At 35.8% G+C, this 72089-nt stretch overlaps 4 protein-coding genes across 4 annotated transcripts in view; 2 read left to right on the forward strand and 2 right to left on the reverse strand.

Moving 5' to 3' along the window:
• Positions 1-913: 913 nt before the first annotated feature.
• Positions 914-19539, reverse strand: dars2 (aspartyl-tRNA synthetase 2, mitochondrial). Its single transcript, XM_059564260.1, has 20 exons — positions 19535-19539; positions 19468-19493; positions 19279-19378; positions 19131-19197; positions 18888-18989; positions 18695-18790; positions 17815-17938; positions 17676-17722; positions 16051-16157; positions 13967-14036; positions 13350-13529; positions 12073-12180; positions 11575-11578; positions 11441-11493; positions 8822-8974; positions 4973-5191; positions 3938-4062; positions 3689-3740; positions 3529-3556; positions 914-2149 (listed from the first exon to the last, which is right to left on the reverse strand). Exons 1-20 carry the CDS (start codon positions 19537-19539, stop codon positions 1971-1973), a joined length of 1845 nt encoding a protein of 614 aa, XP_059420243.1. The 3' UTR covers positions 914-1970.
• A 115-nt stretch (positions 19540-19654) lies between these two features.
• On the forward strand, positions 19655-22776 carry cenpl (centromere protein L). Its single transcript, XM_059562781.1, has 5 exons — positions 19655-19746; positions 20081-20238; positions 20339-20592; positions 21956-22507; positions 22592-22776. The coding sequence occupies exons 1-5, from the start codon at positions 19664-19666 to the stop codon at positions 22664-22666; spliced, it is 1122 nt and encodes a 373-aa protein (XP_059418764.1). The 5' UTR covers positions 19655-19663; the 3' UTR covers positions 22667-22776.
• A 1066-nt stretch (positions 22777-23842) lies between these two features.
• klhl20 (kelch-like family member 20) lies at positions 23843-31920 on the reverse strand. Its single transcript, XM_059563472.1, has 12 exons — positions 31762-31920; positions 30200-30566; positions 29845-30051; positions 28595-28753; positions 28015-28109; positions 27519-27634; positions 27238-27421; positions 26954-27097; positions 26711-26844; positions 25632-25840; positions 25453-25559; positions 23843-24993 (listed from the first exon to the last, which is right to left on the reverse strand). The coding sequence occupies exons 2-12, from the start codon at positions 30533-30535 to the stop codon at positions 24909-24911; spliced, it is 1776 nt and encodes a 591-aa protein (XP_059419455.1). The 5' UTR covers positions 30536-30566; positions 31762-31920; the 3' UTR covers positions 23843-24908.
• Positions 31921-50012: 18092 nt separating this feature from the next.
• LOC132154804 (translation initiation factor eIF-2B subunit gamma-like) overlaps positions 50013-72089 on the forward strand; it is a 37362-nt gene continuing 15285 nt past the window's right edge. The window contains exons 1-5 of the mRNA XM_059563473.1: positions 50013-50323; positions 50597-50753; positions 54288-54445; positions 65050-65209; positions 65459-65570. Of these exons, the coding sequence (XP_059419456.1) occupies positions 50606-50753; positions 54288-54445; positions 65050-65209; positions 65459-65570 (578 nt within the window). The 5' untranslated portion in view covers positions 50013-50323; positions 50597-50605. The remainder of the gene's footprint in view (positions 50324-50596; positions 50754-54287; positions 54446-65049; positions 65210-65458; positions 65571-72089) is intronic.

The following is a 72089-nucleotide window of genomic DNA, read 5'->3' on the forward strand; positions in this document are numbered from 1 at the left end:
ACCGGAGATACCCAGTGAATTCTCTTGATAGTGATCGGGCAGCTTTCTTAGACATTAAATTCCCTACAGCATTGCTCAGGCCGCCCACCAAAACAGTAGGGCAGAAGTAACGGTCTGCTTGAACCCAAGAGGATGCTGATGGGAACACTGGACAACAACAGAAGCAGTGCTGTCTTCTTAGATCAGAGGTCTTAAACTCAAAATACCTGATGGCCAATAATCAGGTGGTGGACAGTAGAATACTTACAAAAATGGGCTTTTATGACTATGGATTTTAACTATATACTTAATGATGCACGATTAGACCTTTTTTCGGAGGTTAGCAGCTCATCTCAACCTCATATCTAACATACTCCGCTGCATGCTGAGTGGAGTAATGACACATAAGATTTTATTCCTTGAGAACTACCGTTTTCTTCTTGCCAATCATGCAGGTAGCATCTCCATTAAGAGATCAGAAATAACACGCTTGCTTTGATGGAGCTGCAGTGTGTTGAAAATAGAAATATGCTGTCAGTCAACTGAACCCCCCAAAAATGCTACAGTTGTATTAGTATTTTTATAATATAATAATTTTTGTTGAATGTACTAACTTCAACATTAATACAAATTGCATGATTCAAATGGTTTACACAACTCTCAAATGTAACTTTCCCATAATATTTGCAAAATTTTATTTAAGCCGAACAAATTTTTGTCCCTAGCATCGTCGTATTTAGGCACAGTGAGTTCACACTGTTGTATTTAAGTATTTAACTGTTGTAGCTAATGCACAGTTTGCATGAAATAGACGCTGACACAGTCGGAGAAGCGCAAATTTAACTGCCAATGATTGCAGCCCTGTGAAACTGAGAAAATATTTTTTTTGTGCTTCTCCAGGTGAGTATTTTTGGTGCATCACTGACTGTATAAATTTCTTTTTTTTTCTGGAGAACACAAAAGAAGATTATTTTGAAGAGTGAAAAATACTATATGGACAAAAAAAGGCATGGAGATGTTTTTGAAAATATCTTCTTTTGTGTTCCACATAAGAAAGAAAATCAAGCTGGTCTGGAACAGAATTTTTATGTTTGGGTGAACCATCCCTTTTTAAGAAGACTTCATGATAGAAGCCCAGACTTTTAAAATGGATTTGTGGATTGCATGTATATACTATTAATGAAGAGCTCTATATCACAGCCGAGGTTCGGTACCGCAATTGTCTCTAGTGCACAAATGGAAATATCTACCGAATGCAGGCAGGTACTTCCAAGTAAACATAGTCATGTAAATAGGCAATAAGTGGATACTTAAGGAAAAGTCATTGGAAGAACAGCAAAAACAGCATGTCTTACACAAAACTATGTTCCCAGCTTGGCGACCAACTCACAGGTCTGCTTTAAAACAACACTGGCTGTAATGAGAAGCTGTACCTGCGGATGAAAAAAGAGCATCTGCTTTTGCAGATAAGGCATCGCTGAGAAAAACTGAAATGTAGCTTTATTTGGTATGTCTGGTGGTGGAGGAAAATGTAGGATATGGTGCATGCTGATTTCACAGCAGGGCATGGGGGTGGGGGGGGGGGGGGGGCAATGTAAACAGTTGCTATGGAACAACTCTGCCCCCTGTTGGAATATTCAATTATGCTCACAATCCAGTTTTTCACTGAAACTAATTTCATTAAAAATGTACAGTTGAAAACACTAATTACAGATCATGCATATGTTGAGAAAGTACATGACTGATCTGTTGAAGCAGCAGAAGAAAGTGTTTTGTGATGAGGGGGACACACGTGTCACCAAGATAGTGCTCAATTCTCCCAGGACAGGAAGTGATCCTGCTGCTTCTCCTCTGAAGTCCATCACAAGGCATGGACACAGATGGCGACCGCATGGTGCCAATGGAAATTTCGAATCATCTTGCATCCTCGGGCAAACGTAACATCATACGCATATTAACAAACATTTTAGAGTTTACACTGAGTTTTGCTGCTAACCCTCTATATCTGTGCTAGGCCAGACTACAGAAATATGGTACGGCTTCAGGTCTTCTTCAGAGACGAAGTCTGGAGCACGACTCATGAGGTCGTAACCTCTGAAGGATTTTGGAAAGGCTATGACGTCTCTGATACTGGGAGCTCCTACAATGATGGACACCAGTCGATCCAGCCCTGTTAAAAGAAAAACAGCAATTTTATATTTATTAGGAATGCACAATACATCGTTTTCATTATGTGTAATGATTTATTACCGTAACTGTAATTTATTAATGTAATGTTATTACAGTTTATTACAAATACAAGTATGAGATCCTTCAGAAATCTTTATATGATGTTGATTTGTTGCTCATTTCTTATTATTGTCAATGCTGAAAACACTATGCTGCAAAATATTTTTGTGCAAACTGTGATAATTTTCATAATTCTTTTATGAATAGAAAGTTCATCTTTTTAAATCAGAAGTCTTTTGTTACATTATCAATGTCTTTGTCACTTTAGATCAATTTAATGCAAACTTGCTGTATTAACGTATTAACTGCATTAGATTCATTCATTTAAAACTGTAGTGAAAGTGAAAGTGACGTGACATTCAGCCAAGTATGGTGACCCATACTCAGAATTTGTGCTCTGCATTTAACCCATCCGAAATGCACACACACAGAGCAGTGAACACACACACACACACACACACACACACACACACACTGTGAGCACACACCCGGAGCAGTGGGCAGCCATTTATGCTGCGGCGCCCGGGGAGCAGTTGGGGGTTTGATGCCTTGCTCAAGGGCACCTAAGTCGTGGTATTGAAGGTGGAGAGAGAACTGTACATGCACTCCCCCCACCCACAATTCCTGCCAGCCTGGGACTCGAACTCACAACCTTTCGATTGGGAGTCCGACTCTCTAACCATTAGGCCACGACTTCCCCAAAGTCTATGTGTATTTATATTAAAATATTTGTTATAAATATTCATTCAACACATTTAATCATGCATGCTCATTTCCAGTATTTTTTTTAGATATGAATGACCCTATTAATCATCAAATGCTATTAATCTTAATCTTTAAAAACAATAATTTAATATCACTGTAAATGTCATCTTTAGAAAATCTCAAGTTTTTCATACTATATGCTGTGATGCCTAAATTTACTTATAGCATTTAAAGCACCTGGCTTTAGTTTTTAGTTATTGCATTTTAAATTACTTCTTTAAATTATCTCTGATAATTACACACATTCAGTTGACTTCTTTTTTTTTTTTTTTTACTCATATAAACAAGAACATGGCAAATTTGTGTATCACAGTTTATGCAAATAGTGCTGCCATACACACCAATAAACTCAAAGACACTTCATGTTTCAGTTTACAGTCTTAAACTGAAACAAAGCTGCCACAAAATTCTTGGCTGGGAAAGCAATTTGAGTTTTTGAGCATGACCGTTCCACTTTAACCAACAGGAGAATGTAATCAACAAGGCCATTCGTCACAGCGGTACCCCAACAACCTTGCGAAAGTCCAAGGTAGCATGTGTTGAATGCTCACTCACCTAATGCGATTCCACCATGCGGAGGGGCCTTTTCAGCTTGAAAGGGAATTGTTCATAGTCTCGGCATGTCTAAATCATACAGATCCATACAACTGCTTCAGTGTCAACAGTAAAATAGACCTTCAAAAATAATTCTTAAGTTCGACTTGATCAAAAACACCCTAATGTGGTGTTTCTTCTCCCTGGCTCTTAAGATCCAAAGCATTTGTTCTCTTTAAAGGCAGTTAAGTATAGCTTAATGGGTTACCACAGCGATCGAATGGGTAGTCAGTGGTGCGGGGGTGTTAAGTAAGAGTTACAAATAAGAAAATGGTGCAGTCAGGTATCCGGACACGTCCATTACAAGTGCTTTAACTTGCTGTCAGAGTGGCATAAAATCATGCTCTTTGCTCGCTGTGTAATTTTTCACTCTCGTTCCATTACCTTGAGAATTGTGTCCAGGACGTACAGCTGCTGAGAGGCATTGTGGATGCGAATTGAACCTCCTCCGACCTCGCAGCCATTCAGAACCAAGTCGTAATGCTGGCCACGCACCTGAGACAGCAGATAAACAGGTGGGGGATACGCGTGGAATTCAGAGCGCGATCATACATTTCCTCTATGAAATACTCGGCTCATGACTGTAGTGATAAAACTATACAACAGACTATTTCTGGATATCACCAACTATCTCAGTATTTCCCAACCACTGTGCCGCGTGACAGGTTGTCAGTTGTGACGTGGAAAAATTGTCTGGATACAGACAGTTTCACATTAAATGTTTTAATATGCCATTTGGAGCAATGCATGTTTGTGAAATTTTGGTATATTTGAGTGCTTCTTATGGTACAAGCACATTTAAATACTTACTCAAAATGCAACAAATTACAAATAATTGTATTAAAAATTATATTATTTATTATGCTATCTAGTACTACTTTTTTCAGGTATAACACCCCCCTGTGATGACTGGATAGGGATTTTATTTTAATGGTTTTGATTTAGACCAACTTGCTTATTAATCATTCAAACCGATTTGACAACCAATTTGACTCTTATAATAAAATGACTCCAAAGAATGATTTTCTCATAAATCAATTATGAGCAACTATGTAGAAAACATACTTCTCTAAATCATTAGTATAATTCATAAAGGATCATGTGACAATGAAGTCTGAAGTAATCGCTGCTGAAAATTCAGCTTTGCCACCACAATAATACGTTACTATATTTTAAAATATATTATTATAGAAAACAGTTATTTTAAATTGGAATAATAATTCAAAACATAACAGTTTTACCTTTTTATCAAATAAATGCATACTTGGTGAATGTAAGAGTCCGCCTTCTTAGATTTTTTTGATTTCCTATCCTCTTAAGTGTTTCCATCAAAATGCAAAGCTATGATCCTGTAAGGTTAAAAAACACAGTCTGTGATGTGCTGCCTGAGATGTGTGGTACACACCTTGCGGGGTTGGGTGTACAGCAGATGGGCATCCTCTGGGACTGGAGCAGTGAAGGGATGGTGAGCAGCCTCAAGCATCTCTGGATTATCCTCTTTGGGTAAGAAGAGGGGAAAGTCCACCACCCACAAGAAGTGAAAGACAGATGGGTCACGAACAGGCACATCGTAGCTCTCAAGCAGCTCCGCGCACTGCAGTCTCAGCTTCCCCAACAGAGGGCGCTAAAACATGATGCATTTTATTATATAGCTAAATAGTGAAGCATTGCAAGAAATTATTATTACAGAAAAAGGTAATGGGTTCGGACTCAAACCTGCAAAACCACAATGGCTTTAACTTAACCTCTATCTTTTGAAAATGTGATTTTGTAATTTTTAAAATATATTTTTATCAGTAATGTATAGTAACAATGTACAAATTCTTCGTTAAAGTACTTAAGCAGAGATTTTAGGTATCTGTACTTTACTAGAGTATAAATATTTTTGCTGACGTTTGCTTTACTATATATCAAAGGGAAAAATGATACTTTTACTCCCGATACATTTCTCCTGACTTTTTCATTACATTTGCGACTGCAAAGTGCAAAAAAAACTAAGTAATATTTGCTGATCCGTCACAGCGATATCTAGTTTGTGAATGAATCTTTTGATTCAATGCATATTGTAATTCTTTCTTAGTTCTCTTGCTTAAAACAAAATAAATATTTGTAAAAATTGGCAATCGTATCAGAATTGGCTGATTCGCTTAAAAAAGAAACGGCAATCAGAAACGGCCATGAAAAAATCAACATCAGTGCATATCTACTGGTCATCTTTGACCATAATGCCTCAATTTTTTCTACTGTCCTGTCATTTTTGTAAACAATCCCTTTAACTTATAAAATCTTATACATATATCTATATACTCCAAGTTAGGCTGCCATTGATCCAATCAGCTGTGACATTATGTATAAAATTGACTTGTACTTTTTATACTTAAGTTTATTTAATATCAGTTACTTTAAACTTTTACTTAAGTGTTTTTCTTATGAGCAACTTTATCTTTTACTTGAGTCAATTTCCATAAAGGTATCTGTACTTTTACTGAAGTACGACGATTGGTCAGAACACTGATTTATATACAGTCGTGGCCAAAAGTTTTGAGAATTACATAAATATTGGAAATTGGAAAAGTTGCTGCTTCAGTTTTTATAATAGCAATTTGCATATACTCCAGAATGTTATGAAGAGTGATCAGATGAATTGCATAGTCCTTCTTTGCCATGAAAATTAACTTAATCCCAAAAAAAACTTTCCACTGCATTTCATTGCTGTCATTAAAGGACCTGCTGAGATCATTTCAGTAATCGTCTTGTTAACTCAGGTGAGAATGTTGACGAGCACAAGGCTGGAGATCATTATGTCAGGCTGATTGGGTTAGAATGGCAGACTTGACATGTTAAAAGGAGGGTGATGCTTGAAATCATTGTTCTTCCATTGTTAACCATGGTGACCTGCAAAGAAACGCGTGCAGCCATCACTGAGTTGCATAAAAATGGCTTCACAGGCAAGGATATTGTGGCTACTAAGATTGCACCTAAATCAACAATTTATAGGATCATCAAGAACTTCAAAGAAAGAGGTTCAATTCTTGCAAAGAAGGCTTCAGGGCATCCAAGAAAGTCCGGCAAGCGCCAGGATCGTCTCCTAAAGAGGATTCAGCTGCGGGATCGGAGTGCCACCAGTGCAGAGCTTGCTCAGGAATGGCAGCAGGCAGGTGTGAGCGCATCTGCACGCAGAGTGAGGCGAAGACTTTTGGAAGATGGCCTGGTGTCAAGAAGGGCAGCAAAGAAGCCACTTCTCTCCAAAAAAACATCAGGGACAGATTGATCTTCTGCAGAAAGTATAGTGAATGGACTGCTGAGGACTGGGGCAAAGTCATATTCTCCAATGAAGCCCCTTTCCGATTGTTTGGGGCATCTGGAAAAAGGCTTGTCCAGAGAAGAAAAGGTGAGCGCTACCATCAGTCCTGTGTCATGCCAACAGTAAAGCATCCTGACACCATTCATGTGTGGGGTTGCTTCTCATCCAAGGTAGTGGGCTCACTCACAATTCTGCCCAAAAACACAGCCATGCATAAAGAATGGTACCAAAACACCCTCCAACAGCAACTTCTTACAACAATCCAACAACAGTTTGGTGTAGAACAATGCATTTTCCAGCACGATGGAGCACCGTGCCATAAGGCAAAAGTGATAACTAAGTGGCTCTGGGACCACAATGTTGAAATTTTGGGTCCATGGCCTTGAAACTCCCCAGATCTTAATCCCATTGAGAACTTGTGGTCAATCCTCAAGAGGCGGGTGGATAAACAAAAACCCACTAATTCTGACAAACTCCAAGAAGTGATTTTGAAAGAATGGGTTGCTATCAGTCAGGATTTGGCCCAGAAGTTGATTGAGAGTATGCCCAGTCGAATTGCAGAGGTCCTGAAAAAGAAGGGCCAACACTGCAAATACTGACTCTTTGCATAAATGTCATGTAATTGTCGATAAAAGCCTTTGAAACGTATGAAGTGCTTGTAATTATATGTCAGTACATCACAGAAACAACTGAAACAAAGATCTAAAAGCAGTTTAGCAGCAAACTTTTTGAAAACTAATATTTATGTAATTCTCAAAACTTTTGGCCACGACTGTACAGCATAAACTTATTTTTTTATTTCAGTTTATTTTAGTGCTTCAAATTATACTTATTTCATTTAGTTGCCAGAGCAACATTTTTTTTTTTTATTTAAGTATTTAATGTATCATTTATATTTATATTACAGTTTTATTTCAATTACTGAAAATAATTATTAACAGTTTTAGTTAATGACAAAGGTTTTTTGGATAACACTTAAGTTTAAGGACCAGTTCTCACTATTAACTACTTGCTAGCTATTTTAGACCCTGCTGACTTTCACTGTAAGTACAAAAACTGTTCACACATTCTTCTAAATATCTTCTATTTTGTTCCACGTAAGAAAAAAGGACATACATGTTTGGAACAGCATGAGGAAATGATGAAAGTTTGAATTTTTTTGTTTGAACTATCCCTTTAACATACATAAAAGGTTACAAATTTTTCAGAATAATATAAATGTTTTCAGAATAAAGCAGGACATTCAGGATTGCCTTAGAAAGGACATGTTCTGAGGAGCTACAGATCATTTGGGAATAACTTGTAACCTTGGATTAGTCGTTTTACATTTTTGATAACAATCAAACAGCCAAAAATGACCCCACATGAAGCTTTTACAATGCACATATTTGAGAGCAAGAACATGCAAATGAAATCCCAAATCTCTAAAACTATATTTCTGGAGAAAGAACTCCCCCAGTTCTCATTTCTCCCACTTTCTGCACTAGCAACATCACCATTCGTCCCACAACCTCAGCTCACAAAGCTCGCCAGTTATCCCTAGCAATCTCCCACATCTCTGCTTTGTGACTAAACAGCCATCTCACTTTGTGCCAAGCTCACCATCTGCCCCAGCCCCGAGCGAGAGCGGAGGCACGGAAAAGATTAATATTCTTTTAAAAGAGATTAAATCATGTCAGCATTCTTCTGAAGCCATATTTTCCAAAAAACCCTTAGTTATCAATCTCTGTAGGGCATAAAACTGATGGGAAGGTACTTGAGGACATTAAACGGGGATGCTGAGCATTGAATTATTTACTCTAACTCAAATTATCTTCATCTACTTGTGGTCCACCTGTAGTTTTATGTAGATATTTGCTCTCTGAGCTCTCATGATGTGTTTATGAGTTTAAATCAGCATGGTTATATGAGTCTGTGAAGGTGCGGAACAAAATGGAGACAGATACGCACCACGTTCTCTCGGGGTCCGGCTGTGATGAAGATCAGATCTCCAGCATTGGCCTGGGCCATCTGGAGCAGCTGTTGTTTGGCCGTGTCCAAAAGCAGCCGGCTGAGAAGAGATTTCAGTGAACCATCTGCCCTTACTGGAGCCACACTCACCTCCTGCACGACACACAGCGCAAACACAGCAATGATCATCCATTTCCTTCACTGGCCTATATTCAATTTCCATTGACAGCATAGGGCACAAACTCTTGAGAAATCATCAGTCTCGAGAACGCTGCGGGCTGGATTCCCAGACACAAACGAAGCCAAGACCTGGACTAAAACAGATAGCAATGGAGAATCACCTTTGACGGTGCCATTTAGTTCAAGCCAAAAACACTAGCTCAAAGTTCACTTTCCATTTATAAATACAGACAGAAGACAATATGTGACCCTGGACCACAAAACCAGTAATAAAGGTCAATTTTTAGAAACTGAGATTTACACATACACAATAAATAAGCTTTCCATTGATGTTTTTTTTTTTATTATGATAGGACAGTATTTGGCCGAGATATAACTTTTTGAAATTCTGGAATCTGAGGGTGCAAAAAAATCGAAACATTGAGAAAATCACCTTTAAAGTTGTCCAAATGATGTTCTTAATGATGCATATTACTAAACAAAAATGAAGTTTTGATATATTTACAGTAGTACAATATCTTCATGGAACATGATCTTTACTTAATGTCCTAATGATTTTCGGCATAAAATTAAAATCTATAATTTTGACCCAAACAATGTATTTTTGGCTATTGCTACAAATATACCCCAGCGACTTAAGACTGGTTTTGTGGTCCAGGGTCACATATAGACTAAAGTGTTTGGAGTGGGAAAACTAAGCAGAACAGTCGGCTATCAGCCGTTTTAGATTTTTTTATTATTATTATTATTATTATTTATTTTATTAGATAGTAGAGATTTGACAATGAAATATGAGAGGTGGACGACATTGGAAAGTAAAATGAGCCAGAACTTAAATTTGGGTCACACAAAGCGCAACCACAAGGCTATTGGCACCACCAGAAGTGTCCCTCAACATTACTCTTGAGATTTAGAACCATTTAAGCATTTAGAACCATTATTAACACAACATTTCCCTTTTAACTTTTTGGACTACACTGTTTGTGCTGTATGTTCTTATTCATGACAAAGCAATGACTCGCACAAATTATTGGTTTGGGAATCGTTTGGCCTACTCTGCTTGTGCTGTATAGTTCCCCAAAAATAAATGACTAAAAAATAATTTGTTTGGGAATTGCTGATTTACAAAAAAACAAATAACTTAAAAGGTACATTCATTTTGGGAACTGAACTACACTGGTCACACTATGCGTTTCATATGTATCATTTTATCACCTTCATGTTGTTACAGACCTATATGACAATATTTAAAGGGATAGTTCACCCAATAATCAAAATTATGTAATTAATAACTCACCCTCATGTCGTTCCAAACCCGTAAGACCTCCGTTTATCTTTGGAACACAGTTTAAGATATTTTAGATTTAGTCCGAGAGCTCTCAGTCCCTCCATTGAAGCTGTGTGTACGGTATACTGTCCATGTCCAGAAAGGTAAGAAAAACATCATCAAAATAGTCCATGTGACATCAGAGGGTCAGTTAGAATTTGTTGAAGCATAGAAAATAAATTTTGGTCCAAAAATAGCAAAAACTACGACTTTATTCAGCATTGTATTCTCTTCCGTGTCTGTTGTGAGAAAGTTCAAAACAAAGCAGTTTGTGATATCTGGTTCGCGAACGAATCACTCAATGTAACCGGATCTTTTTGAACCAGTTCACCAAATCGAACTGAATCATTTTAAACGGTTTGCCTCCCCAATACGCATTAATCCACAAATGACTTGTAAGCTGTTAACTTGTTTGTGGCTGACACTCCCTCTGAGTTCAAACAAACCAATATCCCGGAGTAATTCATGTACTCAAAAAGTACACTGACTGAACTGCTGTGAAGAGAGAACTGAAGATGAACACAGAGCCGAGCCAGATAATGAATGAAAAAATGAATTACTCCGGGATATTGGTTTGTTTGAACTCAGAGGGAGTGTCGGCCACATTAAAAAAGTTAACAGCTTAAGTCATTTGTGGATTAATGCAAACTTTTTGCCTTTGCAGCACCACTAACAAAAGCAGACTGAGACAAGAGGCAAATTAGTATTAGTTTTGTTTTGTTTTTTTTTACTCTAAAGCATCTAACATGAATTAACATGAAAAATGTATCAGACTATTTCACATGATATGAATCATTACAAGCTATAAATTAGATATGTAGTAGTACATATGGTGTGGAGACCACCACACCATATGTACACATATAACATTCCCTTTGTAAGACTCCATGGACGACCTATAACACAAATAGGGAGCTGTGTCCCTCTAGTGTGGATGATCTTGCCTCAGGGTAAGTATGCTGTGTGTTACACTTGACTGATTTACCACCAAATCATCCTGACTTATTGATTACTTTTCAGATAAATATGTCAGGAGACTTCCAGTGATGTGCGCATACTGAATGCTGGTGGCGTTTCATCAGCAAACATGGTAAGAAAGACTCACAACTCACCTGACCATACTGTGTCTTGGCTGCTTGTTTGAGGAACTCTAAGTCTTTGCCCCCTTAGGTGTTTCTGTGGAAGAAATGCCACACACAGTTACCTTCAACTGCTTCAAAGATGGTATAAGGGGGAGAAGACGCACCACTCTTAGAAATACAGTACGAATGGGAGAAACTGTAATGTTAAACACATGCAGTTACCTTTCAATAAAAGTGACTAAATATAATAAAGACCATGTGAATTACATCGATTATGCTGCTCATGGATTTCCAATGTAATGCAAGTTAAAAGGAGCACTTTTCTGGTTTGGTGACTCCTTGAAGGGCAAGAATATGAATTCTAAGGAATATAAAAATAATTTTAAATCTCATCAATACTAATTTATTAGTGATTAATTACGTTCTTTTGAACTGCAAATGAAATTCATTTAATACTGAGTTTACGAATGTGGTGAATTATCTCATTGATTGATGCATTCATTCAGCCCATAATAATTATTAGACTGAAAACCGGGCAACACTGAACGTGACAGCTGCTTGAAAAGATTTAATTTGTTTGGAAATCAGACTACAGTGACTACGATGTAGATTCAGTTGCGGTGTTGGTCTTAAGAATCAGAATCTCCAGATTCTTTCCTTACCGTTCCTTCTGGGACGCAGATGGCCTGAATGCAGTCACTTGGTTTAAGAAGTGTATCTTTGATGAACTGGATTTGCGTTCCCTGGAATGCTGTGGTGACATCCACAAGCTGAATAAAAGAAAATACTTCAGAATTAACTTGTGGAGTTTTGCCACTCAGTCAACAACTATCACATCAGGACACAAAGGGAATATACATTTAGTATTAAGACAATTTGTATAAATGTAGTTGTGTCTTGTGGCATGTATGTTAATATTAGTACTGTCGAATGATTAATCATGATTGGTCGCATCCAAAATAAAAGTTTTTGTTTCCATAGTATATGTGTCTGTACTGTGCATATTTATGATGTAAATATAAATACACGCATGTATATATTTAAGAAAAATATGTTTTGTTTATAAAATAATAATATATTAATATATGTAAATATAAAAAAAATATATAACTATGTTTGTGTATTTGTATGTACATAATAAATATATACAGTACATACACATATACTATGGAAACAAAAACTTTTATTGACGTGATTAATCGCGATTAATCGTTAGCACTACTAAATATATATATATAAAAAAAATAAAAATAACAAAAATTAAACAATTTAAAAAAAAAAAACGTAATTAAAACAAATTCATTCAATGCCATTCAAAGGTTTTTGAGTAGAAAATGACTTATGCTCACCAAGCATGCATTTATTAAACAGTAAAAACATCAATATTGCGAAATATCATTACAATTTTCAACTTTCCAACTCTCATATATTTTAAAAAGTAATTTATTCTTGTGCTGTCAAAGCTGAATTTTCACCTGTAATACTTTTTTCAGGATTATTTGATTAATAGAAATTTCAAAAGAACAGCAGCTATTTAATATATAATTTTTTGCAACATTATAAATGCTTTTACTTTCACTTCTGATCAATTTAATTTATAAATATAATTATATGAATTATTTATTTATTTTTAAATGTGCTGACCCCAAACTTTATTAACATGTATCTCTTATTTATCGAAATGCTAAAACAACACAGATTCAGCAAAAGGCTCTGTAAATATATGAGCTGAACACATTCAGGACACACAAAAGTGCAAAGAAACCATATCCCAAGAGATTCAGTTTTAATTGTTGAGCACCGCATGAAAATCTGTGATGTGTGGGGAAACAGGATGCCAGCACAGCGTGATGCCAAGGACGGCCAGCATGTAAACAACCTCATTGATGTCTTATGTCCAATCTAGGATGATGTGTACAAAGAAAGAGCGTGCAGTCACCTTCATCCCAAACCTAGTGTCTGGTTTGTCAACTCCGTAGTCTCTCATGGCTTCCTCATAAATCATGGAAGGAAAAGGAACAATAATCTGTCCTTTGTCCTCTGGCCAGGAGTAATGCACCAAGCCTTCAATCAAACTCATGACTCCTGCTTGGTCTACAAAGGATATTTCAATATCCACCTTAGAGATGTGCCAACAATAAAGAGAGAAATAACAATGCACAAGAATATGATTTGTTTCATAAAATGTGATTTTAATTGGATTTCAAATTAATTTTGAATGCAGTTTGGATCAGTTTGGATAAAAAAGAACACAAATGTCAGTTTTTTTTGCAATTCAAAACATTGACAACTAATTGGATTTGACACAAATGCACCAAAAAAAAAAAAAAAACAGAAAGAAAATATTTTTTGTTGCCTGTCTGAACAGAATCGAAATGGTCTTTTGGGGTTCATGATTTGTAGTCTAAGAGAGAATCCTGCAAAGCTTGTTAGCAGCTCTCACTCTCACAAGTGGAAGTTAGAGCGAGCCACATCATTAAAACCATCAATATTCATCTGCATAAAAATCGAGCCCCAGTTTCACAGATATTCTCAGACATTCTGAGGCATCATTACCTGTGTGAATTCAGGCTGTCTGTCAGGCTTGGAGACCTTGTCTCTGTAGCAGCAAGCGAGCTGAAAGTACCTGAGATTGCAGGAGATAACCAGCACGTGAGTGACCGTGGACTAATACTGACTGACATTTTTAAATCATGCATAGCATATCATTTTCCTTTGACAGAGTTTTCATAAAAAATAGCCTGCAGTCCTAGCTTAGCGTACAACTACTAATTCAAAGAAATGTGCTGCCAACATTGAAATTGAAATGAGACTATTGTGGCCATTATAATTTTTCAAACCCTAATAGAAACTAGACTTTAGCATTGTCAACACAATACTAGAGTGTTCTAGGTGGTTGCCCATCCTCTCTCACACATTTGTTTACCCGGTATTGTTTCAACTTACACAAGTATTTAAAGATGCATTCAGAATAATACTACAATATTTATAATAAATAAATAATATACTACCATTATCATGATCATTTTTTTATATCAGTCGATATCGATAATTATCGCAATGAATGTCAAATTTGTATTTCTTTCCATTTTAAAGGCAGATTTTTGATCCAAAGTTAAATTTAATTTTGGTTATACTCTTTCTGGTCAGAACATGACAAACACTTTTCCAGTCGTTTCCACTTTTCCATTCATCCTTAACAAAATAGAAATCTTAATAGAAAAATGTATTTCTTAGTTTCTGCATGTTCTAATGAGTAAAAACATCAGATTAAACATAATTAAGAAACAGGTTTGTGTTGCCAGATAATATTAATACCAATACCAATATAGAAATACACATTTGATTGTACAGATGTAAATTTATGTTTATTATCAAAATAAGTAGGCTAACATCTGTAAAAATTGTCGCAACCTAATTTTTATTATGGTGAAATTGAATTATTTGAGTTTTTTATTTTACATTTTTTATTAATCATAGTAGCATACATTTAGATCATGATAACCACAGTTAAAACCACATATTAAACACCTCAATACCATGGTAAAATAAAATATAAGTCTTATCAGTCTTATCAGTGCATAAACGCACCTGCTCTGGTAAACTGGAACTGCGCAGCCATTTTGAACTTTCAGCTGAGAGGATAAACGGGTCCATGTTTCACGGTTCAAATGAGTAGAGCTCTTTCATTCCGCTTTTAGTGCATAAACATTATAGCAAACATTTATTGAACTCTTAATATCGTTTTATCGAGAAAAATTATATTGCGATAATTATCATTATCGATTTATTGCCCATCCCTAACTACCATTCAAACATTTTGGAGCAGTAAGATTCTTCAATGATTCTGAGAAAAAAGTTTATGCTCAGGAAGGTTTTAAAAAACAGTAAAAAATAAAAAAAAAAATAATAAAAAAAAAAAATAATAATAATAAAAAACAGTAATACTGTGAAATATTATATTAATGGTAAAGTCTGAATTTTCAGAAGCAATTACTCCAGTCTTCAATGTCAAATAAGAAAAAAAAAATTCTTACAGCCCCAAACCAGTATATTTCTATTTCTATTTATAGAGTATTTGTATCATTATATATAAAAAAAACAATTGCTGCACTACAAAAAAAATTAGAAATCATAACAGGGCAACCCATATTTACATTATTGGTTGATTTTAAATTACCTTGGATAATTTATAGCATGTTCATTTATATTATATCTGCCATCATCTCACACTAGATCTTTAATGTTAATTATTATTACTATATTAACTCTAGAACCCTTTAATACACAAAAACTGGAAACAAAGCTAAACATGTCAGCAGCAACCCACACAGTGTGTGATGTGCTAATACCACCTCACAATTTTTTGCTTTGAATTCCAAAAATCTTCAAGAAGTGTCTAGAATTCAAAGCAGCATTCCAATCCGTATCAGGCAGCAAACTTGGAATAAATGCAGCTCTGCACAATTCATAGCGGCTTACATCTAAGAATAATACTGATTCCGAGAGTGTGTTGGCCAACAGGGTGTAGCTTTGTTTTCAAGGTACTGTCAGTCAGTGAAGGCACAGTTTAGTGAACGTGCCAAGCATCTGACAACAATCTGTGAATATGAAGAAAAAAATAATAAAAGGATTTTTACCGGTCTATGCCAGCCACCATAAGAAGCTGTTTGAACTGCTGTGGGCTCTGTGGAAGAGAGTAGAACTTCACAGGGTCTCCAGATGGCACCACAAACTCTTTGGCACCCTGGGAAACACAGTTACACTTGAATAAACTCTGTGCATTCCTGCCTCTCACAGAGAACTGAATCAGCCAGCATATCTCGAGCCAATCTGATAAATAAAAGTCACATTATGAAATACAAAAGAGAGAAGCAAAAATAAAACATAAAAATGTAAAAAATAAAACATGCAAAACAGAAAATGTAAAACATCTTACTTCCAATGATTTGTCTATATATCAGTACAACTTCATACCTATCTATCCATCCATCCATTAAAAAAGATGGGTTTTGTATACAGATAAGTCCTCCTACATAAGATAGATGGTTATTCAACGCCTAAAATTGTAAAAATCCTTTTTTCATATTGAAGTCATTTAGCAGACATTGCAACATATCAGATGATCATCTGCCCCCTACTGACTACATTGTTGTGCCATAGACTTTTCCTCAGCTGTACTTGTACTATTTGGAAGGCAGTTTTTAATGATGCACCAAAATGAATTTATTAAGCCTGAAGTACTCCATTTTTTTGAAATAACTAACAAGTCTAATTATAGTATAATTCTGAAGTGATTTCACTAACTTCCAATTAAAATATTGTTTAAATTAAGCGACAACAGTACAGAAAAATGTCAATGGTGGAAAATGCAACTGTTTTAAGTGCGTAAATCACACATTGTGCATGTATGTATAAAAAAAAAAAAAAAAAAAAAAAAAAGGCTTTCAATTAACAATACCATTGTATAAATTCACTATTCTCACTCAGCCTTGATTAAATTATTCTGCAAACTGAAGTGTCCAGAAACAGCGGCATTATCAAGATAAAGTGAGTAGCATTCAGATGCTCATACATATGTATCAAAGCTTTAAAAGTTTGTGAGTTTTAAAAGTCCATTCGCTGAAAGCAGATGTAAAAGTTCTTAGAACAACAAAGCCAGAGGGAGGAAACCAGAGTTATGTGAATGCTCAGAAATTTTCGGGTAATGATCTGGCAATATTTTGCACCATCTGTATTGTGTTGATGTTTGGGCAAGCCTTACAGGGGTGTCTTGCAGGAAACAAGAGACAGAAGCATTAGTCACCATAGAAGCATTGTGTAGCATAAAATAAGCTCTCATAAATTCAACCTTTCTACAATTACAAAATGTTTTTATGCTTAGTGTGCCAAGCTACATTCTGCACTCTCTACATTCTTTGGATTTGGCTCAGTAAGTATTATATTTTTGTTTGTTGTTGTTCTTGTTTTTTTATGAGTGCAATTGAGCAAAGTACAATGATTGGAAGTTTAATAAAGTTAACAAACAAATAAACACTCATGGCCACGTTTCTGAATTCCTGAAGATTTGAAGTACATATGAATCGCAGGCACATTTTATATATGAATATATTTTTCTTAACAATTACATATTGATTAAATGTGCAGAGCAACATGGGATAGATTCCTATGAAACAAAACATAGTATGTATCTGAATTAGCATCCTATTTGCATTATATTTCGATTGTAAGAATGACACTCGATTTATACAGAAGAAATATTTACCCCTGGTGTTCTCTTAAACAGTGTTGGTGTTTCCACATCCACGAATCCTTGGGAAAAGACAGGTAATGTTCTGTGAGTATTGTTGTAGTACATGAAGAGATGTATGTACAAGCATGAATATACCACTGTAAATCCTCACCATGCAAATTGCAAAGATACTCCCTCATTTTCATCACCATTTGTGATCTCAGTCTTAAATTGTACTGCATCCTGGGTGACCGAAGATCAAGATACCGATACTGCATCCGGAGGGCTTCGGATTTCTTCAAGGTGAACATAAGAATTAAAATTAAACATATCAGGATTTTTTCTGAATCCTACTTGGACAACAAGTGTTACTCTGTGAACCTCATAACCTCATATAAATAATGAAAAGAACATCCATCTGCAATGAAATTCATTGTCTATTGCACAACAAATGACATATCACAAACACCGTCAAGAAACACTCCAAGGTCAAAATTCATGTTTTTAAACCATTTAAGATTTTTTTTTTCATTGTGACATAATTTCCACTGAATCAAAGGTCCTGTTCTTGTCCCTTCAAGATAATTGATAAAAAGTAACAACAAATAGTTTCATATTTTTACAATAAATAAATAAAAGAATACTGTCATTGTGAACCTTCTATTCATCTAAGAATCCTGAAAAAAAAAATTATTGAGCACCAAATTAGCATATTAGAATAATTTCTGAAGGATCTTGTGTGATACTGAAGAGTAACAGCTTTCATCAAAAGAACAAATTACATTTTAAAATATATTAAAACAGAAGACAAGTTATTTTAATTTATTTTATAATATTTCACAATATTATTGTTTTTTTTGATTAAAAAAAGTTTTTAAAAAATTTAAAAGAAACTTTTGAATGGTATAATTTTTTTTTTTCTTTTGATTTTGTAGAGAAATATGACCTTGTTATGTTCTTTGTGAGATTCACTCTAGAACTATTGTAGGCAAAACTAGAACTATGTCATAATGCATGCAGCAATTTTTTTTAGTCTAATTATTTTTACTTACTTTGACAAATTCTTTCATTTCAAACGGCAGCTTTCGGGAGGTATTCAACACTTCCAAGCTCTCAGCACAGACTTCGATTTCTCCAGTTGGCATTTTCTAATATTGAATAAAAATGACAAATAAACATATTTTACACTGAACTATACAGTGTCAAACGTTTCTCTTTATTGTGCATATGACCAGAGATAGCAACCTTATTCTCCTGTCCCTCTGGTCTACGCCTGACCCTTCCTTTAACCACGATGACCGACTCCACAGTGAGACCAAGAAAAGCATTCTTCAGTTCTGATTTGGACTATAGAAATAAAGTGTCAACGAAAAATAAACAGTAATGGTGAAAACATGTTACTGCAACAAATGAACCAACATAAGTGGGTCGGCACCAGAATGAAAGAATCAGACACAGAATAGGTAAGCAATAAAAGCATGTTGCTACCTCATCCTGTGGGATAAGAATTTGCACCAATCCACTGAAGTCTCTCAAGATCACAAAAAGATCTTGCCTAAACAGCCAAGTACAGATTAACTGATATAGTGATGAGGCTCAAGTATATTTCTGAAAGAATAAGCATTGTGTCTCAAACCTCAAGTACTGAATCCATCCACATAAAGTAACTTCTTCATCTATATGACTTGAGCACAACTCTCCACACGTGTGACTCCTCAATGAAAAACTGCTTTGACCTACAAGACACAAAAAGATATCACACTGAAACTACCTAAAAAAAGGCTATTGCAAATAAACTGTCAAGTTTAATTGAAGGTCACATTACCTGATGAGTAAGTAGAGCATAAATTACTTTAATTATATTTAAGTACCGTCATTTTAAATCTGTCAACACCATTTATTTATACTGGTAAATATATGATTGAGTCGACCAATTGTAGAAATATATGATGCATATTTCTCTTGTTAACAGCAATCGATTAGTATTCCTGCACCGCCCCGTTGCACGATGGGAAAGCGGGATGTTCAAATCCTCTTCCTGCTTTTTTTTTTTTTTTTTTTTTTGGCTCGGTGTGTTTATGTTCATCATGGAGGGGGGAGACAGGTACGACAGATTTAAAACTTGTTTTAAAACGTTTGGTCGCGCAGAATTCTTATTTGGAACACAACACGTTTGCGCGTCTCACATAATACAACGAGAGTGGAACATGCTGTGGTTTAGCAAACTAATAGTAGCGGTTGTCTAAACTGTTGTCTTTTGTTTTCTGATCAAGTGGTTTGATTAAATGCTTTAAAATGTCCATATTTAGTGTATTTTATGCATATAACAAAAGTTTATTCATTAACACAGAAGTTATTGAGTCTTGTTGGTTCCATTAGTAGTAGTAGAGTCGTTAATTATAACCATATTTGTTGCTTGTATTACGTTCCCCATGCAGTGCCGTCAACACTCCCGCCAGCAGACCTGCTACTCGTAGAAGCAAAAGTTATGGTCGGAGTTGTGTCGAAGCTCCCTCATATTTCTGGCATACACCGGGACATTTAGCAGTCTTGAAGATCCCAACCAGCAGAGGGACTGCCAAATCACAAACAATCACTGTAAGGGATCATGGAAATGACTCGTTCAGTATATCTTAGTATGTTGGTACTGACATTTATAGACTGGCTTGAGTGTCAAATGTATTTATTCTTTCTACAGAATAAGGTTGACCCTGAGCATATTGCTCTTTTGGTAAAAAATGAGTGGAAGCTGTCCTATGTCACCCCTTTGCATCACTTCAGACATACACAGCTGAAATCATATTCCAAACATCTCTCAGCCTTCATTGTAGCAGAGAAACAGCAAGGAGTTGCAGTTGAAGTCGGGCTAGAAGCGGGATTAAAGATAACGTTTACTGCAGTTCTTGGATTGGCTGAGACAGATGAGGATGCTGAGACTGTTTTCATTCAGGTAAGCCTGAATAGATTAAGTATTTATTATTATAGATTTTTTTAGGAAATATACTTTTATTCAGTAAGATCTTCAAGTAAATATATATATATATATATATATATATATATATATATATATATATACAGTAAGAAAGAAAGAAGTTTCTTCTGCTCATCAAGCCTGCATTTATTTGATCAAAAATACAGAAAAAAATGTAATATTGTGATATATTATTACAATTTAAAATAATTGTTTTTAAATTTATTATACTTAAAATTATCATTTATTTCTGTGATGCAAAGCTGAATTTTTAGGATCATTATCACATGATCCTTTAGAAATCATTCTAATATGATGATTCATTATCAAAGTTGGAAACAGTTCTGCTGCTTAATATTTTTTTAGAACATGTGATACTTTTTTAGGATACTTTGATGAATAAAAAGAAGAAAAAAAAAAGAAGCAGCAGCTATGTTTTTAAAATATAAATATTTTGTAATAACAATATACACTACTGGTCAGTGATTTGGGGTCAGTTATATATATATTTTTTTAAATAAAATCAATACTTTTATTCAGCAAGGATGTGTTAAATTGATAAAAAGTGATAGTAAAGAAAATATATTATTAGAATATATATTATTAGAATTTTTGTCTTATTTAGAATAAATGCAGTTCTTTTTAACCTTTTATTCATCAAATATATTAGACAGCAGAACTGTTTCCAACACTCATAATAAATCAGAATATTAGAATGATTTCTAAATGATCATGTGATAGACTGGATGTTACATGTGACACTGAAGTCTGGAGTAATGATGCTGAAAATTCAGCTTTGCATCACAGGAATAAATTGTTTTTTTTAAGTATATTCAAATAGAAAACTATTATTTTAAGTTGTAATAATATTTCACAATATTACTGTTTTTTCTGTATTTTTGATCAAATAAATGCAGGCTTAATGAGCAGAAGAAACTTCTTTCAAAAACATTAAAAATAGTAATCTTTCCAAACTTTTGGTCTGTACTGTATATATATATATTTCTCATTCAAATTTTAGAAAATATTTCTGTTTCAAATAAATGCTTTTTTTTTTACTCTGTAATCAATGAATCCTGAAAAACCACATGCATAGTTTTCACAAAAATACAAATATTGAGCACCAAGGATCACATGAAAAGTTGGGGATCAAAAGGTTTTTTCTTTTTTTTCTTTTTATTCATTATATTCATTACATTTGGTGTGACAGTAGATATATTGACATTGCTCCAAGAGGTACTTTGAACTCTCGATTCATCATAGAATCCTGGAAAAAATATATATTTCTACAGTAATATATAAATATACCACATTTATGTTCATTTTTGTCTTATTTCCTCAGATTCAGTCCAAACCAGTATTTGCTGCAGTGGCAGATGCACCAAAAGTTGTCTGGCGCGGTTGGCTCACGTGTGTCAGGGGTGATCCGGAGTACCTAAGGTCACTGCCTCCAGATTTTGTCAGCTTACCTCTGTTTTGCACGAGTGGACCCGAGTCTCTTACAACCCTGGTTAAATCTTGGTTCGAGAGGGCTTTTGATTGCAACTTTGGTTGTTTGGCTTTAAACTCGACCACTCTGAATTGGCTGACTGCTCTGTGGACTGGTTGCCATCCCACCTGCAATATCAGGCATCTGAAACTGGCCTGGAGCCTTCCGACACAGCCATCCCTGGATGTCACATATACAGTTAACCCACAGGATGCGTGGGAACTCTGGAACAGCATTCACCCAGAAGAGAGTACAGATGACCGGATCGACATTAAGGAGGTCCAGTCTTTCCTCAGCGGGTTGGAGAATCATTTTTTCAGACACTTTAAGATCTACCTGTCTGCTGGCACACTCGTAAAAGTATCTACCGCTCTGGGATCAGCACATCTTGATGGGAAAATCAAGGTTATTGTTATGTGTAATATCTAGTCATTGTTTATACAGCGTGTGTTGCTTTGGATGTTACAACTTGATTTTTCTCTCTTTCAGATCGGAAACAGTGACTACATCACCACCGTACTTACCCTGCTGACAGAATGTGCTCTTTTGAAAATGCCAGCCTAAAACCTGCTTCCTACTTTAGATTTGTAAATACGTTTTTTTTTTCTATGCCATATAAACTTTTATAGTTTTCAAAGCTTATTGTCACATATTTATTTTTTGTGCTGTAAATTGTCTTTATCCAACTTTTAAAATTGAACTTTTTATTCTGTTTTCAGATACCTGTTTTCTTTTCTTTAACTTACGAGAGTTTTATCAAGACAAACAACATTATTTCAGTCATTAAGGCTTAAATTAATGTTACAACTCTTATCACAATCTGTAAATGTATCCTAACTACATGTATAGGTTCTTATTTAGTTCACACAAAAAAGCATTAGTATGTCTATTAGTATACTGTAACATGTTTATATTTTATACAAAAATGCTGAACACTTTTAAGTATGTAAATCACTAAATATTTGTTATCTTTACAAAATGAATAGTGGCTTGATTTTGGTTGTTTCGATGTTTTGACCAAGGGCCTCTGAAATGTTCTGATTAGGTTTTACTAGCCGTGCCAACAATGTCAGAATCTAACAATCTAAATGTATAACATTTTACAAAGCATGTAGGTAGAGCTGGCAAGCAGAAGTCTGTTCTAATGGTAGTTCTAAAGTTAGTTTGGATTTTAAAAGATGGGGTTCTTATTTTGTAATTTATTTAAATTGACTGTTTGTGTTGTTGCATATTACTTTCTTTAATTTGCACTCTAAACATCCCTCATTAAAACATTTCCATCAGAAAATGACCCAAGATAACAAAACTTACCATTTGTCTCTCAATAAAGCACAAATTGAAGTAGAATATTTTTCTTTTAACAGATCTCCAATTTTGTTCAAGGAAAAATTGGACAGTTAAATTTGAGTTTAAATCATTGGTTCTCAAACAGGAGGCTGCAAGATGACTTAAATGCTAAAAATCACTATAAAACATGTTAAATGTGAAGAACAGGGTTATTGAAGTTGATTTAATTACAAAAATCACTGTTATTCCTATTGTATCTATTGACATTCCTGGTTTCATTAATACAATGTTTAAAAACAAGCTGCTCTGTCATCATTACAGAAGTAGTACCAGAGAAAATATTCTTTTGAACAAGCAAAGTCAAGAAGGTTGAGAACCACTGATCTAAACCTCAGGGAAAAGGTTGATCATCTATAAACAACACAATTTCAATATTGACTGCAAACATCTGGATTACTTTTCTTTGGATATTTTATTTACATTTTCAAAGTTCTGAAATGTATTGACAGTTAAACATCTTTAAAATTAAATAAGATCATGGAAGATATACTTTATGAAACCGTAGGTCAACACTAAAATTAAAATACATAACTGTCCTGTGGAGAGAAAAAAAAAGGATGTTAATTAAAAAAAATAAAATAAAATGTAAGGGCAGTTGTTACATTTCAAAGAGATTCATCCCATATTCAGTAACAAGCTTAACATTACGTTTCTGTCCAAACATGCAGGCTACTACTGCAAACCTGTTCTTAAATTTCATATTATGACAAATCTGTTTTTACCTTGGGTCCTCATACTTGCATAAAAGAATACATCCAACAAGATAAAAAAAAAGCATACTTTAATAGAAAAATCTGAGTGGATTAAAGTGCATGGACTGATTCATTGATGCATTCGGTTGTATTTAAAAAAAGTAAACAAAACCTGTTTTTTTTCTGCTTCATTAGATTGCAATGTTTCAGGAGGGCCTGCATTTTCAGTACACCAAAGAGTGAGGAAAAAAAACATCAACTAGTCTGCTTACATCTGGTAAAAATTCAGAAGAACAGTTAGTTTTCAGTGTACACAAACCTAAACTTAAAGAAATGGTAAAGATATCACAGTGCATCCAATTCAGACTTGAACATCAATCAGGGAAACATTTGCTCATAAGAACGAGCATCATTCACACCAATCCCCAGCGACGTGCGTCTCAGGTTACTGTAGTTATTCTTCAATGCAGTCAAACAGAGTCAAGTTCCTTCCAGAAAAACAAACGCTCTGGCTGGTGCTCTTCCAGATGCTGTTTCTCTCTTCGAAAACACTGCCTTTGGCTATTCTCAAGTATGAAAGAGAAACCAAATGTATAAACAAAATGGAGTGATGCTCTATGGCCAGGTGCAGCTCCTCAGATCAGCTTCAGGAGATGGTATACATTTGCTTTGCCATCTCAGTAGCTGGAGACAATATTCTGCATGATGTGCAATGTCTATGAGGCACAAGCTATGGTGAGGCATCTATGAGATGGATACTGTTGGTATTACCATATATGTGATTCACAGTGAGTCATTTTTATCACACCAACGCCGCCTCCCAACCTCCTGTAGTTCATTCCACCATATAGCCTTAAAAAAATATTTTACAAAATCATTAAAACAAAATAGGAAAATAGGGTAGATCATGATTCAATATAAATAACTTTTAAACGTTAGGGGGGGTTTAAGATTTTTTTAAATGTTTTTTCTCACACAAAACTGCTCGTCAAGGCGGCATTCATTTGATCAGATATTTTAAAATGAAATTTATTCCTGCGATAGCAAATCAGAATTTTCAGCAGCCATGACTCAAGTCTTCAGTGTCACATGATCCTTCAGAAATCATTCTGATATGATTTGGCGCTCAAAAAAACATTCCTATTATTGCTATCAATGTTGAAAACTTAGTTTCAACAAGTTGTGATGCTTAATATTTTTGTGGAAACAATTTTCTAACAATGTTAAATTCTTTCCTTTCACTTTTGATCAATGTAATGCATCCTTGCTGAATAAATATATTACTTTCTTTTAAAAAAAAAAATTGCATACCTCCATGTGTTAGCATCAGGATCATAGACTTCTATAGTTTTTAGGTATGTGGTACCGTCAAATCCTCCAACTGCCATCAGCTGGCCATTTACTACTGCTAAACCAACCTAGAACAGCAGAGAGAATTATTGGGCAATTCTTTTTTTAAGAGGCTGAAACAGCATCATAGATTCACATACCCCGCTCCTTCTGGACGTCATCGCAACCACAGGGGACCACTGATTGGTTCTGGGATTGTATCGCTCTGCGCTGCTCAGTTCTGTGGTATCATCTCTGCCACCCACAGAGTAGATCATGTCCTGGTATACGGCACAGCCCAGGTGTTTCCGACGGGTGCCCATGGGTGCCACTGTATGCCAGCGGTTCTCTTGAGGGTTATACCGCTCCACTGCCAACAAAATCACTGTTAATAAACATTCTGATATATCTTAATAATATGACGTTCAGCAGTAAATACTATCAAACTATTCAAACATTTGGAGTCACTAAGATATTTTTTATGGTTTTCAAAAAAGTTTCTTATGCACAACAAGGCTGCATTTATTTGATTAAAATACAAAACAGTAACATATTTAAATGCTTTTACTATTTTAGTATACAAAATTATTTTGTAATTTATTGCTGTGATAGCAAAAGCTGAATTTTCAGCAGTCTTCAGTGTCACAAGATCCATCAGAAATCACGCTGCCGCTCAAGAAACACTTCTTATTTTCAAATGTTTGATTTAATGTTATCAATATTTTTGTGGAAACTGACACATTCTACAGGATTCTTTGATGAACAGAAAGTTCAAAAGAACAACATTTATTTAAAATAGAAATATTTGGTAACATATAACAATGCTCATGAAGAAGAGCACTGAAGAGCGCTTGTGCGTTCGGCTGAGTCTGTAAATTCACCTAGACTCAGAATGCTTTTATGAGACCATATTAATGTAAACAGCCCACTGTGAACACCCTAGTAATTAAAATTTGTTTAATTTTATGAATTATTATTTTAGGTTTAGCGTGTGTAAGGGTTTGGAAACAAGAAAGTACGTCTGTTTCTAAAGCCTGCAGTGCCATCCGCTGTTCAAAACTAAGCTCAGTATAGACTTGAGAAAGAATCAATGCATTCAGGAAAACTCAGAATCGTTTCTTGATTCGGAATGCATTGATTTATTTTCCCAGCCCTGTTAACTACACATATAGCAATATCTGATCACTTTCAACTGACTCCAATATTACAGAGTTCTGCTTCTACATCTTCCAGTATTTACCTGTGTTTAGTGGGGATGTGCCGTCTGAACCACCTACTGCGTAAAGAAAACCTCCTAATACAGCTACAGCTACACCCAACCGCCTGGTACTCATTGAGGCAACACGAGTCCACTTATTCTCTTTCGGATCATACCTTTAAAAAAAAAAAGAAAATATCTAATTAAATACCCTCCTAAAGAAAACTTCATCCCAAGTCCATTTGGATATTTAGATGATAACTGGATAATTATCTTAACACTAACCTTTCTACAATGTTGAGACAGGAAACCCCATCCTGGCCTCCTACAGCATACAGATACCCTCCTAAAACTGCAACACCCACACTGGTCCTGCAGGTGCTGGTAGGGGCGACGTCACTGCTCCACTGGTTAGTCTTGGGATCGTACCTGTGAGCAGAGGGCAGAAATGCTGAGTTGAATTTTTCCAGCCAAAATAATTTCATGCATTTCATTCTTTGAGGATCCATTCATTCGATTCTAGAATTGTGATAACCACAACTGATTCATTTGTGTCAATCAAGCAGCACCTCTCCACACTATTGAGATAAGATGAGCCGTCGTGTCCGCCAACTGCATACAACAGATCATCCAGAACACTAACACCAACTCCACAGCGCCGTTTGCTCATGGATGCCACCATCCTCCATTCATTGGTCTGAGGGTCGTAGCGCTCAACGCTTGAGATGGCATCACCACTGCACCAACCTCCCACTGAATCACACAAACAGAAGTCAGATCACATGACGTGCCAGGGAAAAAAAAAAAAAACAGGGAAAAAGGACTAAGATCTGCTTGCTAAAACACCCACCAGCAAACAGAACTTCTCCACAACGAATAGGCTTTCTGGGCCGGGTTCGAGGTCCCTGCATTAGGGGGCGCTCTTGGGGTAGTAGGAGGTAGTTCTTGGCTTCATCAACCAAGTCCCTGCAGGTGAAAAAAAAAGGTGTTGATTAAATTTGAAACAGACATTGAAACTTACATTTATGCATTTAGCAGATGCTTTTATCCAAAGTGACTTGCAGTGCATTTAGGCTATACATTATTTTATCAGTATGTGTGTTCCCTGAGAATCGAACCCACAACCTTTTGCGCTGATAATGCACAAACCACCACCGAATCTGGTCTCACTTCACTAAATATATTTTCTCATATAAATTAACTGAAAACTAAAGAAATCTTTCACCCTTCACAGTCCATTAAAATATGCTTCAGAGAAATAGGACTCCGGCAAAAGGGGCATAGAGGAAGATCTTCACCCATTAACAAAAACTTCATTTAGTTTAAAAGGGACTGTACACACGCACCTACACTCCTCGTCACTCTTGATTAGAGGATCTGAACCCACCGTCCCAACCAGAAACTTCGGACTCAAAAGGGGAAGACGCACATGTTGCAGAACCTGTTGCCATTACAAAACAGATGAGAGGTCTCATGAATTATTCATCTCATTCATCTTTTTGATGCGGGTCTAAATAATAACATCATTTACATGTAATTTACATGTAATTTGAACAATATTTACACATTTTTTGAATCCTATTGATATACACTACCATTTAAAAGCCTGTCAAATATACAGTATTAAAGAGATATATTATAGAAATATAATATAGAAATTATTACTTTATTCAGCAGGAATGCTGTAAATTGAAAAGTGACAGTAAAGCCATATGTAATGTTATAAAAGATTTCTATTTGAAATAAATGCAGTTCTTTTGAACTTTCTTTTCATCAAAGAAACCTAAAAACAATGTAGCAGGGTTTCCAGAATAATATTAAATTGAACTGCTGTTTTATAAGCTAATATATTGCATTTTTTTTATTCAAATTATAAACAGCTACCATAAGCAGTATGTCTCTAGTGTTTTATATCTTATATCTGACCTGTGGCAGCTGAGGCCTGCGCTCCTGGATGCTGTATTTAACCCAGGCCATTACAGCGTTAAACACTTGCTCCTCACTCCGAACATTGAGCTCATCACTGGAGATGATGTCTATCAGCTGGTTGGCTGGGAGCAGCATGAACTCTTCACTCTCCATCACCTAAAAAGCAGAAATGATTTAAAAAAAAAAAAAAACATTAATGTGACATGGTATTTTTTATTTTTACTTCACCAAACAGCACACAGTTTTTTGTAAAAAATACAGTTTATATATTCCCTGGGAATCAAACCCATGACCATGGTATTGTATATGACCCTTTTAAACTAAATGTAGAAATGCAGGGGTGTTCATTTGATACCAGCAATGGGGGCTCGTCCCATGAGTCAAAAATAACAGGGTTGCACGGTCATCAGGGAAACCCTAAACTAGCTGATGGAAAAGTTGAGTGAAAGGCTAAAATTAGATACAGGGAAGTCACAACTGTGGCTTATGTAGGGTTCCCAAAGAAATATTTTAACATATCTAGAAACATTTATATTGACATTTCAATGACTCCTCCAAGCCTGGAAAACAACTTTTTTTTTAAATGTCTGAAATCTAAAGGTTTTCTATTACCATTTTCTTTTTTAATATATTTTACAAATTAATTTATTATTGTGGTAGCAAAGCTTGATTTTCAGTAGTCATTAGTCTGACTCATTCAGAATAATTTAATACGCTTAATTGTTGCTCAGGAAACATTTATTATTATTATTATTATTATTATTATTATTATCTCAGTTAAAAACAGTTGTGCTGCTTAATATTTTTGTGGAAACTGTGATACTTTTTTTTTCTGGAGTTCAGAAGAACAGCATTTGTTTCAAATAAAAATCTTTACCAACCTTATAAATGTCTTTACTGTCATTTTGAATCAATTTAATGCTTTACTGCTGAATAAAAGGCGTTTTTTTTTTTTTTTCTCAAAACAAATCTTAATGACCCCAAACTTTTAAACGTTAGGGTATTATGAAAAATATATTTATAAATTATCATTGACTAAAATTAATAAATGCTGTAAAAAATAATGTTGTTCAAGTGTTACCTAATTTGCAGTATGGATTATTGTAATATTATTAGCAAAGAGAACATATTTAGACTACACAAAGACAGCAAAAACAAGCAAGAAATGGAAACAAAAAGGTTCAAGTTCAAAGTCATGGTACATTCAGAGTCAACACAATAGAGGGTGTGTGAGAGTCAGCCATTACCTCTTGAAAGTTATGTTGAGTGAACTTATCAGCAATACGCAGCAGCTCTCTGCAGGAGTGAGTGTCGGCGAAGGCCCTGATGCCCAAGCAGTTTGAGGGGTCCAACTGCCGCTTGAGGAATTCACAGCAGGCTTCCTGAATCTCTGCCAGTTGCAACAAGCAGGCAGCAGGCAGCAATGTCTGCACATTTCCCTCCTCGACAGTCACCTGCATGCCAACACACAACTTACGTCAGCTGGTTGAAAGTTTAATACTGAAATTCAATACACAGCATTTGAGTTTAATATCAAAATCTACAGTAACTGAACATTCAGTGCAACTTTAATATTCAACATACAGCAATAGGAATTCATACCTGCGAGGTATAAGCGAAGTCGATGAGCAGCTCCATGGCACGTTCATCTATATCCCGGATGACCACTTCGGTCTGCCGGCTCTCGGCCAGTTCCCCCGTGAACATGGCTCTGAAATAGGGGCTGCAGGCAGACAGGATCACACGGTGTGCATAAATCTTCTTGGCTCCAACCACCAACACCACATCGCACAGCTCTCTGTGCTTGCGGAGCAGGCTGATGACCTCCAGAGTCTGCCGAGGGTGCTTGTCGGAGACGTAGGGCATCCTGGCAGGCTGAGGAACTCCCTCTGGGAGCTTGTTGGGGTCACCAAGAGTGCAGCGACTTGTGATATCCATTCCTGTGGTATCTGGGCGTGCACTGGTACCCCTTAAAACAAAATAAATGGTCTTAGTTTATGCTGGTTTGATTCTCGTGTCATCTTGTTTGCCTTCTGTGGAGTGCTTATAGCTGAATTGAACACGTTTTATAATTGATTAACTTTACAGTTAATGCACTTAACTGAATCAATAAACTTAAGCTGAATAACAACACTAATGTCTTTTTAGAGCTGCTTTAAAGCAAAATTTGAATTAGTCTCATAACTGAAGATTTTTGCAACACTAATTATGTTATTTACCTGTTTATTACTGTGACGCTGCTTTTGAAAAAAAAAAGTTTATATTATTGTATTGTATTAAGAGCTACATAAAGGTGACTTGACTGTGAGAAGTCAATTTGGACGGAAGTTCCTGCTAAATGGAAATTATTTTTTGTATTAAAATACTTCCCTACTAAAGGGAAAAAGTGATTTTTTTTAATCACACTTAAAATACATTCAAAGCAAGCCTACATGATTTCAAACGACTCTCTTGTGCATGCATGAGAAATCTGAACGTTGCGCCAAAAATATTGAGTTATCTTTAAAGTATTATCTAGAGATCAAGCAGTTTGAACTCTATGTAAACAAGCTTGAAAACAGCATGACTAGCAAATATGAGCACAACACACGCCCACAGTAAACATCACAAATGAATTAACTTACTGTATCAGAATGTGGCGCACATAGACATTAAACTCTAGTGCCATTTAGTGAAGTTTAGTGATATAACTTGTAACTTACTCGTGTGGAGTAACGTTAACTGGTTGCTCTGGAGATTGAAATGTTGAAACGTGACAATGCCGTAAAATAGAAATGTGAGATAAATATATACACAAATCAGCTCAATGGTGTTATGGACGCTGAAAAGGCACTTTTAACGTATTGAAGATTGGTCGTGCCATGTTTGTAATCAATTTGTCATGGCCCAGAGTATTCCCAATGCAAACCCCACGAACTAGCAGATGCAATATCATTAAGGCAGAACTATTAAAATAATTGTATGGTTTTAATAGACATAAGGTCAAGGTTTAAAGTATATCTGCGAGCGAGACTTACTGTTTACAGACTGGCTAACAGAGTCTCAATTAGCTTTAGCTTAGCTTGATCGAAGTATCGGGTTTGTGCTGTTTTAGCAGTTTTTCAACGGTGGCGTTACGCACTGAAATGACTATGACAAAGTAACGTTAGGCGTGATTCCCTCACCTTATTTGTCCATTAAATCGGTCCAGATTGAATTTTAAGTCGTCGAGATTTGGCCAGATAATATCAAGACAACCACTGGGTTTACGGGGCTCTGTCCACTTTTATTTTTATATTTTACCGATGAGTTTCCTGACAGTCACCGGAAATGGGCGTTTTAAAATAAAAGTCCAGCACACTATGAGTGGTCCCGCACCTTTTTAAGTATTACGGTGGCAGAAAATGCGAGAAATTTAATTTTGTTACAACAAATTTGTATGATCATCTGTATGATCAACACAGCATCAACTACAAAAGTTGCTGTAAATAATGGTTAAAGTTACTGAAATGATTAAAATAATTTTGTAATACGAAATATAAGAAGAAAATATTTGATTGAAAACCTAAGCTTGAAAAAAGTGAAAAAAATTATAGTTCATATTTAATACAAAAAATAAAATAAAGCTAAAACTGAAATAAAATATACATTAATAAATAAATAAAACACGAATAAAACAAAAACTTTTTTAATTTTTTATTCAGGCATTATTGTAAAACAGACCATTGTTTTGTTTAGTTTAGTTTTTCAGCTCGCACTTAATCCTTATGTATCTGTATGCCTTTTGTTTGTGTGTGCGTGTCTGTCTTTAAAGGTGTGTAGGTTTCTGACAAAGGCATTCTAGACGAGATTCAAATAAGCCTACATTCTTCCACTGTTTATTGGAATGCTTTCAGACAGGTTTACAAGTGTCTCTCTAGCTCTCATTTGCTCGCTCAGCTTCTCGCCCTCCCCTCCCCTCCCCTCCCCTCCCCTGTCTCTCTCTCCTGCGGTCTTTCTCTTTCTCTCCCTTGTTTCTGTTCTGTGGCATGTTTTATTATACTCTTTTGTAGAGTGTTTTACTTTGTGCATTGGTGGCCCCCAAATTGAACCATAGGAGGCAGTGCTTTGAAGCCTGGTGTGGGGGGGGGCAATGGCACTAATAGAGGTAAACAAAACCTTCTCAATAGACACTGATTAATCAGACTGAACCCCTCAAATACTATACATATATAGTACTTTTATGTAATAATTTTTCAAGAATATTATTATATATACTTTAAATATTTGTATTGCAAAAGACATTCTCATTTCCCTTAAAGCACCTTTCAAATGCTGAAAAAACATTGTACTTAGAGAAGCATTTCAATCATTGTCATAGTCACTGTCATCATGTTGACACAAAACTTCATTTTGGACCATGCAGAAGGGAACTTCCCCTTCCTCAAAAATCCAGACTTATTTTGCTGCCAGCACCCAGTCCCTGTATTTTAGTTCTGAGGAGTGAGGAAGTCAGAAAGGACCAAAAATAGTGCAATACCAATAAGATCAAATAGCCAATGAAACATCTGAGAGCATTGCCATTGCTTGTTCTTTTGTCCTGGAGTTTTTTGTCTTGCAACCACACACATAAAACATGTCATTCCACATATGCAAAACACTGGACGTCAAGCAAATCAGAAAAATAGCTCTCAGCTACTTTGAGATTGATATCACAGGGTTTATTTCTCCCAAAATGTGTCCCCCCTCCTTTCCCCCCCTCCTGGGAAAACAGCGACAACAAATTAGCCTTCTTTTATGTCAGAGCCTAAGGACGACACTTGGACAGCCCTGAGATTGTCTGCCCGAGTTCCCATGAACCTCACTAACCTTCTCTTTCAGCGCAGAAGGAAGCGGCCATTGTGCCAGCACCTGTTTCTGTGGAAATTGGTGAAATGATGGCTTTGTTAGGAATCGCCCAGGCAACCAGGAGAAAAGAGCATGAGGGTGAGAGGGAGGAGGAGGTAGGGCAGCTGAGTGGGGTGGGGGGGGGGGGGGGGTTGCTGGACCTGGAGGGCCCACTCTTGAGGAGAGGACTGGAGGGGACATAAGGGCTGTGTTGTAATTAGGCAAAGTACTTATTCTTACCAGGTTGTTCCACTATGCTCTGGCCCTAACTACATTATAATTAGTGGAACGAAAGAGATATCAAACAAAAAAGACATTTACTATGAAATAGTTTGGTGTTATTAAGATTTTTTTTTCATTATTATTATTATTTTTTTTTTAAAGAAATTAATGTGTTAATTTTTTCTAAAGTTACAGTACATACATTTATAAAGTTACAAGAATTTCAATTTTGAAAAAAAAAAAAATTTTTTTTTTAAACTTTCTATTCAGAAGAATTCTTAAAACAATTCATTACAGTTCCTGAGAAATATTAAGCAGCACAACTGTTTTCCACACTGATAATATTAAGAAATGTTTATTGAGCACCAAATCAGCATTTTAGAATGAGTTATGAAGACTGGAGTAATGACTGCTGAAAATTCAGCTTCACCATCACAGGAATCAATTGCATTTTAAAAATACTGTAGAAATCTGATTATATAATATTACCATTTTAATGATATTTTGATAAAGTTAATTCAGCCCTAGTGAGCATAAGAGACCTCTTTCAAAATAAATTAACAAATCTTACAGGCCCTTAAACTTGTGAACGGTATTTGTGTATAAATAAATTATTTTAATAAAGGTTTGATAAGCTTAAACATATTTCAATCAAACAAGGCTGTCTGGAGAACTTTACACTTCTTCTGCTGGTTAGGTTGTGCATCGGAGTCACAGTTAAAATCATTGAATGAATAGGTCATTTAAAAGATAAATAAAAATAAATCATTAAAATCTGTATTTATGTTTGTTCTGTATGGACCCTGTGCAGTTTTTTGGACCCTGGTTGAAAATGATAATAATAATAACCCAAAGTTGAAAGAAAATCTAAAACCCTAGGTCACTTTATCAAATTTACAAGGCTGACTGCAAATCACAGACCAAGAGCTGAAGAGAAATATTCAGAGAAAGAGAATAACAGATAAGTTTTTCTCATTTCTAGACCAGGCACCATATGCGTGAATCTACAGCAGGCTCCCACCAGAGGGCAATCATTTATCAGGAGTCACTGTGTTGAATGGAGAAATAGCTGTATTTCTGAACAAGTGAAATGCTGAATGGCAAATGAGCTGCTTTTAGTATCAGCAGAAGCAATGAATCAAAATATATTCATATTATATTATAATCCAGTGAGATTTTTGTATTCTGACAACATCCAGTGCTCCACACAGAGTTCCGATCTCACTATCATCCAGTCTGGCTGAGATTACGTGAAGAAACAGAAAAAAAACTGAGAGAATAAATCTAGAAGAACTGTGGAAACATCTCCAAAACACTTGAAGAAACCTTCCTGCAAAGCTACAGTCCATGTGAAAATCTTTAGGCACTAGATTTTATTTATCAATTAACTTCAATTAACTAAATCAAATCAACATTTGGTGTGACCACCTTTTGCATTTAAAACAGCTTTAGTCCCAAGAACACTTCTGCATATATTTTCAGGTAGTTTGTAGGAAGGTTTCTTGAAGCATCTTGGAGAAGTTGCCACAGTTCTCCTGGATTTAATCTGTCTTTTTTCTTCTTTCTTTCTTTTTCTTCATGTCATTCCAGATGGACTGGAAATGGATGATGCTGAGATCAGATCTCTGTTGCCAGATTCTGGATAATTACAATTAATGGCAAAAGAAATGTTTAGAAATGTAAACTGATATTTCTTGCTGACATATAAAGCAAAACATAGAAATAATTGACTTAAACCCATTTTTGTTGGAGAAAATACTAGTGACCTAAGACTTTTGCACAGTAGTGTATATTATATACATGTACATACACATACAAGGAAAAGCAATCAATGTCACATAAAGACACATATTTCACATATGCACGTTTTAAAATACACAATAATGTGTGGTATAGTCTTATGTGAACAACCAGGTTGTAGAATTACGACAAAATAACTTTAAAAACGTTTAATTCTGTATACAGTAAAATTACTTTTCATAAGACAAAAATATGATCAGGTCTGAAAGTGCAGTCTGGAAAGTCCTGGCCACTTTACTCAATCTGAGCAAATCCACCTTCCTGAACTGACCACATTTGAGCCATTGATTGGTTGGCCATTTCCACCAATGACAGAACTCAGTCTGAACTTAATCAGCAAAAGCTCTATCTGTTGCATCGGTTTGAAAAGGGAAACTGTATGTGATTCGTTTGATTTTCAGGAACCATTTAGTAAACCACAAAAAGTATATTTAACTTGTACAAAAATATAAACACAGTCCTAGGTGGACAATAACAGCCATATATGATACCTCCTATCTCTCTCGGGGACGATTTGTAAATTGTAAATGGGGTCATTTAAAGAAAATAATATATTTTACAGACTTGCTCTGGTGTTTATATGCCTAGAACTTGGCATTTCTCAACTGAGCAAATATTCTAATAAAAGTCTTGGAGTCTGTATCTCATTAAATAATAAGTAAACTGAAGCACAATGAATCAACTAATATAATGATGAACTGTATATAAACTATTTCACTTATTAACAAACTATGGTCACAATAAATGCTCATCCCAGGTTTTGTTTCCTCTTTATTGTTATAATAAATTATTTCCAATTCCACATGACCTGTTTCTACAGTAATTTCAATTTTTTCAATTGTATGTTGTTTTTTATTTTAATGTATTTTATAATGTAATTAAGTTGGCTTGAGAAAGCCAATTTACTGAAATCCTATTTAAACTTGAAAAAAAGCCAACTTATTGATCTATTATTTAATCTTATTATTATTCTTCTGAGCCAAATTTTAAACACTATCTCCTCCTAGAGCTTTCAAGCTAGAACCACCAAACTCGGGTCAGACGTTCAGACTGGTTTTTGCCGGATTAGCATAGAAACATGCTAACAACATGCTAGTTACTCAATAATCAGGCTAGAAACATGCCTTTAACATGGTTTTAAAGTGGTTTTGGCGATTGTCACGCTGGCTTTATGTGGTCTTAGCTGGTTTTAGCTGGTTTTCTTTACTGAATAAACTGGTTTTAGCTGGTTTAGTATAGTAAAATGTTAATTACATGCTAGTTACTTGTTAATCAGACTAGAAACATACTTCTAACATGGTTTAAAGTGGTTTTGGCCACTGTCACGCTGGCCTTAGCTGGTCTTAGCTGGTTTTCTTTACTGAATCAACTGTTTTTAGCTGGTTTAGTATAGAAAAATGAAAACAACATGCTAGTTACTCACTAATCAGGCTAGAAACATGCTTTTAACATGGTTTTAATGTGGTTTTGGCCACTGTCACACTGGCCTTAGGTGGTCTTAGCTGGTTTTACCTGGTTTTCTTTACTGAATCAACTGGCTTTTAGCTGGATTAGAATAGAAAAATGTTAACAACATGCTAGTAATTTGCTAATCAGACTAGAAACATACTTCTAACATGGTTTAAAGTGGTTTTGGCCACTGTCACGCTGGTCTTAGCTGGTCTTAGCTGGTTTTCTTTATTGAATCAACTGGTTTTAGCTAGATTATCATAGAAACATGTTAACAACATGTTAGTAACTTGATAATCAGGTTAGAAACATGCTTTTAACATGGTTTTAAAGTAGTTTTGGCCATTGTCACGCTGGTCTTAGCTGGTTTCTAAGTGAATCAACTGTTTTTACCTGGATTAGCATAGAAACATGCTAGTCACTTGCTAACCATGCTAACAAAATACTAGTCACTTTGCTAATTATGCTAACAAAATGCTAGTCACTTTGTTAATCATGCTAGAAACATGCTACAAACATGCTAGTCATGCTAGCAACATGCTAGAGACATGCTAGTCATGCTAGAGACATGCTAGTCGAATGCTAATCATGCTAGAAACATACTAGCGACATGTTAGCAACATGCTAATAATGCCAGCAACATGCTAGCCGCATGCTAATCATGTTAGAAACATGCTATTAACTTGCTAGCGACATGCTAGTCACTTGCTAATCATGCTACAAACATGCTACAAACATGCTAGTCGCATGATAATCATGCTATAAACATGCTAGAAACATGCTAACAACATGCTAATCATGCTAGCAACATGCTAGCGACATGCTAGCAACATGCTAATCATGCTAGAAACATGTTAGCAACATGCTAATCATGCTAGGAAAATGCTAGCAACATGCTAATCATGCTAGCAACATGTTAGCAACATGTTAGCAACATGCTAATCATGCTAGCAACATGCTAGCAAAATGCTAATCATGCTAGAAACATGCTAGCAACATTCTAGTCAATTGTTAATCATGCTAGAAACATGCTAGCAAAACATGCTTATCATGCTAGAGACATGCTAGCCACATGCTAATCATGCTAGAAACATGCTAGCAACATGCTAATCAAGCTAGCAAAATGCTAGCGACATGCTAGAAACATGCTAACAACATGCTAATCATGCTAGGAACATGCTAGCAAACATGCTCATCATGATAGCAACATGCTAACAACATGCTAATCATGCTAGAAACATGCTTTTAACGATAGCTACATGCTAGTCACTTGTTAATCATGCTATAAACATGCTAGTCACTTGCTAATCATGCTAGAAACATGTTAGCAACATGTTAATCATGGTAGAGACATGCTAGCCGCATGCTAATCATGCTAAAAACATGCTATTAACATGCTATCAACATGCTCATCATGCCAGCAACATGGTAGTCGCATTATAATCAAGCTATAAACATGTTAGCAAACATACTAGCAACATGCTAATCATGCTAGAAACATGCTAGCAACATTCTAGTCACTTGCTAATCATTCTAGAAACATGCTAGCAAAACATGCTTATCATGCTAGAGACATGCTAGAAACATGCTAGCAACATGTTAATCATGGTAGAGACATGCTAGCCACATGCTAATCATGCTAGAAACATGCTATTAACATGCTAGCAACATGCTAATCATGCCAGCAACATGCTAGTCGCATAATAATCATGCTATAAACATGTTAGCAAACATACTAGCAACATGCTAATCAAACTAGAAACATGCTAGCAACATACTAGAAACCTGCTAACAACATGCTAATCATGCTAGCAACTTGCTAATCATGCTAGAGACATGCTAGTGGCATGCTAAACAATGCTAGAAACATGCTAGTGACATGCTACTCACTTTCTAATCGCATGATAATCGCATGATAATCATGCTATAAACATGTTAGCAAACATACTAGCAACATGCTAATCATGCTAGAAACATGCTAACAACATACTAGAAACCTGATAACAACATGCTAATCATGCTAGCAACTTGCTAATCATGCTAGAGACATGCTAGCGGCATGCTAAACAATGCTAGAAACATGCTGGTGACATGCTACCCACTTTCTAATCATGCTAGAAACATGCTAGAAACATGCTAGCAACATGCTAATCATGCCAGCAACATGCTAGTCGCATGATAATCATGCTATAAACATGTTAGCAAACATACTAGCGACATGCTAATCATGCTTGAAACATGTTAGCAACATGCTAATCATTCTACGAACATGCTAGTAACATGCTAGCGACATGCTAGTAACTTGCTAACCATGCTAGCGACATGCTAGTCACTTGCTTATCATGCTAGTGAAATGCTAGATACCTTGCTTATCATGTTAAGTACATGCTAGTCACTTTCCTAATCATGCTAACAACATGCTAGCAACTTTGCTAATCATGATAATGACATGGTAGTCACTTGCTTTTAATGCTAGCAATATGTTAATCACTTTCTTTTTTAAACTTCTTAACTTTTCAAACTTTTTAATATTTTTTAACTTTCTAAACTTTTCCAACTTTCTAAATTTTTCAAACTTTCTGGCCAGGCTTTTTCAAGCCAACTTAAAGTTTGACCACAAACTTTACTATCTAGTTTATTGCTGTAATGGTAAAGCTGAATTATCAGTTTAAAATATTCAATTACTCAATCTCGTATGATCCTTCACAAATCATTCTAACAGGAATTTGGTGATTTGGTGCTCAAGAAACATTTCATCCTTTTGGTTTGTACTATTCTCTAGTCCAGAGTGTTGATGAGCATGATAAAGCAGTGATACACTGCATTGGGGTGGTCTTTGTGTGTACAAACATTACTTTCTGCTATAACGTTTAATGACACAAATAACACAAAATTACAGAACTGTTCTGCAGTTACTGTTTGGTAGAAAAAAATCATGCAGGGTGCTAACTTCAGTATTCACTTGTAAAAATCAATTACATTAATTATAAAATATTACAGTCTTAAAGTCATGTGAGGCTCTACATGTTTCCATATGTGTGTGCTTGTCATTGACTGAACGACTTTTAAATACTACTCAGTAGGAACTTTGTGAATGACCGCATGTTTATGAAAGCTACTAAAAGTGTCCTCACAACTGTCATGCATGTGTTATTTAAAAGTATTATGCACTACCTTCTTTTGAGCCTAAGACAGATGGAAAAAGACAGTATGGGGTTGAAATTGTAAGACATACAGTAGGGTATCATTTGTGTAGAGTCTTTATTCAGAGACAGCATAAAGCACCACATGCGTAGGAGAGGAACATTATTCCAGGGAGTGGAATAAAAGACAGATCCAGCTGCGTACACACACCTACACTCACAGACACTGCTAGACCGGGCACATATGTGCACATTCACACACACCGAGAGGGCTGAAACACATGCCTGATTCTGTGCCGCAGTATGGTGTGTGAGGGGCCTAGTTAAGAATGATTTATTATTTCTGTGTGGGGATCATAGACTGTGGTGGGGATTCACAGGATGGCAATATGTAAACTGACCGCCAAGTGGCGCTGTGCAAACAGAAAATCATCCGGATCGCTACAAAAGCAAGAGTTGTTCAAGATGCTTCATTGGAACTTGGCAATTTTTTTTATAATAAAATGTTTTATTTTTATTTTTTTTATAATAAAAGTCTCCTAATTCACAAGGTTGAAATATATTCTTAGCTACTAAAATAAAAAATAACAACGTTTCCATTGAATAAGCAGTAGGTATTCAACTCTTCCATTTTTTTTCTTTCACCTTCTTTCTTTCTTGTGAAACTGAACATTTAAAATAAAAGAATGTAAGTGTGCACAATTGTACAGTAAGTGCTAAAACAGATGCCCCCCCCCCCTTTTTTTTAATTTTGTGTGTGTGTGTGAACTTTGGTTAAAACGTTATGGGACACACACATGTGCAGACATCCTCCCACACACATAGACTTAGACATAGCTCTCTCTCTCCCAAATACACATGCGTAACCACACACAGGTAAAACAAGCAGGCGCACAGAAACACACCTTTACAAGACATCACCTCTCACATGGTGCCGACAGGACCACACATACTGTCTCACACAAAATGTTTGGAATGTTCTAGGACTAAACATTTATTTCAACAGAAACTTAAATGGTTCCATCTCAAATAGTCTTCCGGGGACATCTTCCTCCACCTAACTCAATAATAAACATGAAGGTGAATGAACACAGAGAAAACATGAAAACAATGCTTGGGTGGCTTTACTACAGTTTGGGGATGATTATTTTAAGACACGCATCATCCTGAGATGCTTTTCAAACACTACCCTGTACGTGTACACTGAAGAAGTCTCAAAAAATAGACTCTGAATCTAATATTTGCTGAGGTATATGTATTCCAAAGAGATCTGCAGTGAAACATGGGTTCAAATATAATTTTATGGACTGCATTGCTCTTTGGAATGCACTATTTGACATTAAACCTCATTCGTAACTCATTTTACTTCCATAATATGATGCATTTCAGGGTAAAGCCAATAGAACCGGGGGCATTTGTTTCTAGCCTTTCATCAGTACTGGGCCACAAGCCCCTCCATTAAAAAGTGTGACCATATTTTGATACACTTTTTAATAAGAAACCATAGAAGACTACAATGCCAACAATGGATTGCAGTTAATCTTTAACTCATTCAGAGATCTATTTGTTTTCGGTCTTGTATAATATTCAGTTACCATGTCCATGCGAGAAACCACCGCAAAAAAATATCCATTGCATGAGTAAACTGTCCGAACTTAATTGGACCTTTTAGTAAAGTTATTTACTAAATTTATTATTAGACCAAATATGTGATTTATTTGTGAATATTGCATTGTTAGGTGTAGTGCTTTTATATATATATTTATAAATATATTTAGTTTATATATATATATATATATATATATATATATATATATATATATATATAAACTAAATAAAATAAAAAAAAGAAAATAAAAATGATTGAAGACAATGTTAATGGCAGACTTTAGAGTTATTATTTATTAGGAAGTTAACCAAAGGATTGCCTGATTAATCAGAAAATGATGGGAAATTTTTTTGGGAAAACAATTGTTGAATTAATCGACTAATTGAAAAGAAAAAATCGATTAATCAATAGAAAATAACATTAGAACTGATTGGATCGTGAAAAGTGGCCTATTACTTAGCAGAACAGACCAAGAACTTAAAGCTAATGGTAAACATTAGCTATTTGGCTATTTGTTAACATGTCACATCCTGCACAGCCTGAGTGGTCATCAGAAAAGTCATTTCAGAGGAAGGGCAAGTTATTATACAAAAAAAAAAAAAAGGAAAAAAATCTACACCTGCAGATCTTGGTTCAAACTGCTAATAGCACCATAGTCTTGTGTTTGATTCAGGGAATGCTAAAATTGATCAAATATATATTTTGAATGCACTGTAATAAACTTGAAATAAAAAACATCATAAATATAAATGTAAATGATCTGTCATTGACAATAAATTAGGGAACATGCCTTAAGAAATATTATTTTTTTTGTTAATTTTGATTTAAATGTAAAATAAATATATATTACTAAAAGTGATTAGCCTATATGTAACCTCTAAAATATATAATCCATAACCAAACAAAGGGTTAAACACATGTTCTACAGTAGGAAGAGAAGAGTTTGGGTCACAGCAGAGTGTAGACAGTTTAGCCGAGACTCAGTCAGAGCCCTGGCCTCATTAGCCTAATAAATTAAATCCTAAAGTGTGATTTGAGAAAGCCTCTGTGTGTGTGTGTGTGTGTGTGTGTGTGTGTGTGTGTGTGTGTGTGGTGAGAAGTCCCACCCATATTTGTTCTGCCAGCAGACTGCTCGCACAGTGAAGGGGGACCTCACACAGCGCTTAAGCCGCAGCGTTTCCGACAGCGTTCCGAGCCTGGCAGCCGCTGCAGGGAGAATGAGGAATTCTCTGAGAATGGAGGAGATGCTGCCAGATATCAGCCCAGAGGCCGCAGAGTAAATTACTCAGGACAACCAGCTGGGTGTCTGAGTCTGACAACTCGCTCACAGTGCCCGCAGAAGAAATCTCCATCAAACCACAATGAGACACAGAGGACTTGTCTGGCACTCATCGGTCTAATTACGACGAGAGCAAATCAAAAGCCAAGGGGACTAAATACCAGCATTTTGCCCGGAGGCATTCAAAAATACAGAATGGCAAATCTATAATTATTGTTGGTGAGGGACGTCATTATACCTGTCATCATTACACAGTGTCTTCCCCATTCATCTTCTCATGTTCAGATCCAAGCATGTTGAGTAATTCATTACAGACACATTAGAGTATTATTCAGACAGGTGAAAGATGCTCTATTGATACAACAAAACTCAACCCACAGATTGAAAATTCATCACAAAACCACGCTAGTATTAAGTCCGTTGTGTTTGGCGTGGAATCTGCAAGCTATTCCCTGTCTTGTCATCCAAGGATAAATCAAACCCTTATAAATCTACTCAAACCTTTCTTTTAGTTCGGTCTATAAGATGGGCCAAATCCAGCTGGATAAAACGGGCACAATTATGAATAGAAGAGTCAACCACCAATGAACAACGACTGCCTCATCAGCCACTGTGGGAAGAAGATATCACAGGATGCCTCAACTATGGCAAGTTGGCCATAAAATAGTGATTAGACACTGCTTAGATGTTCCTCGATCATAATTAACTGAAAATTCCCCAAATGTAATGGGCCACTGCGAGATATATAAGACTCAATTTTCTCAAGAAAGTCCCGGTGTTTGGTGCCTGAAGGCAGGCTCCCCACATGCAGAGAGACGCTGGAGACAGCGGGATGTTTGAAGCAGCATGGGGAGCATGTGTGGTCACAGACCTCACAGACCGATGGGTTTGGGGTGGACACAGGCAGAGCAGACACACACAGAGATCACAGGACTGATGCATGCAGTAAAAGATGATTCTTATATCAAGTAAATAATGTTGAAAATGTTGAAAAAATACAACGATTTTCTTAATGTGCGGGACAAAACTCTGTATTATTCAGTATAAAATTAAAGTTTTTGCCCTTAATGAGTATTTTTGTGATGTTTTCAATCGTTTTTAGACAACAAGAAGACAGAAGACATGATATTATAATATTAAACAATTTAGAATAAAGAACAATTATTGTAAAAGTACTTTCATTATTTATTATTTACAATTATGTACAATTATATAATTATTATTTTTATTTGACATAAAAAATATAAATTTAAATATATAAATATATATAATGTAAATGTAATATATATATATATATATATATATATATATATATATATATATATATATTACATTTATAATTTTATTATTTTTAATAATTTTTAACACATTAAAAAATAAACCAATAAATGAATAAGTAAATACATAAAAGCCAATATAGGGCCTTAGCAAAGCTTACAAGGGGAAGACAGGATGATTTTATTTATTTATTTAAATGATTTCAATTAATTTATAATTTTAATTAAAAATGATTAATGATTAATAATAATAATTAATAACAATTATATTATCATTAATATATCAAAACAACCTAATGGAATAAAAATGCTAAAAACAAACATACAATCAAGATATAAACTATAATTATATATATATATAATATTATTATTATTGATGAATACACAGTTCTTGAAAGTTCTGGAATAAAAAAAAGGAACTGCAGTTAATATTATCTCTATGTTTTCTGTTTCTGTTAATGATATACGATATAGATCTGATAATATTATATTAAAAAGGGGGATTACATAAATATGCCTGTGTGACATTAAATCCACAGCTTGTTCTTCCACCAAAAACATTTGATGAATTCTTTCCAAATAAACGTTACAAACAAAAGAACAATGAGGGTGATGGGAACTATTTCAGAATTGATTTCAACACATTTAGTCTTTACCGAAGAAAAACTAACAACATTATTCAAATTTTTGTTATTCACACCACTGATCTTTTGTACCCATAATCCATGTCTTTATTGTACCTTTTTTCCTCTGTCTCTCCCTATGCCCTCCTGCCTTTCATTATCCAGTCCTGGCCCATGACTTTCTGTCTGGACCCTGACCACAATTAGGAGTTAAAGCAATCATTAACAAAGTATACGAGGCAAGCCAAGCCCAGACAGCATGTAAAACAGTCCAAACCCTGCCACAGACACTCACTGGCACTCGAAGGGCCCCAACTCCGGAAGGGAGCAGCCTTCCAGACTGGCCTATGGCTTGGGTTAACTACGATGTGTCTTACCTCGTCCACCCTAGAGACAGACCTGTGTCAGTGTTGGTCTAAACTTTACCTTACTGGAGAATGGTCTACATAACCCTTTTCTGAAGAGTTTTATGAAGTGTCTCCCTGCAAATCCTGGGTTTAAAGCCAGTGAGTTAATGATGACTGTCAGCATGTGATACCAGCATTAATGAATTCCTTTAAGAGCAATATAACCCCTATAAAGAACTATTGGACAAACTGTTTAACAATTTAACAAATAAACAAAAACCATTTCAAATGCTGGAGTACAGTTTTCACACTTGAACATTTTCAAGACTAACAACCGTATTTTCTGGGAACCTCTGCTGTGTGAATGGAACAAGCTCTCACTTGTCACTTAATATAACGTGAGAAACGTTATGTTTGTCGCGTCTGTGGCTGGAAGTATTTGTTTCCACAAATCTGTGAACACATTTATTAATTCTTTCCCTCACATTGTACTAATTTGTTCCCTCAATTTATATAATTCATGGCCTCGATTTTACTAAAACAATGGAACAAATGAATAAGTCATGGGAACAAATTAAAATCATTGCAACAGTATTTTATTTATTTTTCACATGCATGTCATGTGTGAGGCTTCATAAATAGAATCGCAAGGTAGGACTTCCATTCAACAGTTGCCATATAGAGCACACCCCATTCATTTTCAGCTCTTGTTATCACCAACAGACATTGTAAAATATGTAAATATTGCACTTTTGTGATCAAAACAGCATGGATTTAGCAGATGTTGTTGATATCTTTGGGCAACACTAAAAAGCTCCCAACAATGAAAGATTAGATCATCCCTTTTAAAATGGTTTCTTATTCCTTTTTGCAGCTGGAAGGTCATAAAACTGCTATGTGAAACATAATCACATACTCACATAAACACCAATAATTAAAATGAACAAATAATAATGTAATGCATACATTTTTGCATATAAAATAAAAGTTCCCTGCTTAGCTGTGATGACATAGAAGAACCATTTTTGGTTCTGAAAGAACCTTTCAGAGAACAATTCTTAAAATAATAAATAAATATCTAAAGAACCCTTTTTGGCAATGAAGAACGTGTGCAATGGAAAGATTCCATGGATGTTCTTCATGGAACCATAGATGCCAATGAAGAACTTTCATTTTGAAGGGTAGACAAGTTTATTGCATGCAAATTGCATGTAAAAAAAAAAAGGAAAGGAAAGTCCTAGATTTATAATGTCACAAACACATACATGCTATCTGGACCTATATGTCTTTTTGCTCATTGTCATTTACAAACGAGCAATCATAAATACCTTCACCACTAGACAGTGCTGCAGTTTGGCGTGGAACTAACCGAGCAGTTGTGGGGTCTGATTTATGTGCCAATATCAGTTGCTAATGGGACTGTGAAGGTGTATTCTCACAGTTCAACCTCCATGTCAACTAGCACTCACTGGGAGACCTGCTACAGTGGAGTCCAATTGTACATTAATGAAAACCATGTGCTCAGACTCTGTCAAACTCTAGGCTAATTCCTCAGGTCTTTTAACCCAACACTTTGAGTGGAGCAATGCCTCACTTGCACACCATACTTGAGACCACATCATAGTAATCCGTAATCTCTCAAGTAAACAACACAAGATGTTTTTCTGTTCCTTGACTTGTCATAACAAGAAACCTTTTCTGTTTCCACATGTATTATTATGTCTGTGAAGCCATCCTGTAAAGCCTGAATGGCAGATTTCTTTTTTCTCCACAGAAGCAATGAATGAAAAAGGGCTTTCTGAAATGCACAAGACAGAGGAGTATGGAGCCTGTGGAGCCCAGTGTGTTTATCTATGTCACAGTCTATCGGTGGCTGACCGTGAATAAGTTGGTGGGGGGGGGGGGGGGGGGTGTTTTTGTTTCCATGGCAGATGGGGCCCTCTCTCTCTCTCACTCTCTTTCTGTCGCTCTCTCTGTGTCCAGGAAGTGCCGCAAACACAAACCACACTGAGCGTGTTGTGTTTTCGGCCTGGCCGTGGCTCGCAGCGAGGCAGCCGTCGGGCCTGAGTCTCACTCCCTGTGTGGTCTGGCCCTGCAAATGTTTATGATCTAAACCAACCTAATCCAACTGGCTTGTTTAAGGGAATTGAGAATGATTTAAAAAGAGCTGCGATGGCCAGGAATAGGAAATCAGAGGAAATCGAGGCAGAGCTTCAAGTCTGTGGTAGCCATATGACTATGCTTTGGTTCTATCTATCTGGACACATTATCCTGGCAGGAAAGTCTTTATTTCGACTGCTCTGATTGCAAATTCTCAGGCTTGGTTGTCTTGATAACATAAGGCTCAGTGGATTTGTCACAAATTTTCCAGTTTTGCACCTGAATGCATACTGAAATCATATAATCACATAAGACAAATCATCCATATATATATATATATATATATATATATATATATATATATATATATATATATATATATATATATATATATATATATATATATAAATATATATTTGAATTACTATTTGACCTTTTTTAATTTTTTTAATTGTGTGTTACTGATTTTATTTTCAAACAGATTGCATCTTTGCTAGGTTTTAATGAAAGTTCTGTGCATGTTCATCTCATAAAGCACTCATCAAGGACTGTTTTCCATAATGCAACACCTGTGCTACATTTCCTCCCTGTGCCCCATCCCACCATGCCATCATTAGCTCAATCATGTCTGCCTTTAGTCTTAAGGCCTTCAGAGTTTGTCAAGGTCACAGGTTAATGCTGTAAAAGAACAGATAATAGCTAGAGAAGTGTCAGTGGCCTGGACTGACTTTTATTACCATCTTTTCCTGAACCAGAACCCACTGCTATAATTACAAATATATTGCCATATGTATGTATTGAACAGCTTGTAAATGAAGATGAATCAGAGGTATTAGAACAGAACATTAAAACTCTTTTTGCTGGATTTCTGAGACTATGGTTGCCAGACTGCATGGATGTTAAAATATACCCTCTTGATGTGTAAGAAGTGATGGTCAAATGCTGAAATTCAGGCCTTTTAGCATTAAAGTGCATGTATTTAATAGTTCAGGGTTGACCAGTATTTTTTTAAGTACAAATGTCTGATTACCAGCTAATTTATTAATTGATTGTTATATTTATACTTTTCTTTGTATTATCACTGCCATTTTATAACAGTAATAAGCTATTTAAGGCTTTATTGATTTGGAACAATATCTGAACATTTTTCAGCAGAATTTGGTATAACAGTGGTTGGAAGTTTGGGCTTATTTTTTATTGCGCACATCTGTTTTAATCAATTTCGTTTCAATGATGCATATCACCAACATTTAGCATCATTTCCCTCAAAGAGACCAAACGAAAAGCAGATTTGCTTGCTTAGCTGGACATAAAAATGTAAATGAGAATGCTTGTTTTTGCTCTCTGTTTGTGATCATTTAACATGACCCCACAGAAATTGCAGTGGTCTGTTCAGGCAGTACACCAGATGTTAAACTTGGGTCATGTAATCCATGTGAGATTTCTCGGGTTATCCTTTAAAAATGTTGCTTCACTTTACAAAAAAAGAAAATATAAGGTTGCCAAAGTGTTTGGAAAGTGTGAATCACATAGCAAAGGTGTGAATTCAGCACACAAACAGTTAGAGCTTTAAAATCAATATTTCCTTTGCTTTAACTCTTCTTTCTGCCCCTTTTTTTCTAATAGAGGCAGTCTGACCTGTTATTCCAATGTTTCTTCTGTAGGCAGCAACCAATGAAGCTCATCTCCTGTCCAGTGAAAACAAAGCTAAGCAACATTCCCAGAGTTCAATTTGCTGTTACATCGGCGGTCTGTGAATTGGGGTTTGAGCCATGTTTGTTGACTGAGGGGATCTGTGTGGAGGGAACTGGGTTTGAGAGACTATGAGCTATGACTGAGACTATGGGCTTTTAAACTGTGAAACTGATGTGTTCTTAATTCACTTTGGTTTCAAGTGAACTTTAGAAAAAGGGAGAATTGTTGGTGTGGGAAGGAAAAAATCTATTACAAAATTGTATCTTGATAACTATTCTGCCAAAAGAGTTACTAGCTACAGTTGTTGTGACTGCTCTAAAACCATAATAAATTAATATTGGACATTTAAACACTCTCTGTCAGTTTGTCATTTATTTCTTGATGATAGTGCAGTGGTAAGTAATACATTACTGCCATTTATTTTGGGTATTGCAGTGTTTTAAGGGCTGCTGCTATGAAACTAGAAAATGAATCGGTCAATGTAATATATATTAATTATTTCATTGTATATAAAATTATAGGTTGTAGTGTTACAGTCCATATTTTTACATTTCAATAGGCTACTTAGCATGTCATAATCAGATTACTTTAAACATAAATAGCTTATATTATAACTCTTCTGATGATTTAAAAAAATTATAATTAGGTGCAAATAAAAATAAATATCAATAAAATGTAAATTAATAATAAATAATGAACAACATTTTGCAAAGCTTACGTGGTTAAATTATGCAAACAATAAAATACGAAAATGAAAGAATAATAAATAAAAAAATAAAAAAATAAAAAAACAGCCAATGCATAAACTCAAACAAAACGCGAGAAAAGGTGGCGGATTTATCTATCAAGATCATATATTACAAAATATTTTCCTCTAGACGCTTTTTTTATTTTACATTTTGCTACAAAAAAGACTATTGTTTACTCATGCATAAAACAAAACAAAAAATCAAAGCATATTTGTATAAAATAAAGAAAAACTGAAGAGACGCTTTCTCTTTCTGGTATAGTCACTAGAGGAACTGATTCTCTGCGGAACCAAAGTTACTGGTCCTGTTTTCCGTACGACCCATTTAGAAGTAGCGGTCTTATGACATAATCTCGAAATGTCTTGCCAGTTATTGTAGACTAAAATATTCTGAGGATTAGTTATTCGTATTATTTGTGTATAAGCGATTAGATTCTCTCGGTTTTAGCAGAAAGTGTTTGAAGATACCAAGTCTAGTGATAGAGTGATCCACATGAGCGTCTGTTACAGTGATAGATTTTCACGTGCACGGACTCAAATAACTTACTATAAACATTACAAACCATAAAAACTCGGATAAGCAATTCAGGTAAGCCGAGTGAGTGAGTGAGTGAGTGAGTGAGTGAGTGTGTATGTATGTGTGTTCCTAAACGTGTTTAACGTTAATAAATAATAGCGTCAGAGGCGGTTATGTTGACGTTGTGTAGATGATGTAATAAGAGTCCTGTCAGGAGTAATGTTATGAAAAGCTTGTTAAATCAATGAATATTCAACATGAGGTTGTGTCTGTCAGTCTAGCTCAGTGTTTTGTTATGAGAGCTGTTGTAGTTAGACTGAATATGTTGTTTGTTTTGTTCTGCAGGTGTTAGGGATGGAGCTGCAGGCGGTGCTGATGGCAGCAGGTGGAGGCTCCAGGATGATGGATCTCACCTATAACACCCCCAAACCTCTGCTACCTGTGGGCAACAGACCCCTCATCTGGTACCCCCTCAACCTGCTGGAGAGAGTGGGCTTTGAAGGTAAACGTACGGTCATATCGGTAAACAAAGTTCATTAAAAATGACATATTGTCCCATTGGAAAAGTTGTTTTTGTTTTTAGGTATTTAGCGTTAGTATACACTGATATAGAGAATTATCGGTAGATTTATGTCATTTTTGTTTACAAATTATATATATACAGTACAGACCAAAAGTTTGGAAACATTCCTATTTTTAATGTTTTTGAAAGAAGTTTCTTCTGCTCATCAAGCCTGCATTTATTTGATCAAAAATACAGAAAAAAAATGTAATATTGTGATATATTATTACAATTTAAAATAATTGTTTTTAAATTTATTATACTTTAAATTAACATTTACAAATTAACACTGAAGGCTGGCGTAATGATGCTGAAAATTCAGCTTTGCATCACAGGAATAAATTATTTTTTTTAAAGTATATTCAAATAAAAAACTAATATTTTAAGTTGTAATAATATTTCACAATATTACTGTTTTTTTCTGTATTTTTGATCAAATAAATGCAGGCTTGATGAGCAGAAGAAACTTCTTTCAAAAACATTAAAAAATAGTAATGTTTCCAAACGTTTGGTCTGTACTGTATATATATATATATATATATATATATATATATACACATATGTGTATATATAGAGAGAGAGAGAGAGACAGAGAGAATTTAATTCTTTTTTTATGTTTGTTGAGTGCAAATCGGAGTAAAATTGTCTTTTACTGTTAAGAAGACAAAGAAAATCCTTAATAATGAAAAGAAATATATATTATGAGCTATTGTACTTAATAAAGCAACATTTCTCATTTTAATTAAGCTTGATGTACTTATCTAATAATTTTTTTTATAAAATTAATAAAAACTGCATAAACATATACATTTTTTTTAAAACTACTAAAGATGACAAAATATTAAAAAAATATAAAAAGTCATTCAAAATATTATTAAAAACTGTAATAGTATCTCAATGATACTAATATAATACTGGTATAATACTGCAGTGTCTGACTATTAAAAGGCATTGTAATGCCTTTTATTATTATTTTGATTTCCTTTTTTTTACTTGAGCTTTTTTTATATAGATTTTGAGAAAGGTGCTATGCAAATAAAGCTTATTTTCTGTTATTTTTCACAATAATAACTATTATGACTGGTATATTGTAAAATATATATATGTTGCCTGCTTCTATTATATACTTATATGCTTGCATATAAGTATATAATAGAATGATGCTTACCCTCATTAAAAGTGATAATAAGGAAAGTAATTTATGCAGTAACAGTCTACCTTACAAATATCACTGAAAAATATGTCCTGAGAAATCTTTCTCTCTGACAGTCCTGGACTCTGTAAACAACAACACAAAACATTTGAGGGCAGACTCATGCTTTTACAGCCAATCCGAAACTCTGTCTGTGGGTTTGCTGACATCGGATTGGATGACACGTCTTTGGGGGGTGGGTTTTGGAGAGTAGGTGTGTGGTGGAAGTTAACAAAACGGCTGAAACTGCTTACAGCACATTTAAGCTGCAGGTGGTAATAATGTGCGCAGGCTGCTTAAATTGAACTAATAAAGTCCTTATTTCCTAAATAGGAAAGGTAGGGCCGTTTTTACAATAGACATACTATAATGGCATGGTTTCCATGTTAAAGCCACCCACAGAGACCAGCACCTATCTTGCTTCTCATTTTTAGTGTCAAGATTCTTTTTGTCAGGGAACAGGAGCTGAATAAAACTAACTAGACTTTACTGTTTTCATATTTTGACGGCATATTATGCTTTATAAGGCTGTACCTCATCAGTATGTGTGTGTATATATATATATATATGAATAGATATGAGGATGACTAATTTTCATAACTTTATACATTCAAATTGTAGAGGTGGATGTATTGTCTAGTTGACAGACTAGAGTGGTAAAAGACAGATGAAATAAAGCCAAGATATAATTACACAGAGTCAAATGCACCCCAGACAACTCTGTAATAAATCAACTGCAGTCTTGTACTTGAGGATAAATGGCAGAGTGCCTTAAGTTTTGGGCCAGATTTCCTCCACATAGCTTAGAAACAGGAGACCTTCAACAGGTCCTCCCTTAAAAACAGTTTTGGGCCAGCATAGCATCGAGATATATGCAATTTAATAGTGCTAGTAAGGAAAAAGTTACATTTTAATAATTTAAATCAATAGACTTTTTAGACCCGTTTATTTTTTGTTCAAAATGCAGTTTGTGCATTTAAAGATCACTTTTAATTTACAATTTGACTATTCTTAATTTACATTTTAAAGAACAAATTAAATAAAAAATAAACCACTTGTGAATGTCTTAATTTGTACATTTAAAAAGTGATTTATTTATTCACATTTTTATGTTTAAATTATTAAATCGATAACTTGTACTTCCTTTTAAGTGTCAGTCCTAATCCTAGGCTACATATATCTTTATTCATAGAATTGTATGATTTAATGAAAATGTTGGGAAAACCCCATCCATGCCTTAAAAAATTTAAATAAGGGAATTTTTTGTTGAAATAAATCCAAACTGTTAACTTAGAACCCTGTGTTCACTTCATTGCTTTAGCACATTTGAGAGCCAGTAGGGGACGTGTACCTTTTTGAGTTTTTTGTGTTTAATGCCTGCATGATAATTAAATGTTTATAGTTCACACCTAGCTGTATTGACTAACCATGCGATCCAGCAGCTATGGAGTTTGTGCGTCGGGCCCCTTGCCTGCCCAGAAGTACAGTATACACCTTTATGTGTGGCACAGTCTATCCTGTTAACAGCCGGAGTGCTAGCCAGCAAGACCCTGCAATTAGCTTTTACAACTCTTAGCACAAACTATGGTGAGTAAGCTGCTTTGTTAGAAAATGTTTATGCAGTAAAGCAGAGTTCTGGGACAAACATTCTCTAGTTGACTGAAATTGTCTCACTGGGCAGACAGCAAATAATTCACAAAGACTCGATTGAAGGTGTTTTGTCTAATATATTTTTACAAGTCTGAGGTATCACAGGTGAAGTGTGTGCTGCTGTGCTCAACCAATGGTGTAGTGAAACAAAACCATCCCAACCATTTCCCACAAAAACAAATTTATCTCTAAACTGTTATCACTTCCGTAATCTTCTAAATTACACTACCATTCAAAATCTTTGGGACAGTAAGATTTTATTCAGCAAGGATGCATTAAATTGATTTAAAGTGACAGTAAAGAAATTTATAATGTTAAAAAGATTTCTATTTAAAATAATAATCCTTTCTATTTACTTTCTAATAATCAAAGAATCCTGAAAAAAATGTATCACTGTTTCTACAAGAAATGTTAAGAATAATTTCTAAAAGTTTATGTGACCCTCATTGACTGCTGAGAATATTTATATTGAAAATATTTCTTCTTTTAAGTTGTAATAATATTTAGCCATTTTAATATTTTTATACAAAATAGTTTTTGATCAAATAAATGCACCCTTGGTGAGCACAAGGTATTTTGCTTTTGGTTAAATCCTTGTTTCATCTGAGTGTTATCATTATGTTTTTTTCCAGAGGTGATTGTCATCACCACTAAAGAGGTTCAGAAGGCCCTGAGCACTGATCAGCGCCTCAAGACAGATGTGAAGATGAGGTTGGATGTTGTATGTATTCAGGAGGAAGCTGACATGGGCACCGCAGATGCTCTTCGACACATACAGCAAAAGATCAAGGTTCGTCAAGTGTTCATATCATAGGATTATACTGAGTAGTAACCTTTCTTTCGTTGACATTTGGCACTTTCCAAAAAAAAAAAATCAAGACACCAAAAAGGGCCGAAATTGTCTATATTTGGACGGTCAAGAAGGCTAAGACCTCTTACTAGTTTTAAAGGGGGAGAAGATACACATTTAATTTGTTTAAAACAAGCTGCTTTTTATGCTCCTTTTTTTTTTTTTTTTTTACATTAATAATATTATGAAATAGAATATTTGCCCAGCATATCCAATTGTTATCACAACGAAAACATGGGATTTGTGACGCTAATGCTACCACATTAGTTACAGTTTACAGTAACATAAGACATGCTACAATGCAAAATTCTGAAATTATGAAGAATAAGCTTTGTGACTGATTTTTCTGAGTAATAGGATCAAAATCTTTTATTGGTCCTGAACCAACATTACTCTCAAAGAAATTATTCTTAACCACAACCCTAAACATAAATTGCATAAAATGAGAGGGAAATTATATAAAGCCCCCTACCCAAAGATCTGATTGGTTGGTAGGAAGGAACAACAATGTCGATCAAGGGATTTTTTTTTTTTTGGCAAAATCATGAACATTGTGAAGCTAATGCAGACATGTAGGTGTGACCAGGAAACATTGAAAGAGTAGAGAGTAAAATTGTTAAGGGAAACTTATTATATTATATTATTTATTATTATAAACTTATATATATTACTTAAATATATAAACTTATATATATTAGAATCTACTTCTAAAGGCTCTTTATTTGACGGCTCCAGGGCTTTTGTTAACAATACAGATCAAACTTCCATTCTTTTGTATTCCCGCTGATGGATAGTCGGCTCAACAGATGGATGGCACCAGAATCAAAAGTGCATTGTGGATGTTGAAGTTTTTGGCAAAAGGGAAAATCACACATAATATTTGCAGTCTTTTTTGTAGCCTGTAATGATGTAGGAACTGATTTGACATGTTAGGAGTGCTCTGTGATGAAGGAGGATCATAAAAGAGCTAGCAACACAATGATGTGATGAATTTTCTTCAATGTAAATCATTGTGCTCAGAGTTAACCACAGCATGGTGACTAAATGGAAGAAACAAAATAACAGCATGAGCATGCACATCCATGTAAGCATGAGCGTGTGGCCCAAAGTGTGTACAAGCCTGGCAAGTATACACAGCCTCACCTGTCTCCCATGTGAGCTGGCCTGGGGTCACTGACATGATGTGAGGGGCAAATCCTGTGAGCCACAGAGTGCCTCATTTCACCTGTTGAAAGTCCAGCGGCCAGAGACAAACACATGATGTCAGAACCCTTCCTCAACTCTTACTGGTGTTCATGGGGCTGCAGGACATGTGTAAGAGTTGTTGTGTAGATGGAATATGGCAGTAAGGAAACATCCTGGTTGACTTTTAGGGTCCCTGTTGGGTTTAAGGTAGTTTGAAACTAGTCAGAGAAACAGTATTTTTGTGTTCCTTGGTTGTGGTGTAATTGGGTGGTTTAAGATCTGGCCTAGAAACCAAAACGTTATAGGTTTAAATCCCACATGAGATGATCCGTAGCTTTCAGCATCGTATCCTTGAGCAAGACGCATGTGTTTTAATAAGTACAGTGGAGAATAAAAGTCTGAAACCATAATGAAAATCTGAGATTTCTGGGGGAAAACAAGTTTTTGGATTTTAAAACATTTTGAACAAAGAATCATTGATGCACATTTTCAGTATGAAAATAAAATTTTTATTTATAAATATTAAAATTCAGTATGAAAATTTGGTTCAGAAATTGTACTAAAAAAACAATACACTAGTTTGTAGCATCATAGTGTATTGTTTTTTTAATACAATTTCTGAACCAAATTTTCATACTGAATTTTAAATGAATAGAAGTGTATTAAATTAGAATAATACAAAATATAAATATAATCTATTTTTAATCTATTGGCTATTGCCTTTAACTTTTTCACCAGTTGCAAGCAGTTGCAAAACGTTAATTTGTTTCTTTCAAATAGGTCAAAATATTTTGATGCATTAGTGCATTTGTTCATGTGTATCATACCTTTGCACACAACACTTATGAAAGTGTAAAATCTCTGAGAGAGGGATGCCTTAAACATGTGCAAACGCTTATCACATGAGATTAACTGACAAAAAAATATCAATGCAGTGGAAAGGGAATGCTGAGGAGGAGAGCTTGCCGGAGCACGCTAACAGCACAAATGCGTTTATTTCTAATCCTAGAGAGAAATGAGAGATTAAAAGCATTGAGTTGCAGAGCCCTCCAGTGCACGAACAGCCCCACTACGTGTTGAGAGATGAGCGCTGGCAAAATCTCCGTTCATTGTACAGTCTAAACACATAGTCTATTCCCTCACTTCAGCAAACAACGCGGACATAATGGAAGCATCTGACGGAGTACTTGACTCTTAAAACTCTTTCATTAGCCTGTGTTTGAGTTCATACTGATGCATTGAGTAAATGTTTGTACAGAAACTGAATAATCTTGATGGTGTATAGCATTCTGCCGGCTTTTGTTAATAATAAGGCCCGAGTTCACAGGGATCAAGTCGTTCTGGATCAATTTGTGCTCTCATTTTTCCTGAAAAATGCACTTATAAAAAAAAAATGCACTTATCTTTGTTTGCACAGTTGCAAAGTTCTGTAGAACAATTAATCTGAATGGTAACTTTCTCTCTTTCTTTCTTGTATGTAATACATATACACACACACACACACACACACACAAACACACACACATATATATATATATATATATATATATATATATATGTATATATATATGTATATATGTATGTATGCTGCCTTATGATACATTTTTTTAATTAATTTTTTTCTCCACATCAATCTACACTCCATACACCATACTGATTAAGCAAAAACAGAATTTTCACAACTTCGCGAATTTATAAAAAATTTAGAACCTTTACAAGCTTTGCTCATCTGCATTTGACAGTTATCTACCATTCTTTCCCTGACCTCTACACCTCTTGAGCTCTGTCAGGTTGGACGGTGGCAGACGCACATTTTCAGGTTTCTCCAGAAATATTTGATTGGGTTCAAGCTCAGGCTGTGGCAGGGCCACTCAGGGACATTCACAGAGTTGTCTATAAGCCACTCTTACTGTGTGCTTAGGGTCACTGTCCTGTTGGAAGATGAACCTTCTGCCCAGTCTGAGGTTCTGAATGCTCTGGACTGGGTTTTCATTAAGGCTCTCTCAATATTTTGGTGCATTGAGCTTTTCTTCTACTCTGAGTCCCTCAGTCCACTGAAAGACAGTCCCACAGCATGAGTCTGCTCCCAGCACACTTTACTTTTGGGATGGTACTCTGCAGGTGATGAGCAGAGCAGGTTTCCTTCAAACATGATTTTTAGAATTAAGGTTCATCAGACCAGATAATCTTGTTTCTCAGAGTCTGAGGGTCCTTCAGGTGCTTTTTTCGTAAATTCCAAGCGTGTTTTCATGTGTCTTAACTGAAGGGAGGATTGAGTTCGGCCACACCGCCATATAGACTGGATACTCAGAGTTTTGTTTGTCCTTGTCTTGTCCTTCTTTCTCCTATCTCAAAATATGATCATTGAGCTACTACCATCAGGTTCTTGGTCACCACACTACCCAAAGCCCTTCTCCATCAGTTGCTGAGTTTGGCCAGGAGGCCAGCTCTAGGAAGAGTCCTGTTTGTCTCAAACTCCTTCCATTAAGGGTAACAGAGACTATGAAGCAGATTTTTTTTTTTTATTCTTCCACAGATGTGTGGCTTGACGTAAACCTGTTTCTGAGCTGTAGAGGCAGTTCTTTTTACCTCAGGGATTGGTTTTTGTTCTGATATGCATTATCCTCTGTTAGACATTTTAAGATGTGTGTGCCATCCCAAATCATACCCGTTCAATTGAAATTGCCACAGGTTAACTTCACTTGAAATGTAGTAACATCTACAAGCAAAATTAGCTAAATTACAACTGTCCCAGATAATTTTTTATTTTTTTTACAATCCAGAAAACGAAAGGGTATGAAAACATTCGCAAGGCACTATATGTGTGTGTGTGTGTGTGTGTGTGTGTGTGTGTGTGTATATATATATATATATATATATATATATATATATATATATATATATATATATATATATATATATATATATATATATATATATATATATATATATATATATATATATATATATAGGCAAGGCAAGTTTATATGGCACATTTCATACACAATGGTAATTCTTTTAAGTGCTTTAAATTATACATTTACTTCATATGAGCTTAGTGTTGAATTAACACAAAATAAACAAACAAAAAAAAGTTCTGGCTACCCCACTGATTCTTACTCATGAAACCCAGAACATTTTTGTTTTAACCCACTTCAAATTGAACATTTTGAAAAGTAAATGTGTATTGTTTTCCAATGTAACCTAACACAGTCATGACAGGCCAATTGTGAGTGAGTTAGAATGTCTGTAGTGACAAATTATTGTGAGACACATTTCTACTTCCCTTCCTTTTTATTCCCTCTTATCCTGTCTTCCTCTCCACCCTCATTTTCCTCTCTCTTCCTCTGCTCTCCTCTTGGGTGGTCTCACCTGGCTGGCCCAGGGGGCAGCCAAGCAGAACTGGAAGTGTCTGTGGGTGGCCTGACCTCCCTGTGCCTCTCCTCCAGTGCAGCACAGCACCAAGGCCTACTGAAAGGCCCAGCGTCAGCGGCAGCAGCCTCAATGATCCAACAGCTGACACCCACTCCAGACCTTCTGAGGTTCTGTGACTAAGGCTGGCCGCTGATCCAGCCTTCCTACCCCCCTCCCCTCCCAGTGGCCAAGAGGGCACTGCCGTTGTCAGGCCTCAGGCATTTGGCCATTTGTCGGGTCCCCTCAAAAATAGTAATCCTAGCTATGAAATGTTAAGTGGTTAGAGCTGCAGCGACAGATCGATTTACTTGTGTGGTTTACAATGGGTGGGCTGGCATTGGTCGCATTTTTTATGTTTCATCAGCGTACATTCTTGGTTGACTGTGAAATCATGGTAAATGTTTGGATGTTATGTGTTCGTGTGTCTTCGCTCTGTGTTCCTTTTATGTACTCTGGGACTGGAGTACACATTTCAAGAATAAAAAAGAAATGTGGTCATTCACTCAACCTCATGTCATTCTAAACCAGTACGTCTTTCTTTTTTTTTTGTTACATACAAAAGATATTGTGAAAAATGTGTCTGCATTGTTTTGGACGCCACTCACTTTCAATATACAGTATGAGTAAAAACTGTATAAACATTCTTCAGAATATCTCTTTTTGTGTTTCATAAAAGAAAGTAAGTTTGAAAAATGAGTAATGAGAATTGCGAGTAAATTACTGAATTTTTACTGAATTTTCAACATATCCAATTCTGGAAGATGGATTTGGACTTTTTAGGGTCAACAAAATCTCATTTCAGTTGGGCAGGTGGTTTGTTCCCTTTTCTGCACACTTGCTGTTCTGCTGCTTTCAACTTTTGCTAGACTTGCATGAAATGTGTGCCTGCAGCAAAGAGGTATTTGCAGAATTCATGGCCATAAGCAACAAGTCAAAACAGACTTATGGCTCACAAACTGGAGACCCGGGGACCTCAGCAAACTTGCAAGGCACCTCAAGGTGAATAAATAAAAAATTGGGAAAGACCATGATTCTCATAGTATTGGAAAATCAGAATATATGAGGTATCCTAATTTTAAAAGTTTGGTTTGTAGACCTGGGAAAGTCATGTAAATTTAATAAAATTGACATTTTAATAATTTTTTTTTTCTGATTTTTTTATTTTTTATTTTATTTAGGGTAGTGGCCATGGCAACATTTCTCATTTTGATATAGTTTGATGAACTAAAATAACCAACTAAAATAAGTGCAAAAATAATAAAAACTTTTATAGATGTTTAAAAAAATAAAAAGGAATCATTAACATTCAAAAAAATGAAAATGAAACTAAAATTTCAAAACTAATTTGATATATTTATAACTAAAATAGTATCTCAATGATACTAAAATAACACTGGCTTGAGAACCACTGTGATAGACATTGCTGAAAGGCACAGCACCTTGGGTCTGATTACTTTAATTAAACACTGGCAACAGTATTATGATATGCTCAATATAAATAATTAGAATAAACAATTTTGCTGCCAGATAATGTAGTTCATTAGTCTAACTCTAGACAGTTTATCGTTAGCAAGCAATGTAGTAATTGAAGTAGATGGTGTGATCAGAAGTCTGTGTGTGTATCAGCTATTGTAAAACTGCTTTGAATATGGCATTGTGTTAATTTGAACCAATTTTTTTAATTCTTTGTTTATTTTATTATTATTTACATTCCATTTTGAACATTTTAAATAAGTTATTGTACAACCCGAATTCCGGAAAAGTTGGGACGTTTTTTAAATTTTAATAAAATGAAAACTAAAAGACTTTCAAATCACATGAGCCAATATTTTATTCACAATAGAACATAGATAACATAGCAAATGTTTAAACTGAGAAAGTTTACAATTTTATGCACAAAATGAGCTCATTTCAATTTTGATTTCTGCTACAGGTCTCAAAATAGTTGGGACGGGGCATGTTTACCATGGTGTAGCATCTCCTTTTCTTTTCAAAACAGTTTGAAGACGTCTGGGCATTGAGGCTATGAGTTGCTGGAGTTTTGCTGTTGGAATTTGGTCCCATTCTTGCCTTATATAGATTTCCAGCTGCTGAAGAGTTCGTGGTCGTCTTTGACGTATTTTTCGTTTAATGATGCGCCAAATGTTCTCTATAGGTGAAAGATCTGGACTGCAGGCAGGCCAGGTTAGCACCCGGACTCTTCTACGACGAAGCCATGCTGTTGTTATAGCTGCAGTATGTGGTTTTGCATTGTCCTGCTGAAATAAACAAGGCCTTCCCTGAAATAGACGTTGTTTGGAGGGAAGCATATGTTGCTCTAAAACCTTTATATACCTTTCAGCATTCACAGAGCCTTCCAAAACATGCAAGCTGCCCATACCGTATGCACTTATGCACCCCCATACCATCAGAGATGCTGGCTATTGAACTGAACGCTGATAACATGCTGGAAGGTCTCCCTCCTCTTTAGCCCGGAGGACAAGGCGTCCGTGATTTCCAACAAGAATGTCAAATTTGGACTCATCTGACCATAAAACACTATTCCACTTTGAAATAGTCCATTTTAAATGAGCCTTGGCCGACAGGACACGACACGACCTTTTTGCATGATAGAGCTTTAGTTGGCATCTGCTGATGGCACGGCGGATTGTGTTTACCGACAGTGGTTTCTGAAAGCATTCCTGGGCCCATTTAGTAATGTCATTGACACAATCATGCCGATGAGTGATGCAGTGTCGTCTGAGAGCCCGAAGACCACGGGCATCCAATAAAGGTCTCCGGCCTTGTCCCTTACGCGTGCACAGAGATTTCTCCAGTTTCTCTGAATCTTTTGATGATGTTATGCACTGTAGATTATAGATGAGACGTTGAGGAACATTGTTTTTAAAGTTTTCCACAATTTTTTTACACAGTCTTTCACAGATTGGAGAGCCTCTGCCCATCTTTACTTCTGAGAGACTCTGCTTCTTTAAGACAAAGCTTTTATAGCTAATCATGTTACAGACCTGATATCAATTAACTTAATTAATCACTAGATTTTCTCCCAGCTGAATCTTTTCAAAACTGCTTGCTTTTTTAGCCATTTGTTGCCCCCGTGCCAACTTTTTTGAGACCTGTAGCAGGCATTAAATTTTAAATGAGCTTATTAAGTGGATAAAAGTGTAACATTTCTCAGTTTAAACATTTGCTACGTTATCTATGTTCTATTGTGAATAAAATATTGGCTCATGTGATTTGAAATTCCTTTAGTTTTCATTTTATTAAAATTTAAAAAACGTCCCAACTTTTCCGGAATTCGGGTTGTATGATATGGATGTCTTTTCCTATTTTCGTATAATTTTCTAATAAATTCCTTTATGATTTTGAGCATTCTATCAGCCAAAGAATGTATTTTAAGTAATAATACATTTTACAATATTTAAATCTGCAGCATGTCATAGCCCCCCTCCCCTCCCCCCGCCATGAAGAATATGTAATATATAAACATATTCTGAGTCCGCAGTGGTCAGTGGAGATGGATTGTTCTCCTTCCTCAGTAGCACATTAAGCTCATTCTAAACAGACAGTACTGTGCACCCTGTTATCCTTCGAACATGTGTGATCCAGTGGCTCCTGGGCCTTGTGCCCCAGGGCCAGAACAAGGGAACCGGAACTGTATCGGAGCAGAGCGTCACAGCCGGGCCTCTCCCTGGCCTCCCCAATGAGGCATGCAGCTCTCCCTGAGCCAGGCACGCTCTATCGGGCTGTTTCCCACTCCTGCTAGCATGTTTATTTATCCACAGACCTGAGATGGACAGACCAGATGGGAACCAGACAACTCAAACAGAAATAATGGTAAAGGCGAGCAGGATTTATCACTTGGTTCCCCTAAATGCCTGCACTTACTTTTACACACACTCACGCAAACTGTGGCAGAGCAAAGTGCTTTTTTGAGAGATTTGGTCTTTGATTTCCTGCTCACATCATTTGCATGTGCCATTATAATCATTTCTTTTGTTGTTGTGACCATCGTCAAGAGTCTTCATACATGAAGTCGAGCACCTTAAGCCGTGGAAGTTTCATCTGAAGCATTGTGGCAGTGGTTTTCATGAGCAAAAACCTCTTTTTCTTCAGAATATGTCAATACCCGGTTGTTGTTGGTTTTATTTAATGTACCAGCCAGTCTTAGGAGATCAGCATGCCAGTAAATAGTCCATACACGGCTAAAATAGCATATAATTGCATATGTAAGCTGAGCATATAAGAAGTGTAACAATATTGACCTGAGCCAGGGCAAGATAAACCCAACATGATGAAAGGGATACTTCACCCCAAAATGAATATTTTGTCATTAATTACATGGGGGTAAGTGATTAATGAAAATTTTCATTTTGGGTTGGTGTAACCCTTTAATGTGCTGGTGGTAGTCTATTCCAACTGTTTCAAATGAAACTGATCCAAGTTGTACTCCATGAAGTTGTGCACTTGTTGAATATTGTCTGGCTTTTTGACTTGTTCAGTTTCCACACTTTGGGAGTTTTATGTTATTGAATGAATATATCTGTATATTTCAGACTCTTTTATTTCAATAGAACAATGAAGATGCTGTTTTTTAGAGAGTCCATTGCAAATACTTAAAAAACTTGCCAATTGGAACAAAAGAACACCTGTTATTCAAGTATTTCAACTAGGGCTGGGACAACGCGTCAAGGTCATCGATGACGTCGACGCAAAAAATACGTCGACGCAAAATATGCGCATTGATTCGTCGACCTGTTTTTATTTCTCTAAAAACGTTTGTAAAACGTTTACCTTATGTGCGCTGTATATACGCGATGGCCGGATCAACATTCTGTCCAACGTTATATAACCAATCCAGGGGTTTTTCTGCATTGATCTTTTTTTTTGGCGGCTGTCAAAGCCTTATTTGATCGGTGAGTGACAGTGACAGGGCACGTACGAGAGAGAGCCCCGGCTGCGCGCACACTCACAGTCTTCAAACAACACAAGCGCTTCTTGCTCTCTCCCTCCCTTGTGCATATTAATCAAAATCATTAAACACGATAGAAAAAGGGCGAAACACCAAAGTTTCACGCGCGCTCGCAGTCTTCAAACTACACGAGCGCTGTCTTGCTCTCTCTCTCTCTCTCTCTCTCTCTCTCTCTCTCTCTCTCTTTCTCTCTCCCTCGTGCATATTAACCAAAATCATTAGACACGATAGAAAAAGGGCGGAACGCCAAAGTTTCACGTGGAGCATTCGGAGATTTTTTTTTTCTCCATGACAGGCTGCTGGCTCCCACTCTCTGTATTAGCTTAAAGCCCTCAAGTTTACATTTACATACTGTATTCTTTCAATTGCTCTAAACAAGTATTTTGGGTGACCTTTTTTATTGAATACTAGACATCAAGTTGTTGTTATTTTCATCTGAAAGAACTTCTTTTTTCAGTAAGCTAGGCCCTATGTGTTCAGTAAGCTTGTTTCAGTAAGCTATGTGTTTTCAAGGCTTCAAGGTTTTATTGAAAGCTCTCTCTATACAAGTGCAAAGTAATGCATTCTTAGTCAGTCTTTTATTTTGTTATTTTAAGAGCAATAAACATATATTGCAATGTTAAGGAATTGATGTTTTTTTCATTCAGATATGTAAATCAACATGTATAAATTGTTAGTAGTCAATTAATGGGGAGATAGTCGAAATCAAATCGGTCTGGGAAAATTAATCGTTAGATTAATCGATGCATCGAAAAAATAATCGCTAGATTAATCGTTTAAAAAATAATCGTTTATCCCCGCCCTAATTTCAACCCAACTGGTGATTTCAAAACCTGAAAGTAATCATTCTAATTATGTGAAGGGAACACATCTCCTTTCCAGTTGACATTATAATCAAAATGAGGATGGAAAAGCTGGATTGTTCTGTCTTAATGCTGGTTTAAATGGGATTTGTTTTGTTTTTTCTCTCCCACAGACCGACATCTTGGTGGTGAGCTGTGATTTGATAACGGATGTGGCTCTGCATGAAGTTGTGGACCTCTTTCGTGCACACAGCGCCACCCTGTCGATGCTCATGAGTAAAGTGCATGAATTCACAGAGACTGTCCCTGGCCAAAAGGGCAAGAAGAAAGCAGGTACTACCACTCACACAAACGTGATTGAGCAGGGAAAAGTTGGTGTGGTTTTGAAGGGCCTGCTGTTTATTGACCATTTGCACTCTTCAAAATATGAACCCAGTGGACTGTATTATTTTGGATTCCTGCTGATCTTTAAGGTTGTTGACTGGCCATTTGTGTTGAGCTAAAATACAGTTTGACTGTACAATATCCCCCGTACTATTTTATGAGTTGGCTGTGACAGATTGGAATTGTGCTTTGTGGCAGGAGAGCAGCGGGACTTTGTAGGCGTGGACGTCACAGGGAAGAGGCTTCTGTTCATGGCCAATGAGGCAGACTTGGATGAAGGCCTTGTTCTCCGGAAGTCCATCATGCGCAAGTACGTGTCAACAGCATAAATCTAACCTTATTTTATTTAATTTCATTTCATTTTATTATTTATATATATTTAAACATTTTTGTAGTTTAGGTTATTTATTTATTTTGAGAACCCAAATAATCAGAATAATTTGAAATGTTGATAAAGCCTTTAAGTGAAAGCAGTTAGGTCATTGCTGTACATTACTTTGGACTTGGTGTTCAGGGATATGCATTCGTCCATTTTGTGTTCTTGTTCTGCTTATCTATCATGCTGAAAATCAGATTTGGTCGATCTAAATAGAATTGAAAACTTCTGCCCTCAGAGAGTTGCCGCTTCCTCAGAACAATGGCAGCCTCACGGATGACCTGCTGTTTATGTGGGCTAGCTAATAAAACTGGGGCCTTCTCCACACTGGCCTGTCACAAGTGCTACTGTCAACTCCGCTTTAGCAGGCGGCTGACTTTCTTAACTGTTGATCCCAACTATTTTTCAACTTCCTTCTCATCCCGACCCACTTCTGCATTTCTGCTCTGTCTTTCTTTTACTGTTTTCTCTTTTCTTTGGATTTTCTCTGTGTCTGAGGTTTTGGATCTGTGTGTGCTATTTCCCAGAACTGTCAGAAAATACATTTTCGTCTTCTTTGATGAGTGTTTTATGTATGAGTACTTAATTTCAGAAGCCATTTTCTCCTCATCTGTGGAAGTTTTATTCATGCTTTAATGCAAATTTTTTTTCGTATAAATCAATAGCTTATACTTTGCTAATGATGCATAATACGCTGCTGACTAGATTGCATGACTATATATATAATCTAAATGTAAGAAACATTTCTTTTCCTTATTAATAGTATTGAAAATATTAGTGCTAAGATTCTTTGATCAATAGAAATTTCAAAACCAACAGCTCTGTTTTTTAAAAATATAATATTTTGTAACCATTTAAATGTCTTTACTGTCACTTTGGATCAATTTAATGCATCCTTTCTGAATAATAGTATAAGGGCCCTATATACTTTAAGCAAAGTTAATTTTCGTTGTACGTTCTGTGGCAAAAATAAGTTTGAAAAGGCTGAGCGACGGTGTACTGTTTTCAAACATTACGACACCCCCGCGCTGCTGGAGGCGGAGTGTAGATTAATGTAAACCTGACTCGCGACACTCACGCGCCTAAACACAACAATGATGAAATTATGAAGTGTAGGCAATCTAGGTGTGTGACGGGCACCAGTGGTCAGAATATTATAGACAAAAGAATAATGATTAGCAGCAGTTCAGAGTCAAGTATCATGTTTGCAATACAAAAGAACCATAATCAGTCATTTATGGGAAGGGTGAATGGCTCATAGTCTGAAAACTTTAGCATGATGTGGGGAAAAAATGTATTTTGTAAGTGTTAATTTATTTTATTAAACTGTATAAATTGTTACACCTTTTAATATTTTATGTGGTGTCATGATTTACTCTTGGTTGGCATATCATTTATTCTATACCCTTTAAATTTGCTTCTTGAAAGAACAACAGCAGCAGCAGCAAATGTGTACCAAACACATGTATTTGGTATTTGCTACCTTATATCTTTACTCTTTTCTTCCATTCTTTTCATGGCTTTGGAAAACTTGTCTCGGATGTATCTCTGCTTCACAGTTCACCTATTCGACACAGTGTTCTCTTGCCTCAGTTGAATGAGAATCGAACGGGGGGAAAAAATTGCATGTCAAAGTAGGAGGAGTTTCAGAACACATCCCCCGATTGCGTAACCACCACAGACCAATGGAAGCTCAAAGTTGTTTAGGAGCCAAAACAAACTCCCCCAGAGAGTTTGCTTTGGTCTGCTGTTTCGAACTGCCAAAACGAACACAAAACAAACTTTGTTTCAGCCTGATTTTGTTCGAAATCACGTCATATTAGTTTGTTCTTCAATTTCGTTTGAAGTATATTGGGGTAGTTGGTGTAGTTTTTATAGAGATACCTTTAATATTTGGCTGATCATGTTATCTCATCATGTCAACCACCATTAGGGGAAATAATGCTAATGTAGAATAAAATTGCTCTGTTTTTGCCACTGAAATGACTTAAGTCGTGTTTTAGTTTTAACTGCTGTAGTAACTCTTCCCGTCTTTCCTCTCAGCGCTTTTGATGTTATCTGACACTGTCATTTCTGTGTTTAAGGCCTGATGTTAGAAAGGCTCATCAGTTTGTCAGCACCTTGTGGGGGGCCTGTTCTGGTGTGCTTTGGGCTCTGGAGGCCAAAGGTCCTGCCGTTCCTTGTTGTGGAAGGTAATCAGGGGTCTGAGAGAAGGAGAACTGGGCTCCGAATGCGGCTGTGTTGGGAGCTCATAAATAATTTAGGGAGTCGTTGCCACTGTAAATCCTGTTCAGTAATAGAAGGATTTGTGACAAATGCTCCTACATGTACCCATCATTGCACTTTGTTTGATTTGGTTGGCTGGCCCTCCTTGTATCAGAGGAGAAAAATGCATATGTTGATGTTTATTGCCAAAGCTCTAATAGGTAAACTGCCTCTGTATATCTGTAGTCTCCTATCTTATTGTTCTGGTAGTTATAAAACTAGATCGTCTTTTAAATTACTTTTAACTGTGCCTCGATCATACACCGAGTTTAGTAAAACTGCCTTTTCCTGTTATGCGCCCAGACTATGGAATGAAATGCAGAGTACTTTGAAGCTAAACATGCTGCCATCGTTAAATATTTTTAGAAACCTTTTGACGTCACATTTGAAAGAATCATGTTCCTGTTTTACTTAACATTTATATATTACATTAATCTTGAGTGCTGGACATTTTTGTGACAGGATTTTTTGTTTTTGTTTTGTTTTCCTTTAATGCTTGTCTTGTAATATTTTATGTGTAAAATTTTGTATGCTGCCATTTTGGCCAGGACTCCCTGGTAGAAGAGATTTTTATCTCAAGGGATTATTCCTGGTAAAATATGGGTTAAATAAAAATAAAAAAAGGGTTGCAGCAGCTGTTAGTATCCTGTCCAGTGAGTGGGAGAATAAACACACACTAATCTAACATCAGTTAATGTTTCACACCGGTCTCATGCACATATAATCTCACAATATGCATGTATTAAAAGTAAACACAAATCTTTTTTTCAGTCAGATCTCACCCCAAAATAAAAAAACAATAATTAATATTTTATTTAAAATAAAGCTAGAAGATTTTTCTTGATTGTTCACAATTATTTAATATCACGCATATTGCAAGTTTATATCTTGCAATTCTGAAAAAAGAGAGAATTTCAAGGAAAAGACTCTGAATTATTATTAAAAATGTTTTGGATCTTTTTAGATTAGAAAATCTTTAGTTTCATGCTAAGTGTGATTCCTATTATTTTATTTTATTTTTCTAGATGTTGGGGGTGGGATATGACCTGGCCATTTCTTTTTGAGCTTTTCTCAAGGACAGGAATTCTCAGTGCGGTTTGAGAGATGTCTGCTAATGTTTAACAGTACTTCAGATAACTGCTCTGTTTGCCTGAGTTGTCTCTGAGCCTTGGCATTGTCTGGAAGTGTGTTTATACAGGCACCGTGAAGCCTATATGTGCAGTCCACATGTGTTAAGCCAGTCCTCATTATTTATAAGACCTGTGAAAACACTGTCTTCTCTCTATTATTATGGCTTAAAGGGATAGTTCACCCAAAATGTATTGCTGCTCTATACCTGTATTATATTCTTTTTTCTGTGGAACACAAAAGATAATTTGAAAAAAAAATCTTTTTTCATCTAAGCAGTGACAGTCAATGGGGTCCAATATTGTTTGGGCCTAGTGTTGTTCAATTATCTTCTTTTGCTTTTCTACAGCACAAAGCAAGTCATACTGGTTTGGAACAACGTGGGAGGAAATTATGTAAACTTCAAAATAAATTATGACAATTACTGGTGAACTATCCCTTTTTATGGCTACCTAATGCATATTTTAATCCGTTTGATACACATATTTTGAAGTTAAAACTATAGTTTGGTTATGCCAAATTGTTTCAAAATGAAAGTGTACACTTAATTGTAATGTAAGTTATGTGTTGCAGAAAGCATCTCTTGGTTCCTTTAAACAGTTAAAGTACTTTATCACCTTACACTGTAAGTGGCTTAAATTTAAGTGGCTCTATGAATCCCTCTATGGTCCCTTTGAAGTTCAAGACAAAATGGATTATGCTTTCTCCTCAGTGTGGTTTACTCTTGGGGTCTGCCATTTTAAATGCATCTTTGTCTCATCTTTTTTAATGCTTTTTTTCACCTCTGTAATTTATGTTACTGACAGAGATGCACATATTCACCTAATACTCAACAAAATGATCTCCTGCCTGGCTTGTGACACTTAGAAATTCACCAGCCTAATAAAATGCTTCCACTAACACACACTTTTCATGTTCTCTGTTCGGCTGTTGACAGCTAGCTATTTAGTAGTCACTTTGTGAAGTGTGGGAAGAAATTTGATTGATGCAGAATCCTGCCGCTTTAGACCAGTCCAATCAATAATATCTGCGTTAGACCAAACAAGTCCTGTACTGGTTTGAAAGTCTTTTGAGCAGCAGATTTAGAGATTTACTTTGCGCTGTGTTGTAATTTGGCATTGGGTTTTAGTTGGGTAGTGTGAAAGCAAGTTGGCAACTCTGCAATGACCGACACATTTCTAGCATTGCATCATCACAAGAGGCAGTAACAGTGTTGAAGTACACATTATCTTTGGTCCTTTTTGTTTTTCTAGGGTCAAAGACTGTTGAAATGTGAGAGGAACGCATTTTGCAGATCGGTGTCGCCATCTTTAAGTGGTCTAGTAGCAGAACACAGCGAAACAGTTGCACATGTGACGTTAGTTGCTATTTTTACAGATTGCATTCATCTAGCTTTATTTTCCATCTCAAATTGTTGACCCTGTGAGGGGGGCTGAACTATCCCTTTAAGTGCCACATATACACAGACTTTCTGAAGTTATTTGCACAGAAATCATAGTTGTGATAATGTATCAGATGCACAGTTGATTTGGCAGTCCAAAAACAAGATGCACACTCGAATACGTGACAAATTAGTAGTGCTCGGTTTGTGACAATGAAATGTTCATTGACTATTGGTTCACAATTCTCCAGCACTTACATGCTGTAACACACTAGATTTAAACCTTTTAAGTGACAGAAATCTAGAAAGACTAAAGGAAACTTGCATGTATCTCAGTCTAACAGCCATGGAAGCGGTAAACATGCTCAGATCACTCAAAGAAAAGGTATGTTAACATAGTTAAACACTCGCAGCCTTAACAAAGTGAATGAGAAGCAGTGTTTAACATTGTGCACAATCCAGCCCCCCCTCCTAAACACACTGCTCAAACATTACACTCTCCAGACCGACTGAGGATGGTTGAGGGGAAGGTGAGAGCCATATGCTAAGATTTTCCTGTGCTAAGATTTACCAACCCATCAAATCCAAAGTCAGCTCCTGTCTTTCTCCTCCACTGTCAGTCTGTTAGTTATTTACCCAGCCGATTCAGATGAGTGAGTGCAGAACAAAGGCCTTGCGTCTTATGGGGGCATCAAGGCTCAAAGAGGCCTGGATAAATTTGCTTGGGCTCATTTAATGGCACTCTATGTAACATATGACCTCACTGCGCTGTAACGCTGTTCTTTGTGCTGGGCTTTATAGTAGTAAGCCATTAAAACTAATAGTGTGAGTCACTCACAACCCTGGAGGCCTTTCCCAGATTTTTGTCATCCTTGTCAGCTTGAGGAAGAAGCAGACAGAAAGGGAAAATTACTTGTTGGATAGAAACTGTTAAAGACATTTGGATTTACGGCAGGGTTTTAACTCGGAGCATTACAGTAAATTATATTTCATGACAGTTCCTTCAAGATTACAATTATTTAAGCAAATGAAGATACTTTTTTTTATTTTTTATTTTTTTATCAGTCACACAGACAAAATATCTTAAGTAATGGGAAGAATGGGAGAAATTGTATTTCACAATGTTGCAAGTCGGGATTTGAACCTGTGGTACCCACATGAGCACCATAGCTCAACATTATTTATTTCCAAAATATTCAAAACAATCCAATTTTTGATTTCCAAATACATGATTTGAAAATACATGATTTCCAGTAACAACTTCATTTTGTTTATTTTTAGCATTTTAATTTAAAGTAGAGTTAGATTATTTTAATATTATGTTCTGTATTCCAGAACTGTATGTCCTTCAATAAAAACAATAGCTATTGAGGAAAAATCTAAAAGAAATATGATTTCAGTTTACATCTTCATTTTGTTTAGCATTTGAATTCAGAGTTCGATTATTTTAATATTATAATTTATATTCTGTATTCCAGATTTGGAAGTTATTCACTAAAAACAATAGTTGAGGTAAAACCAAAGGGAACATGATTTCAGTTTTCATCTTCATTTTAGCATTTTCATTTAGATTAGATTAATATTATAATAATAATTTAATAATTCAAATAATGTTCAATACTGTGTCCCTCTTGGAAGTTTGCTGAGGCCCCCTGCAGAACCACTGCCCTAGACTTTCA

This window comes from Carassius carassius, chromosome 12, assembly GCF_963082965.1.
Source record: "Carassius carassius chromosome 12, fCarCar2.1, whole genome shotgun sequence".
Classification (NCBI taxonomy): Eukaryota; Metazoa; Chordata; class Actinopteri; order Cypriniformes; family Cyprinidae; genus Carassius; species Carassius carassius.

Bases quoted from the DNA above. Each gene is read 5' to 3' on its own strand.
- dars2 (XM_059564260.1), bottom strand. The intron at 19,198-19,278 runs GTTTGAGACACA...TTGGCTGTTTAG, and splicing joins GGATGGATTCAGTACTTGAG to GCAAGATCTTTTTGTGATCT. The intron at 4,063-4,972 runs GTGTGTACCACA...CTGCTGTCTCAG, and splicing joins TGTACACCCAACCCCGCAAG to GTGCGTGGCCAGCATTACGA.
- klhl20 (XM_059563472.1), bottom strand. From the start codon at position 30,535: ATGGATATCACAAGTCGCTGCACTCTTGGTGACCCCAACAAGCTCCCA. The intron at 28,754-29,844 runs GTAATGGCTGAC...TCTGCTTTTTAG, and splicing joins CTCAACATAACTTTCAAGAG to GTGATGGAGAGTGAAGAGTT. The intron at 27,422-27,518 runs GTGGGTGTTTTA...TGTGTGATTCAG, and splicing joins TGGAGAAGTTCTGTTTGCTG to TGGGAGGTTGGTGCAGTGGT.
- cenpl (XM_059562781.1), top strand. From the start codon at position 19,664: ATGTTCAAATCCTCTTCCTGCTTTTTTTTTTTTTTTTTTTTTTGGCTC. The intron at 19,747-20,080 runs GTACGACAGATT...TTCCCCATGCAG, and splicing joins ATCATGGAGGGGGGAGACAG to TGCCGTCAACACTCCCGCCA. The intron at 22,508-22,591 runs GTTATTGTTATG...TCTCTCTTTCAG, and splicing joins ATCTTGATGGGAAAATCAAG to ATCGGAAACAGTGACTACAT.